The 72,089-nt window shown below is 43.1% G+C and overlaps 1 protein-coding gene across 1 annotated transcript; it reads left to right on the top strand.

Moving 5' to 3' along the window:
- Nucleotides 1–39,126: 39,126 nt before the first annotated feature.
- LOC104942289 (uncharacterized) lies at nt 39,127–69,413 on the top strand. The gene is made up of 4 exons (XM_010767490.1): nt 39,127–40,942; nt 62,298–62,452; nt 66,084–66,228; nt 69,202–69,413. The coding sequence occupies exons 1-4, from the start codon at nt 39,127–39,129 to the stop codon at nt 69,411–69,413; spliced, it is 2,328 nt and encodes a 775-aa protein (XP_010765792.1).
- The last annotated feature ends 2,676 nt before the right edge of the window (nt 69,414–72,089 follow it).

Raw genomic sequence — 72,089 nt, 5'->3', positions numbered from 1 at the left:
ATCTGTTGGGTTGTCTCGTTTTCTGGCAAACTCTGTGTCATACAAATGCCTTCATAGATATGCGTGCATTTCATACAGCACCATCATCGTAGAGACATTTGAACAAGCACAAGGAAACCTCACAGTATGTGTGCAATACGAGGAAGCGATAAAATCAGCGATTCAGGTCAGCATTGGTAGTGAGTGGGTGGGCTGTAAGCTTTCCGTGGGGGTTGCTATTACGTGTAGCATTTCCTTCTCATAGTGCCTACTGTCATTTTACTTCCCCTTTGAAACCTCACTGCTGACATGCAACCACATTATTGATCAAAATAGAGAGAAAATAAAAGTGATATCCACTAGTGCTGCTTAGATCGGGCATCTAGATTACGATAAAAAAAAAACTTGATATACAATGTAATCACCAACAGATGGCAAATCCCATACCTTTTGCTTTAAGGTTAACCAAATAACCCTAAACATTATGAGTTTTATAGTATATACCAACACTTTTTCCGCAGTCATTAATATTTGGCTTTTAGTTTAATTATGAAATACTTTTCTTTTTTTTTTTTTTAAATCTTATCCTGCAAACAGACAAATTAACAAACACAATGAACCAGAAACATAACTGACTTGGCAGTGATAGAATAAATAACTAATAATTGTAAGGATAATTCATTTAATGAAGATAATGTTGAAAAGTATGCAAATTCAACTATTTAGCTAAAGTGTGGCTTGATCACAGGCAAGGGGCCTATATAATGATTTCTTGTGAATTCAATCATTGCTTATGTGCAATTACCAAAAGAAAAATAATATGCCATTCTTTAACCCTTTTCGTCCCAAATGTGATGTGGCCAATGCCCCCTTACTCATGGTGTAGACAGCCATGAGCCATTAAAACCATGTTAAGACCATTGTATTTTCATCTGACACTGATTTTTGACACTGAATTAACCAACAGCAATCATGATTTAATTTGGTATAAAACCATTTTCAGCGTTGTGTGATCCAGAGTATCTCACACCTTCCCTAATGTCGTCAAAGATGATTAGCAAAGTGAAAGAGATTAATTTAAACATACCCTGCCACACTCTCGCACCAGCAGCGACAACAAAAGACTGCTGAAATATCGAGGAGCTACGTGAAGGTCATGTGTTGGAAGGACAGAGTGGCGAGCTCACACTTGTCTCAGAGGCAACATTAAGTGCCCCTTTACCAAATACAAAAATTGGGAAATGGACTGAAACAGCCACTAGGTATATTTCCGACGAGATGATGTGTTGTCACTCTGTTAAAATCAGTCTTTAAGAAAAGCAATTTCTCTAAAATGTCTCAGGTGTTGGTCCTTGAAGTTAGATGCTTGCCTGAACGCTGTATTAGCTTTGTCACTTTGGGCGGTATCATCACCGATGGCAAACTTGTGCAGTTTTTAAGATTCACACGCTGTGACAGTGACAGGTCCAGGCGGCTGTTTACCGTCAGGCGTGTTGGTCGATTAAATGTAGGAGAACGTATATGCTTGGAAATGGTTTCCAACTTGATATGCCGAGTAGTGAATTTGCCCTGTCTGTGTCACGGTGGCTGCTTTTAGTTTTCCAATTAAATCTCAAATCTTTCCCATGTAAATGGAACACTGAGAGAATTGCACACAAAAGCTGTTTCAGGTGTTCGTTGTAACATGTCTTGCTATTAAAACTTCTCCCATGATTCATTGTGTATTCTGCTTTCTGACCCTCTCATCTTTTACATGCTCATACACAGATCACACAATAATAGAAGTCTTTCCTTTGGGCTGTTGTGCAGTCATTGCTCGGTGCATGCTATCTCTGTTCCTCTTCTTCCTGGAAAGGCTATATTTCATTGAGCTCAGTCTCCCCTTACTTTTGCAGTGGGTGAACTCTATTTTTTCAGATTTCTTTCTTTCGAGTGCAGTTGCAGTCTGATGCAGAGCTGAAGTTAGGTTTGCTTCCACCTCTCGCTGACTTTCAGCTTTGCCAAATTGTTAAGGCGTTTCAAGACAAAAAACAGCACTCAGGCAAAAAAAAAGGTTGCTCCTGGTTACTTTTGTAAAAATGCGTTGCCACTACATCCTACAACACATTGCTTCATCAAAGCAAGTTCCATTGCCAGGTGCCCTGCAGCATTGGGCTTATTTGGTATTAACCTGCTTCTAATTTAGACTAAGAGATTATTATTGCAGTTTTACAAACCATTTCAGTTATGCAACCTTGCCTCAAAGTTTGGCATTCAAACTGGACTTCATGGTTCTTATTTTAACCGTCTTCTGTACTATACAGCAGCACCAACACAGCCCTGTATTGCTGTTTGAATGCGGAGAATAGGTGTGCTTATCTCCCTCACACTTTCTAATAGGGCTGCTCAATTAATCGTATTTTTATCGCAATTACGATTTTGGCTTGCAGCGATTATGAAAACAACATAATCGAAATAAAGCGATTGTTTTAAACAAAAAAAAGTAAAATAAATAAATGTTTTGTTGAATTATACTTTAAAGTTCAGGATAATTAACTGTTAAAAACATACTGTTCACATTTTTTTCTCCAATAAATGGACGTTTTCAAAGTAAATGTATAATCGTTTTTTAATAATCGTGATATCAATTATTGACCCAAATAATCGAGATTATGATGTTTGCCATAATCGAGCAGCCCTACTTTCTAACCCCTTCGTCCTCTCTTACTTTTGTTCTCTTCCTCTGCCTGTATCCATCTCCATTTCCCCTCCACTCTCGTGAAGGTCTCATTGCTTATGTAATGTCTCTAAACATTTGTGCAGCATTAGGGGAAGTCAGGCATGCCAAAACTGTGCAAAACGTCCCTCTGTGCACCCCATAGAGGTGGGACAGATGGCAACCCTCGTTTCCACTCTTGTAAACTGCCTGTGACAGGAGAGATGGCGGCGCATACACGGCAGAACTAGGGCAACGCTAACTAAGGCTTTGCAGACAGTGGTGGACACACTTGCATGCACACTCATCAGGCTTTTTTTGGTCATTGTTTTTGTCTGTTAATTACAACATAGTGTTTATTGATTGCTGATTCGTGGGAAAGTTGATAATCAGGGTAAATGCGCCGCTGCGTCGCTGCACCTGTGATCCCGGTTGTAGCTCACCTTTAACAAAGGCTATCAGATTCTAGCATTAAGTCATCCATCACGATGTTAAAGAAGGTGACCCGTAGTTGCTTTCTAATTTAGTCGTTAATCACCGCCACAGCGGAGTGTCGGGCACTTTCACTTTGTTCCCCCCTAACAACTCTCTGGGCAGAGTCCATTACGGAGTAAACAGACAGTGAAACACTGAAGAAATGAATGAAGATGCCCGGCGCAGAACCCCCAGAGGTGAGATCAAATCACAAGCTCGGTGATGATGAGGGATGTTTATGGCTGGCACTCTATTAAGAGGAGGCTCTTCCCTGCTGGCGCATAATGAACATCTACCTTGCGAATGGTTGCTCCGAACGTTTTTTCCTTACTCTGAATTACCGGTCATTTTCATCAGAAGGCGCTCTAATTGCTCTCAGCGGCGAGTCGGGGCCAGTGATAGAGAGAATGAGTTTTGCGTGTTACTTGGCAAGGTGACTGGCTTATTGCAACATTAGCCATGTTGATTTTTTATAAATCTCCAGCACCATATTTCCCTCTTTTGTGTGTTAATGAAAGCCAGTTATGTCCTTGGAGGATGATATTTCAGGCCTGAACTCTTCTTCTTTTTTTTCTGTGTACAAGGTAACGCCTCCTCCAGATGTCCCCCACCGCGGGAGGCTCTGAGGCAAATGAGAGAGGCTTCCCGCCAACCACACACACACACACACACACACACACACACACACACACACACACACACACACACACACACACACACACACACACACCACAGTTGGATCATCTCTGGGGGGGGCCACTTCAGCTGACCTGTTACAAAATAAGACAAGAGCAGCGGTGGCAGAGATATGACTGTGTAGTAATTGTATGTTGTTATTATCAAAAAGAGAGTTTCATATTGCTGACAAAAAAGGGCAGTGTGTGTGGTGAGGGAGAAAAGGAAAAACATCTCTGAAAGGAGAATGTTTTCGGAAACCGCAGACAATGTACCATCTGCACTCGGCGGGGTGTGTGAGCGACACTGGACTACTGCTGTGAGGAACTATTGCATTGTTATTAAATGGCTGTTGCCTCACTGGCAGCCATATTAAAGCCTCAGATCCTGTGCCTGATGCAAGGCAACGAGGAAGAGAGGGGGTTGGAAAGAAAAAAAAGAAAAAGAGGCTTGAAACCTTCCTGGCCTTCTGGACATGGTGACACGATGTGCAGCTGCGATGGCACAGATGAGTGGATGGCAGTACTAAATTCTTCAAAATAAAAAGCCAGGAAAAATGCTTTTTTTTTGCTCTCTTTGTCTTGCTCTTATAAACTCTCTACCTCGCTCTCCCCGCCCACCACCTCAGCATCTTATACAAGGTGCATCGAGAGGACAGCTTTTTTGTACTCAGGAGCTGTGTCTTAAGAAATGCAAATACAGCAGCTCAATCCATACCAGGTCTTGTTGCGAAGGTCAGATTTTCTTTTCATATTAAACTTTCAGCACATTAACTTAAATCCCTCTGGACCCTTTGAGAAGTTCATCTGCACATTTAAATTAATTTCGCACTTGCTATAAAGTCTTGTCTAGTTTTCTTTTCACGGCTGAGGAGACTGGTTCCACTCCTGCTGTAGCAGCATGTTGACTTATTGATGCTCGGTGCCCTTTGTGCACACTGAACCAGTGGCAGACAGTGCATGAAATGCCACTGAAAAGTAAGAGTTGATTAGCTCCACTTGCTCTCCCTCATCTCATTCCCTCACACTCGGAGCAGTAAAACGACTCTTGAAATTGAACACTCTGCTAACGGTTTCTTGTTAACTTTCTGTCTGCCAGAGGTTATTGAAGGCATAGTCACTGAATTCTTATGTCTGAGTTATGCCTATTGTGTGCATCATCTGCCTATATTGAAGGAAGATATATATCAAGAGGTTTCTTTTCTTTCCTATACTTTTCTTTTAACCTAAACAAATTGCATGCTTTTATGACAATCATTCAGCAGTCTCATTCTGTCCAGCCGAGTCTTGTTATCTTTCTTGCATCCTCTCAAAAAGGCCAGAACGGACTTTTGAAAAAGAAAATGTATTCATTACATTTAGGGGATTTTCCAGCACCTTGTTTTCTGACTTAATGTATTGTTAATGTATTGAGTTATTATTTCAACAATTGCTAAGGCAATAGAAATGATCAATACAGTGGTCAGACGGATTTGTCCTCACAAAGCTGTCAGGGTAATTGGCATACAGTACATCTTTCTACATCATTGTACTCCAGACAAACCACAGGTAAAAGAACCAGACGTAGCACTGATGGAAAAGTATTTGGAAGAGTATATGAGATGTCGTGCCATTACTGGAATAAGTTATGGATTTATCACCGTCTTTACCCACCTTAGGTAAATTGAACTATTTCCCATCCCTAAGTAAATGATTGGGTAGAGAAAATGTATGAATATTTGAGCAATACATGTAAAATCTGGAGTCAAGTTGCGCTGTCAGATCAGTAGCTCAGTCAGTCTTCTCCCTTCACCAGCAACTGTGCAAGGAGTGATCGGTGAATGCTCATACATGTAAATCTCCGCTCAAACTCCTTCCAAGGGGCCTGCTTTTTTGGAGGCCCGGTTCCTGCTTGACAGAACCTGACATTTGAAAAGGTCTGTAAGGAGGATTTGTTTGTGACGGCTTCAAATTACAGTGGCACGGAGGGACCGGGGGAAAGGAAAGGGATGGAGGAAGAAAATTATTTAAATGTCACTTCGACGAGGTGAATGCCTAAGCTGTTTTTTTCTCTCACATAACATGGGTCTTTCTGACAATGGAAAAACATTCCTTGCCATGTTTTATTCTGTACGTGTCTCTTTCTGTTTGGTGTCTGTTTCCACATTATTGGCAGCAGGCTTTCAGCCTTGTGAAGCCCTGCCAACATCTTGACAGTAACCACAAACCATTTAGTAGTTTGTTTTGTGTAGGTAGTGACTGAAGGACTGATCACTCGGGTCTTATGTGGATTTGAGGTTTATGCTGGACTGTATATGCTGCAGTAAAAACACATATTAATTTTCAGGCTCTCCCACTCCCTTCAAGTGCAGAAACGAGGACAAAAAGTAAGAAAGGAATCACTTTAGGTACAAGCTGTGGGAGGAATACAGAAAGGAAAATAACCAATAAGTGCAATGCAATTTCTCTATATGTTGAATGATTTCTCTTATCCAAAAACAGGATTTTCCAACAAAGGGTCCTATTCCTTCTGAGCACTCAGCGCAGTTATATGAGTGCATAAGAGGCGCAGCCTCCCACTGACCTTTTTTAACAAGGATGGGAAGACTAAAATACCCTGAGTATCCCTCGGTGATGATTGTCAAATGTCACTCAAACTAAAGGAGTGCAGCCAGACTCTCATACAGAGCTTCCAACAATAGTAAGGAGTAGGAGGGCCTTCTATCTCTTTTCCTTGACAAATAGCTGATGACACTCTTGGATTAAGCCCTCACAAGTCATGCCAGCTGCTGGAATCATATGACAAGTACCTCCATTTTTACGTGTCTTAATCTGTTTCAGTCGCTTCCAGCTTCATAATAACTGAAATATTCGTCACCAAGATGCTGCCTGCAAATGTCAATCCATTATGCGACTTAAGTGACGCCTGAGCTTGACAACTAGTTTCCTGAAAGGCATTTGCCCTTTTGCCTACTTTTTCATTTTGCCCTACTGCCATGACACATTTTATTGAAGAGCTGTCTGCCAGTGTACCACAAAGACTCGAGGCTGTACATCGATACGTCGAGCTGCTTCTAAACTGAAGTCTGCACAAGTTCCCACAGTGCCAAAAACCGACCTTCAAACTCTGCTCCTGCAAACAGAGCATATTTTTTTAACAGAGGCATTTCCCATAATTAAACTAATGCAAAGGAGAGAATGCTGGGGTGGCTCTCCTGATTAATGGAGCAATTACATCATCCATTACACTGAATTATGAATGTGCTAATGATGAGCTCATGATGGGTAATGATTCCTGGAGTTTGCTTGTTTAAAATATGAAAAGTGAAGAGCAGAGGACTGCCTGTGTTTGCAGATGTTCCTCTAATCACCAGGAGGTAAGGCTAAAGAGAAAAAGAAACGTGCGACTTCCTATGGAGAGTGGCTGCTCCTCCAGCAACGGGTCATTGCTTGCTGTAGAAAGGACGCCTCCCACTGGGTAAGACTGGATGTCGTAGATTTGAGGATCTCCTGCTATGAAATGTTAAATGGCACACAAACCTGAGTTAATGTTTTGTGTAATATATTGATGGGAAAAGAAAGTAGGCCATTACGAAAAAAGGAAATAGAGGGTAACAGTTGGCGACTGAGCTCTGTCATTATCTTCTTGGCCAAAAACCGTCACTGGCAAAGGTGTCCTGTTTAGAGTCTATTTTCTGCGATGTTGCTGGATGTGTTGTGCAGCAGACAGCAAACTCTTATCTTCTGAACACATTTGGATATGTCGCAATACCAATCATTTTGTTTGAGTAAACATCAGCTGGACACTCATTTATTTTGATAAATGATTGATTGTTGGATCGATTTATTGATTCAATGGGGCTGATTCTGTCTTTAGATTTGTGACGGGAACTGTATCTGCTTTTATTTCAAATGATCAATCATCCTTGAAATCTAGCCTATTTAAATAAACGGCAATCAGCGGTAATCTCATGATAATAGTTCATGCTAAAACATAGTTGCACAACAAGGGAAAAGTAATAAGCCATAGGCAATGTAAAATACACACACATTACCACTTATGGCGCATTTCCACTACAGCACGGCCCGTTTTTGGTTGCGTTTCCACTTAGCGTAGTACCGGTGTTGCAGTATAAGTTGAGTCATGAAAACTGGCGACATTCTATTATTTTCGTCATAGGAATCCGGGGCGTGTACATTGAGGACCCATTGTTGACTTACCGGGAAAGAAACATGTCGATCGCCTCGTTTGTCGTTTACGTTCATCTTTTGCTATATCTGCTTTCCTAAGATCACTTTGCTGCACATTCAGTACTCGTATGTGAGGGTGTGGGTGAGAGGCCGATATCGTGACGCTTACAGGGAGGTATCGAACATTACAAAGTAGGTGACTGTGTGGATGCCTGTTCAAAATATTGCAAACTTGAATAAATCATTTAAATTATATATTTGTGTCCGACTTTCATTTGTTCATCGTTCTTAATGTGATCTATAGTAGCTTTGATAGCTGCCCATACCTTCAGACAGCCTAAAAGTAAAACACAAGTTGTTTATTCACAGCCCGAACGCTCATCGAGATGACTGGATCATCTATGACAACTTGTGATCAGCTCCGATTACATTGTGATATCAATTCTGTAGCTATTCTCCAGGGAGCATGTTTTTTTTAATGAAATACCTGTATCCCTCTCATCACAACAAGACTCTACACTGTGCAGGAAAAACAATTACATACATGAAAATAACCTTGATGCATGGGAATGAAACACACAAACTATCTTCCGTGGCTATACTGATATGTCACAGTGACGGTAAACTACAGAAAAGTAAGTCCAGCGGGGCTCTTATAAACAGAGGCGACTTTGAGTCTAAAATGACTTACACAATGATTACTACTCTTTTTTGGCAACTGATATCATTCTGCAGATTGTCTGATAAGAAGATACCCATAGTACGTATAGCTTAGTATGTCATACTTGTAAGTTGTATTTCTTCATGTTTTTAAATAGTCTTGCATGTTGTGCTCATTCTGTATGTCTCATGTTCAAAACTGGCATTAAAACACCCTTAAGTTTGATTTCCTTCAGGCTACATACTCATAGTTAAAGCAACGTCACACTAACAAAATACATTTTGAGCATGTAAACGTCTGTTGATAAAGCAGGAAAACCACCTCGCTTCCTTAATATTACATTTGAGATTTATCCCCACATGAACTTTGTTGTGCTTTGTTCAAGTTAAATTAAATCATGTCATGTTTCTAACAGGTTTTCCATCAGTTGGGACTTTTGGCACATTTTGATGCTGCCAATTATCTCACAAGTTGTGATCTGTTGTCCCTTTATAGTCAAATGAAAATCTTCCATTGTGTATTTGACAAGTCTTCCACTCAGCTGTCATCTACAATGTTATTGTCTTACAAGTGACAAGACACTTTTTGAATCCCTGTAAAGGAGGAACAGACAGTGTGCCACTCATCTCAGAATGTGCATAACGGTTATTGCTTGTGGTTGAAATGCTGAGTTTAAATCCTTCTCATGAATTATGATGGGTTTCACTGCTGTTAGTTTATGGCGGCCATCTTTTTACACACATTGCAGATTTATTGTGGTCAAAATCAGACCTTTGTAGTACACACTTCTGCTGATTTGTTTTTTTTCACCTGACACACCAAGCCTAGCTCAGGAAAGTAGCGTGAAAGGAGATCAGCGGATGTTTGAAATACAGTTGCTTCACGTTTTGACGTTTGTGGAGGAAACTATGTCTGGAGGGTAAAGGTAAAGATAGCTAAACCCCCAGATCAATGAGCCATCTTTCACGACTTTGCATACTGTATTCTGTCTGCCAATCATTCTCCTTTTTACTGTCGCCTAGCTGCCACTGATGGTCATGATCTGTGATGCAACATACCATTTTCTTGGGTTTCCTCTCATATTGATCTTATCTTACATCCTCTCTTCATTCTTTATTAGTAGACAGATGGAAGTTAAGGGGACCTTACACCTCAGACTTTATGATGTAGTAGCACACATTCAAAGTTAATGTAGTTTGAAGGAATAGTCCTAAAAGCATGAATCTACTGTGTAATCTGTGTGAATTCATGAATGTTTTTACGGTATCTCTGGAGAACAAGAGTTAATTGCAAAAACAAGTTTTAATTGGGCTAGTGTTTACAAAATGTTACCTTCATGCCCTAGTTGCACATTCAAGAATACATGGGTTTCTCAAGAGATTCTCCTATTACTCAGTGTCTTGTATACACAGGTGTTGTATATAAATTACAAAATGTCTTCTGTCTTGATTCAGATTTGCGTGCAACAATAACATCTGTTAGTAATATGCATTGGTCCTCTCTAGCTGCGTTGATTGACATGTATTCTTTTCCAGCCCACGGTGTGTGTTTTTAAACTTGTGGCAGATATGTCTGCATTAGATGTGGTTCATTTGAAGTTCAGTGTGTGGGTCCATTTTCTTAGGTAAACAAGCCTCCCAACTCCCAGCTGAGGGGACTTATCTGCTTATCTCAGACAGAAAATAGTCTTCTTTCTATAGTGTGAAGTCTCTCCGTGCTTTCTCTGGAAATCTTGGTCAAGTGTCTTTCTACTTTAAGAAAGCGGTGTACGCTATGCTGCCAATACACAATCAATTATCCCCAGCATTTAAAGGTTGTAAATTAATTATTTCGGATCATTTTATGGGGAAATAATCGCTTCAAGTGGAAATTCTTATTTAGTTTCAAATAAAGCAGAAAAGATTTGTGACTGGTGGAAAACCGTGCCTCCTCTCCAGGTATTGCTTGGAAGCACTGTTTATTACTTAGGTCAAATTGTAAAGAGGGGAAACATTATGAGAGTTTTTACGATGCGTTTTGTTAGTTTGTGTGCTGTAAATCTTCTTGTAGGAGTCTATCCAAGGATTCCAAGCATCTGTTGGCTATTTAGTTATTTTTATACGTGTGTTCCTGTAAGCTGCCACTTTCAGGTACACACTTTATTACATAATCCTGCATTAAAGCCTTATTTTCAATTAAGTCCAAGATGACTTTCTGTAAAAGCCTCAATGGCAGTCTAAATGTTACACTGTCAAATTAAGTAAACATTCTTATATCCTACACCCTATGCATTAAAAACATCTGTTTATTAAACTACAAAAAAACAGTATTGTAATATGAGCGATTTAAGTAATTCAGGAGATTATTCTCATGTCAGATCAGTCCATACACATGTTGTGTGATGTTCCCCTTGCAGTGCAGGGCAAAAGATGTTAAACAAGACCTTTTTGAAACCACATTGATAATGAAACCTTTAATCTCTCTCCAAGAAATGTAATTTACAGTCCTGCCAAGTTCCTATAATATAAATTCTGCATTAGTTCTGCAATAGGGGGTGAACATAAAAAGGGAGCTTCTCCTTTTTTAAGTAGGGTTATCCTCGGTAATTTATATAATAAAGACTTCTGTTTGCCACAAAAGCAGTTACTTTACCAAATACATGAAGCTATCCTGTATGTCAGAGAGAGTTGTATGTGTAGTGAAGGTTCCTCCCTGCTCTTCAGGCTGCCAACAGTAGAGCGTCTTGCTGGTTAAAGTGGGCCTCTGGGCCCTGGGCCACCAGCTCTGCTTGGTTCTGCTCTGCCGACTGCTTTGGCCCTTTAGTGAAATGTGATCAGTCAGCTCCATTAGGGCCGGGACTAGGTGCCGTTGGAGACCGAATGGTCCAATCTCTGTCTGTGCCACCCAGGAGCTAATCTCCCAGGATTGGTCAGAGCGTGGAGCATCTGATGCCTCGATGTACAATCACTGGGAATGCGGCCAAGGTGTCATGTTGTTGTGGTATCACAGTCTTGTTTACCACGTTCTCACTCAAGTGTAAGTTGTACCTTGAACATTTTTAACATGTTAGTTAGCAGTGGTTTTTACCGATGCTGCACGTTTCATTTTACTCACTCTTTTGATAATGATCCAAGTGAAATCTAACTTCATATTATTTTCTTTGACATCTTTGCTCATTTCTTTGTGTTTTAAGTGATTCATTCCCCTTCCATATCCCTGTGCATCTGCAATTAGTCCTCCCATATCATCACAGCTACCTGTTTTGGAGGTTGTTACTGCTTCTATTCAGAAATGTACCGTTGGGAAATGGGTTTTGTTTTTGCCAGACTCTGTTCAGGTAAATTGGATAGGTGTCAGCTTGGTGGCTTCAGATAAGCATAAGGACAATAACAAAGGTGCAGTTTCTGACACCGGGGCCAAAACGGCCTTTTGTTTATCAAAGAGAAAGGGGAGAGAGAGCTTTGGTTTTACATTCTCTCATTCAAAGACCGGTGTGGAGGATTCAGCTCCTCCCATGATAATGTGGAGGCTTACAACCATGCTATCATCAAAGCAAAAGTTTTACTAACGTGTGTTTGCTTTGCATAAAATCAACTTGGCTGCCTGTCAGTATGTTGCTCTGTAATTAACCTGCGGAGGCCCAAAACGGATGCCCTCTAAAAGGCTTCATTAACCTGTGCCTAAGAGGCGGCCATTGTCCTCTGGCTCCCATGACCCGCACTAAGTGACCAAAATACCTCACATATTCTCTCAGCTATAATGGCTGACCCCCCTGCATTTTGTATTTTCACAAACTTTTTCAGCAAACATGACATTCTACTAAAAAAACAATACATGTAAGTGACAGCAGGACATTACCTTTTATTTTCTACTAGTGCTGAATGATAAGTTGATTATTCAATTGACATGAAAAACAATCAATAATTTGGTTAATTCTTGGGTCATTTTGTCAATTTTAGATTATCAAGCAAAAATGTAAACATACTGTTTCTTCAGCTTCTCAAATGGAAGAGTTTTCAGATTGTCTTTCTTTAATCATATCATTGTAGATTGAATATCTTTGACTTTTGAATTGAAATATTAGAATGTCACTGCGGGCTTCTTAATAATGCAATACATTAAAATAATAGTGGAACTAATGATTTGAAATGTATTAGTTAGTTGCAGCCATTCTACATCTCTACTCAGCCGATAAGGGGAGCAGCTGTACCCGTGCAGTTTACCTCACCAATTTGAACTTGAGGTGGAACAAAAGTCATGTTTCGTCAAGGGAGGACAAGTCATTTTGTGGAGTCGCCCCACCTCCCTCATCCCGCCCCAAATGACGTTTTGTTTAGTCAGCTTGATTTTAGAGGTGTAATTTTCACAACATCAGCATGCAGCACTGGATAACCGTGACCCAGGGGACTCAGGTTATTTTAGTGTGTGTGTGAGAGACGGAGACTGTGAGGCTTGTCTCCAGTCAGTTAGAGTTGCCTGTATGTGTGTCATCCCATGAGTGCAACACCAGCTTGGCCCACTTCTGCCTGACCGACTAGACTCATCTGGGTTCTTCCCTCTTGTCTCTTTGTGTTTAATTTCCCCTCTCTCCTACTCTCTCTCTTCGCTGTGTGGGGTCCAGTTCTCATGTCTCTTCTCGACAGTCAGAACAGAACTACCAAAGCTCGCGGAGATGTAGAAGATCCCAGGTGAATTGGGCAAAAAGGTATTGGCTCCCAACCAGACCGTACGATGAGTCTGACAGGAACACCCAGCTGGAGCACATTCACTCTCATAGAGTTCATATCCAAACCAGTGTACTCGCATGCACATGTAGGTCAGAAGGTGAAAAGGGAAGACATCATAGTCTACATCATGGCAGCTCTGGTTTAACAGTCTGCAGTGGCTCTGAGACCTGTGCTAAACAACACGGTCTCCGTACTCATATATAACTAAAACAGACTCACAGATAGTACATTAAGCTTGACATGTCGGGAGGCTGTCAAACCTGGCAGCCTTTGTTTTTGACTGCATTCTCAGTTTTTGCCAAGGATGGAGATTGCAACAGCCTTGCAGAGTACAACTTCAGAGAAAACATGCTGTCAGGTGTCTGGGCGCTGCCTGCTTAAATCTCACAGTCTGTTTTTGCTATGAGAGTTTAAGAGGCCTGAGCAGAGTAGATAACATGCATAGAAATATAATAACCTTTTAAGTTGGTACGAGGAAGATGTTTGCAAACATTTGCCTATTGACACATCCAGTTACGCAGCAACGCTAGCATTCATCTGGATTCTTTTTTTGTGACCACCTGATGAATGCATAATCCAGTATTGAATCTTGACTTTTCAACTATTAACCCTGATGGAGGTATCTGGCTATTTAGCTGCTAAATGCTCCATTATGTTCACCGGCTATTCTCTAACTGTCTGCTGTTTGAACTGTAGTGAACAAATTGTTTTTAGAGTTTTTCTTCCTTAAAACTGCTGCCTGCTGCGGCTGACGCACCAAAGAAATAGCAATCCGCACTCTTAAAAATTGATTTCTGTAAATCAGATTGGACACATACCAATTTTAACTTTGCAATTTTTTCAGGACAAATGCATTAGTCTAATGTATTGTCATTAGACAATACATTTTTACTGTAAGGAAATGTAAGCTAAGCTTTTAATAAGAAAAAATGTTCCCATTAAAAGTCAGAATTTTGCTATCTTGGCCAAAACGATATTATCATGAAAAAGATAATGCTTGGATATGGCATTAGCAGGCAGCTCACAGTCCGCTCACACACATCACTGGGTAACTAGGAGACAGTGTCAGCATGATGGAGACTACGGACACACCATCATCATCCTGTGTGTGTGTGTGTGTGTGTGTGTGTGTGTGTGTGTGTGTGTGTGTGTGTGTGTGTGTGTGTGTGTGTGTGTGTGTGTGTGTGTGTGTGTGTGTGTGTGTAGACTTACGTGAAGGGCTCCGTCTCATGTACGTCCAAGGCGGCTCCACGTATCCTCCCCTCCTTTAACGCCTGGGCCAGAGCCTTCTCATCCACCAGGCCCCCCCGCGCAGTGTTCACCAAGAATGCACCCTGACGCATCTGCAGTGACACATACATCCAAACAAATAAACTCAGACATACAGCCGGTTATTTACAGAAACATTCCAAGAATTGGCTGTTTTTAAATGTCTGTCAGCCCAGCAGTAATCTGTTTGATCTAAAGCAGGACATCAATCTGGATTGGATGCCTGCATTTAAGGGTCTTTACAGATATTACATTGGACATAAATTGAGAAGGAAAACGAAATCTGTGACACCTTTGTTGTGCCTGACACTTAAAAGATCTAGGAGACAGACAGCACCTGGGAAAATACTGTCAGATGTGGGATAGAGAGCAGCCTTTATCCGAAAGCAATAGATGAAATGAAGGATGAGGGGTGAGCTGGAAGATGAAGCAGCACCACCACCCCTCTCTGCTTGTGGGGGTAAAAAAGAAAAAGGCACAACAAAAAGTGTATGAAAAAATCAAATGAATATGCTTAGAAGCAAGTAATCCCTTAATCTTGACAAAAGCTGAAATCCAGGGGCATAAAAAGCCTTTACGCTGGCAGGCAGTCTTTTATTAGGCATTGGTGGGTTTTGACACACACAGAAACACACAAACATGTATATACACACACACACACACACACACACACACACACACACACACACACACACACACACACACACACACACACACACACACACACACACACACACACACACACACACGTTTCCACATTAGAAGCTGGGAGCGACTGCCAAGATTTTTTGTGAGGGGAAGAGGGGAAAGTGTTCTTTCATTGCAGCACTTAAGAGGCAGCTGAGAATCATAAGCTTTGAAAAAGACACACGGTTAGCTAGGTTAGGCTATTACCCCACAGCCACTCCTCGCATGCTGCAACTCACAGAACTGCGGGAAGAATGGCCCCCGAGAGGCGAAACAAAGAGAAATCACAGTGAGAGGTGACACTGGGAGAAGTTGACAGAAGGGAAACACTTCTTCTCCAACAGTTCCCCGGCTCCCCTGCAGGTGTCGCCCCGGGCAACGCCTCGGAGTGCAGATATTGACTCAGAAAACAGCCCTCTCAGCTTGCAGAGCTCTCACCCCCCGCTGCGCAGTCTAGTCGATATATTTGCTGTAGCCGTGGGCTGGCGCTAATTGCATTTGACAGAGCAAAGGAATGAATTTGTGTCCAGCTTTGGTGGAGCTTAAGATAAAGAGCAGGGAATGTGCAGGCAGGAAGGCTTTTCCCTCTCTTCCCCCGTCTCTCTTTCTACCGGCTGTAATGCTCTTTAGGACAGCCTGCAGCCTGATGGAGTAATAATACACCAGCAGCTCTGCTTGTCTACCTGAGATACAGCACCGCATTAAGCCCAGGTCAGGTCACAGCTGTGCAGTGGGGCGTTGGACACGTGTGCGTGCGCCAGAGGTGGGAAGTAGTGGAGTACAAATACTTTGTTACTGTACTTAAGTACATTTTTCTGGTATCAGTACTTTACTCCAGTACTTATATTTCTGACGACTTTTTACATNGGGTTCGCAGTTAAGCTTTTTGGATGATAGCTGAGGTGCTGGGAGTTGTTGTGGTAAAGTGAGCTGTTTGAAGGCCTCACCGTGGATGTGCCCGGGGATAGATTAGCTTCCCTTTAACCCCTGCGATAAATAGTGGGGGGGGGACAGACAGATGTCTCTCCTCTCCCAAAAGCAAATTGTGTTGCTGAGGCGAGAAGGCACTCTCCCTTCTCTGCATATTTCTCCTGTCTGCAGCCATTCAGTTGTCTTTACTTACACAGCTGTGCTCAAAGACTAAGAGAATTCCCTCTTCAGATATGTGCTGTATTTGGTCGGCTTAATTAGTCTGTTTTCTCCGTTTTTAAACTTCTGTGTATTCACTTCAGTGTTTTTTTTAGATGCGACTCACTTCACTGAACTGGCATTGTAGCTCAGTGTTTAGCAGGCGGCAGACTACATTCACCATCAGCAAGGACATTACCGACAAACTATAGCACTAATGCATGTTCGTTTGCTGCCATTAACTGAAAGGATGACCTTGTGTGTGTGTTGCGCTGCGACAGGGGGAAAATACAATTATTTTTCAATACAGAAATGCGCTGTAGATTTAAAAGCAACAATAATGTGTCCTGTAACTGCGGTGGTGGTGCACAGGGTTATACTGAACAATTGTAGTCTCTGCTAATTGTGGAAATACTAATACAACTAAACAACAAACGTGAATATTAATTAATATGGGTCAATATTTATGGAATCATTTTTATCAACTCTTCCATCTTCCTGTAAAAAATTAAAATATTGTTGAGAGATTAATCTTGAACCCGGGTTGTTTACCTAAACCTGTCCAATGAAATGTGATTTGGGGCGGTTAGTTGAACACGGAAACAATCATTGGGACTTGCTGTGATAATATCTTGTTATTATTTCAAATTCATCTAATTATATTTGTACAAAATAGCCACCAGTCAAATCCAGTACACTTTGAAACATACTTTCATTACCTCTCCGAGAAATATGAATTATTCAGTCAACCTCTCACTAAAACTTCTGCTCATCAGTTACACAAAGAGATGCTTTGCTTCACTAACAATGTGTGTCCTTGTTGTTTTCATAAGCCGAGAAACTTGGGTACTTTACCAAAGCCACCTGATACTTTTCATTTAGCAGCATGTCGGTTATTCTGTTGGAGCATCAGCTTAGCACTTAAGTTCCCATGAGGCCGCTGGATCCTCACTTTCATTAAAGTTGTTTGGAGTCTCTCAGCTTCGTTGCCTCATAAAACAAACTGCTATGATGAAAATAACTTAAAACCACACAAACCAATGCTGCTCCCCTTTTTTATTAGTATGCAAACACACACACAGTTGGAGGCAGACGCACACATACACAACAAAATGCTGTTTGTTGAGGTTCTAATGAGTCCCAGTAGCAGCGGTTAGATTTTTCCCTCCTAATTTGACATGCTTCACTTGGGCTGGGTCCCTCTCGCTCCGCAAACCTCAAATCCTCCATGCAGAGGCCTAATGAATCTTCTCCAAGTACACAAACAAAGGACAAACAAAACAAGCAGGAAACTCTCGCTTCCTCGAGCTTCTAATTGTCCCAAACACGTCAATCAATCACTGCAGCTTGCTCGAATCCGCTTTTACTCCAGACAAAGGAGTTATTAGTCGCCCATGAGAACATATCAATCTTTATGTTGCCGGGTATTACACTGGTGTATCGGGTCACGTCTACAACCGCCTGCATTTCCTTTCATTTAGCTCCAGCAGTGTGAGAACATTGGACGTTGTTCTTTCTGTTTAAGAAGGTGACATGAAGAACAATGAGTCGAGCCTCGCCGGTCTCCCAGGGCTCCCCATGCTGAGTTTCAGCAGTAATTGAATCGGGGGCTTTTGAGGCCCACAGAAGATGGTGTGAGTGAATTGACTCAGATAGTTTATAGGGTAATAAAGTCCCTCCACACCAACACCGGCCAGCTGCGCTCAGCTTTGACCAAAACAGTCTATTTAATACCTCCCGCCGTGCACCTGCAGCCCCCCCGTAACGGTCAGCACACACCGCCATCGACACAGCCGCTAGATGATATCTCTCGCTGTGTCTACTAGACAAAAAATATTATAGGGCAATTAAAATCGTGACTCAATTAGCCTATTGTTGACCTTTTCTCTGCAGGTTAGGATGCTCTATCTCTGCCATAATAACTGGAGCCATTTTCTCTTATCTGACCTCCTCATCTGCTAGCCTCAGCTGCTGGCTGAGCACCCGCTGTTGTAAATACTGAAAAGTGCTTTCCCTGGACTTCCTCTTCTCTTCACAGCAGCTCGCTCCTTTTTCATGACCACTTCTGTCTCTGCTGAAAGGCCCGGCTGAGTGGGTGAAGAGTAGGTGGACAAATGGATGCAGTGGCGATCAAACCTGATTCATCACAAAGAGTCTTTAATACAAGACATGCAGTGTTTACTTAAGCCAGGTTTCAGCTTTGAGCTTTAATCAGTCTGTTATGTGCAAATGTAAAAAAAAAAATAGCGATGAATAATGTTCATTACATCCCAGACAAAACTGTGGAGTTCTTAAAATGCTATTATTGGGCGAGTGTGCGTTTTCTCTCTGCTTTTGCTGCCGGTATTATTAAGGAATTGTGCATTAATGGAAGTCAGCAGTTTTCGGCGCTGCAATCTCATTACATTTACAGGGAAGGGATGGAGAGCAACAAAAAAAAAATTAATTGGAGGCATGCGACAGTTAGGACAGGAGCCTGGGTAAGGGCAGAATAAATCAGAGGTCTGTTTGACAGCTTCATGGCTCTGTAGAGAGAGAAGTGGTTCACTTTAATGGGAGGAGATAGTAATGTTGAGTTACTTTTATTTTTCCCTCTTCCTCCGCATGCCACGCACTCATCCCATCCCCTTCCCCCTCATCAGCTGAGGCACACAGCCCCTCACCCCTGAACTGTTTTGACTTGCCGTGATATATAGAGTTAATTCAGCCCCTCTCTGCGCAATAATTCATGCGTTTCCTGCATTCAATCTCGTGCGGACTCAGCGCGGGGTGGAATTGCTCATTTTTTTTTGTGCTAAGATTGCAGCCTCCCTCACAGCACACACACACACACCCGTCCTGCCTGTCACCTAGTCTACACCCCCACCCCCTACTCCTCCATCCTCCTCTCCTCCTCCTTGCCACCCTGTACCCACCCCCTCCCATTACTTTGGAAGTTAATTTGACTAACAGAGGTTCCACTCACAGCAGTATTTCCTACAGCATCAGGTTTCTTCTCTTTTAAAAAAAACCAAACACCGCTTGGTTTCTGCCCCTACAGCAGCCAAATCTACACACACATCGCCCCCCCCCACCCCTAAACTGGACCCTCGCCTCGTGGCCCCTCAGTTACGTCGGGCCCTCACCCCAAGTTCACTTAGGTCATCCCAACAAGGGGCCGATCCCCCCAACCTCATCGCTGACCGCCGGCTTAAGCTTTGTGCTTTTATAATTGGGGGGGAAACGCAGTCTAGTAAAGCCACCGGTGAAGTGGCTTCTGCAGGGTAATGGGGCCCCGCTCTCCATGCTCTTCATTTAATCCGGAGGGACCTCTGTGTGTGGTGAGTGGGGGTGTGTGTGTGTGTGTGTGTGTGTGTGTGTGTGTGTGTTTGTGTGTGTTATGGGATTGTTGTAGTGGGAGCAGATGCATGGGGTCACACCTCAAAGACATTACGAGTTCTGGTAGCATATTCTACAACATGGGGTTCACAAAGCGGATAAAAAATGTAGGGTCAAATATAACCATTATTTTTTTTTTTTATCTATTTATATCAGTGGTTTTAAAATGAATTTGACAGTCTATAATTGTCAAATCAGTACGTTTGGAGTGCTCAAGGTAAAAATGTCAGACCCAGACAGTCCAAAATCAAAGACTATTCAGTCAACCGTGATATTAAACACAGTAAAGCAATAGCTGGAACCAATGAATGTTTGGCATTTCTGCTGGAAAAATCACTTAAACGATGAACCGAAAAATGAAGAGCCATTGAAATCATTTGATTATAAGCGTGAACTAATGAAAACAAACAGTAGTTACAGACATTTGGTTCTGATAATTCAATCAAGTCATCGAGAATTACAAGTGTACCTCAAGCAGAAAAGGCCTAATTGACCTCAATCTGGTACAATAACCATCTTTTTTCACATTTGTAACTCAGTGTTCAAAGACATTATTCTGCGAGCACTGATATTTTTTCCATCATGTTTTAGCAGTGGCAGACAGCGTTGGCTTTCTCTAGAGCTTTAAAGGCCTTGGCTCAGACCAGCCATTCATGGATAAACAGTGAAAAGCATTCCCCCCAGGCAACACAACACAACACAACACGTATAAAGTTGAAGCCGTCACCTTACCTCTAACTATCTCAAGCAAAAGTTTGCGGAGTAAAATAACAACATTTGGTTTGGCAGAGTTGCACGGCGCATTGTTTTTATTTCTTTGTTTTATTTCAGTCGGCAAGGTAAAGGTGAGTCAACTCCTTTCTTTTTTCTTTTAGCCGTGGGAGGTAAAAAAAAAAGGAGGTCACATATTTGTTGGCAATACTGAAGCGCGCTGATACAAGTATGAGGGCTTTGTGTCAGGAGACATTTTGTGACCGGCAGGAGAAAAACCCATCGCTGTGACGGGGGCTTTTCTCTTCTTTAAAAAGCGCAGCGACCCCCATGACCCACCGAGTTGAAATAGAGGCCACCGCCAATCCTCATGCTCTTATTGAGGGGGAAAGACTCTCTGACAGCGAATAAGGAGGATATCTGATTTGTAGCTGTTGTTTGTGTTACATGTGTCCGGAGTGTCAGTCGCCCCTTCTCAGACTACACAACTGACCCAAACCCCGAGGCAGTCAGTGAGTCTTCAGTGTGGATACAATGTATGATTCATCCTCTTTCATGGCATTTTCTCACCCGTTGTGTAAGCTATGTACTGTCACAGCCTGGGAGGAGTTCTCATTGAGCGCTTTCTGCACCCACATACACTTCTTTACTCTATTCACAAAAGACCACGGTCCTCATGCATTTAAATGGCCTATCTAGTGGAGCACTGATATTATACCACACTTACAGCAATTTGGAAGATAAAACTGATGACAATATATTCATATTAACGGTTTTTATTAGCGTCCTTTGATGTTCAGATTGTTGATAACACGGTGCTTTGATTGGTCTTTGAGAGCCGCAGCCAAGCTGTAACAGATGGCAGCCTGTGGAGCAGAGATTGCAGAGCTTCCATTCAATGCGGGTTAGTGCTGAAACTATTAGTTGATTAACTGATTCATTATTCGACGCTCGTCAAGCCAAAATGCTTGACAAGCGCTTTTTGAGTGTTTGGCTTTTTTTTTTAACTAGTTTTTGAATTCAATACATTTGGTTTTTGGGCATGGTTTGACAAAAACAAAAAAGAGTTTCTGGATAGTTGTTATGGGTATTTAGATGTTTTACCACTAATTGAATGATTCATTGGTTGTTCCTTAGTATGTGTCTAAGATAAGTCTGATGGAAAGCCTTCTTATATACAAAGGGTTTACAAATATCAGAAAAAAAATGGTTTTGACAAATGATCAGAAAAACTATGAATTTGTGAACACAATTGCAGATGCTTACATAATTGCATGATACATTTAAGCTCATCCTTTCATGCTGTGGGGCATGAGTAGCTTCAATTGACCTCAATTAAGATCAAGATGGCAAGATGAATAAATCCAAGTGTCTTTATCGTATGATGAAACGTTTGTTCCGTGACGGGAGCAGTGTTCTTCGGGGTCACCGAGAGGTTTGAAGTATGAATATGGTGTTAATGGAGTTGAGATAATGAATTTCAATGAATGGTGGTCCTTCAACCAGTAAAGACTAGAGCAGTGACTTGGAGAATCTATGGCAGATGAAGCTGTTCTGTAGGCATCACATATTTGACACATGTTTGCATATATATGAGTCCAGTTGTTGCATACATCTAATCTGAAAGAATTGCCCGTGCCTGAGTGTAAGTTGGAACAGCAGCATGTAGAGTGCTGTAAAAGTGATTTAAGTTTCACACAGATGCCCTCAATTTGTTTCCCCACCAGGTTTGGAGAAACGCTGCACCAGCAGAAACACGGCGACCGCATTTGTTTGAGAAAATTACCTCGGCTTCATGCAAACACACTCACAAAGAAGGGGGGAAAAGAAATCTCAGTCTGCTTGTTAAATACATAGTAACAGATGTCTCCCACTTTAGCATTGAGGAGATGCAGGGATGCTCTCCATCTTCAGAAAGAGAGGATGCGTCCCCGTTTTAATCAATTCAGGTAGGGCTGCATTATCTGTGGAGCTGCCACCAGAGCCGCGCTGCACAATAACTCTAAGAGGGCATTTTGAGAAGTGTGCGAGTTTGATCCTGTGCCAGGGTGATGAATAGCTGTTTTTTCTCCTTTGTCGCCCATCAGCACTTTTTATTCCGCAGTTAATCCGCCAGACCCTCACTGTAATTTTTCACCTCGCTGTGTGTTTGTGTACATGTACTTGTGTGTGTGTTGCTCTATCTTGCAGTCAGGTAGGGCTCTCACGAACATCCGCCCCGCCCTGCTGGCATTGGAGGCTGATTTAAAGGTGTGTGTATGCACTGATAGGATTGACATCTCGTGAACAGTTAGTGAGTAGTGGGAGCTGTATATAATATGTCAACTGGACCCGCTGGGGGTAGACACTTGTTACCTAGGTGTCAGGTGTTAAAAGGATGTCATGTTGTTGCAGATAATGCAGCTTACACCGCTTGATTTACAACACGGGTGGACATTTGGGTTTTTTGCTTGGTCTTCCACCTGCTGAAACCACAGTCTTTTAAATAAGAGAACCGATTTTTCTCTCTGTTATCCCTACTCTAAATGGGCATTTTTAACACTAAGATACTGATGTTTTTTTGTGGTTAAGCTTAAAAACTGTTTGCTTGAGTTTAACTGAGAATGGGGGAAATGTAGCTTTTTGTACAGAGGAAAGGCTATTAACTAAATATTGGCTATTATGGCATTGAAAAGTATCCATCTCTTGGTTGTTAAGGTGTTTTTCTAAGGGACATAAACATACCTGAAAAGGCTAGTTTGGATTCATACCTTTTTCTTTCTCCAAGGAAACATTATTAGATTTCTTACATTAGACAGGTTGACGCTCAACCGTACAGACAAACGGTTAATGACGGTTAAGCGTCTTTGAGCACCTGTAAAAGCGCTAATAAATTAAATCTATTATTATTATTATTATAAGTAGAATGACCTGGAATTTTGTACCCAGCTTTACACCCCACCACACCTTCACCTCCTCCTCTTTCCTCTCTTCTTCTTGCTTCTTACAGCAGCTCTGATTAGGGAGTCGGGGGTCCTTGTGGTCATATTTTAATACAATCCGGAGCACTTTGAGCCCCTCCTCAGCCTTGCGCTTGCCACGTCTTTTCTTGGTGGAGGGGCTAGCATTCCTCCAGAGAGCTGTTCTACATACCGTACGGCGGACAAGGAGCACAGCTTCGTGCAAAAGCCTGCTGAGACTCCACACCATTTATCTCTCAGCTGCAAGGTTGGGCCAGGACTAATTGACTGAGTTATGTGCATGTGGATATATGTGTGTGAGTGTGTGTCAGTCCCTGGAAGCATGGCGCATTAGTAGAGCCTGAGATGATAGGATGTGGTAAAAAGAGAGAGAGAGGCCAGCCTTGTGTTGTGAGCCCATCAGAGGGGCTCGGATAGAAAGCTCTCCTATAAAGTCAGATATTGGCTCTGGCTCTCCCAAATAGGGCCAGTTAAACTGTGCTCAGGGAGCAGTCACACGGCCAATGCTGCGTTTAAAGAGAACTTCTGCTTGTGTGTTTTTCCTCTTGGCCAACATCTATCAGTTAACATTGCAAACCGCTTACATCTGGGGCAATGTCAACATCATTGAAATAAAGACGAACAAAAAGGGGTCAGATGACCACACAGGTTTTTTATAAACTCATATTATATGCTGTCTTTTTTCGCCAATCAATCAACCTGGAGTTTTGTTTTAAACTAGTTAGCTGATGCTTCATATTCCCTGACTGTTTTAGAGTACAATGATTTGTTAGGACCTATGGCCAAAACTACGAAATTAGACAAATTGAAATTATTATATTTAAGTGTTCCTGCATGTTTGAATCCCTGTTCCTTGGTGGTTGAGCACGGACCTCGTGCTCCTTCTCTGTGTTCCTCTCTCACCACTCTTCTCTGGACTTTATCAAACACATTGTTTAACTTGGCTTCCTCCCAAAGTAAGCCCAAGTAAAGCTAGGAGTTGGCTGTCTCATCGTCCACAGGGAGTGGGCTGAGCAATATGTGTGTGTGTGTTTGTGGGCACATTCTGGGGGGAGTAGAAGCACCTCGTTCTCCTGCACCAGGAAGCTTTGAATCATGCTGGCTCTTCCTGGAAGGACCCAGAGGGAGCCGCGCTGAGCCGGCTGGACCCAGGCAGGCTGTCTGTGCCGGAGCCTGGCCTCTCGCTGACACCGAGCTGGTGGCGAGCGCGGTTCTTAGCTCACCCTCGCAGAGCAGGCCACGCCTTCCCTCTGCTCGCCAGGTTGGCACGCTGCAGGCGCTTTCCTGCACTGGAAGTGTTTTCAGCTTTGGCTGCGGTTGTGGCTTGCACTGATAACCTCCGCCTCTGGAACTTTGAGAAACAACAGTTTATTGATCGGATGTAAATAGCACAAGGTGGGCTACAGCAGCTTAGAACTCAAGTGCTGCCTTCTTTGTATATTTCCAAAGTATATTTTCATTACTGATACCACTAGTTCAAAAAAATCTACCGTTTGGAGGCATTCAGTTTGGCATGCTTACCATGCTAAATGTACTTGTGTCAAATCTGTCACCTGCCTACGCCGTCACAGGCCCCATTTAGTCCATGGAAATCGCACTGATGTGCTGAGGATCTGGGCATGTAAGTTGATATTAATAGTAGAGCGGGGCTTTTGCCGCAGGGTGTCCACACTTTCCTGTTTTTTCCTTCTTTGTTTTTGCCCAACGCTGACAGATTTAACTCTGGAGGAACTCCAGCATCTGAAAGTGAAAAATGGCCCCCATTGTTCAAACGGGGCGCTAGTGGAAAGAAAACAGGGGATTTTTGAAGAAAAAAACAAGAGGGTATTAATTGCAATATCAATAGTATAAACAGCTTTGTCATCGAGACTTGTGTTTGTTATTCTAAAAGGACCTTTAGAGGATAGAGGTGTTTTTCTAGAGAAGTGTGCCTCTTTGGGTGAAAGTGTTGAGACTTTAACTTGCTCTGGAGGTTCTCATTTGAAAGTCTCTGAAGAGGCTTGCTGAGCTCGGGCTTTTGATAGGAATCAGCTTTGAGAGGGATGGATGTTTCTGTACGTTTTCCTGCTGCACCCTGTCAGATAACTTTTAACAGTTGTCTCTCCTCACAATTTCTTTCCAGTCTTACTCCGCTGGGAAATTAAGTCAGGAGAAGAAACTACTGAAGTTATCCAACTCTATCTGAAAGCAAGTGCTTGGTGATTTTAAAGTCTTTGCAAGGATTAGCACAGAACTCGCATCGAGGCAGTACAATGAAATGTAAAGAGGTTGTCAGCTGGGGAAGATAAATACAGACGTCAGAGCTGCAGTGTGTTTGACAACTCATTGGAAGATTTCATCTAAAGCTTACGAATGAAATATAATTTGTAATCTTACTAAAAAATAACCAGTTTAACAATCTTAATCTTTTACAACTGTCCATCCTACACAGATAGAAATATCATGCCTCTGACAATCTGTGCTTGAACTTACAAATAACATTCCATTCCTCTGCACAATAAGTGAGACAGATCCAACACTTTGAACATATTTCTGGAGTTCATTCCTAATGATGATTGATTAAACCCCCAGGTGTCTGGGTGGTTTCTGTATTTTCGCCACAGTCTCAAAGAGTGGTCAGATTGCCAGTGAAACATTGTTGAAGTATAAGGATGAATGGTTGGTTACATAATGCAATCTTATCCTACCTCACTTACATTTTGGGAGCTTTTAGCTGCAAGTCATATTATTTAAGTGAAATTGTTAAACCCCAGCATCTGTATTTTCATTGTAATTATCAGATAAATGAACTCAGACTCTAGAAAGTGTGCATACCTGTGCCAAGCCTGAACGCTACTCTTCATTTGTTTTTATAATAGAAAATACCCAAAAATTGTGATCTAGATCCGAGATAAACAATCTAGGATTATTGGGCCATTGTTTAATGTTTTATTCAACCGAGTCCAGTAGCTCATAAGAACATCCAAGTTGTTTGGTTTGCTTGTTGAATGGACAAACATAGCATATTTTTGTGTAATTTGGTGCAATGTTTTTGACATGAGATGGAAAAAGGGACCTCCTTATGTTGACATTATAACCATAAGTCGAAGGAAATATATTAGGTATTTAAAAAAGGGCCAGCCAAGTGCTTTTGTTATTAAAATTATGCGACATGCAAACATTAAAGGCTGAAAGCTACAAGTCAAAACATCAAAATTCAAAGGCATTTGAATGACCAAAAAGAAAATGGTCGGTGTCAAAGCCTTCAAACACTAGCTGTTGTTTTTCATAAATATGGTCAGTGATGTTTGAACGAATTGACCTAGCATTTGCAGCAAATGGGGGGTGACTCCACTTTAATAAGTCAAAGAGCTGTAAAGGTCTCATCAGCACTAGGAAAGGTTGTGAAAACTCTCTTTATATCTCTCAGCATTGATCCTTCGCTTCCCTGAGGATACCGACCGGCCGGGTGAGGAATACAACCGTACCCTGTTATGGTTTCGATGTGAATTGAAAACATGTCGAGTATGGATTTTCTGGATTTATCCATCACTTAAATGTTTCGTTGGAGGAATGTCGGCTCACATTAAAATAATCCCTGCAGTATGGGGAGTTAACTGACACGTGTGGAGATGTATTGCTATTCGATATCTCCCGTAAATGTCAGAACCTGCACTGTGAAGCATCAGAACAAGTCTCCCATCAGTGGTGAGCCCGAGGCTTCACCAGCACTTCATCACATCCTTAGAAAGAAAGTAGTCTTAGTGGAGCAGACCCTAAGGCTTAATGTCAGCAAATTAATTATGGATTCACCCAATTAGTTCACAAACTACATCGTGTTCGAGGGAAAATGATCATTCCCCCAAATGACTCGTCTCTTCAGTCTTTGCCCCAGTGTGCATTGTGCCTGGCTCAGAACTACGTGTGTGTGTGTGTGTGCGTGTGTGTGCTTGTCTCCATGTGTGAAGTGACACACAGCAGGCAGGTAGCATGACCTTTTTAATTATTCAATCCCTCAAACTCACCCACTAAAGCCCCACTCTGTCTTCAGTTTGGCTTTTGAACAATCTGCTGCCTGTCCAAACACATTTCCGTTTGTATTAAACAATAAAAAGCAGCTTTTCAGTTCTTTAGAGATCAAACCAAATCACGCTGATCTGTGTCAACACATGAAGTGATACTGTTACTGTAATGGCTCTTTTGACTGTGCAAGATTGCCTCTGATCAGCAGAACCCCCCCCCCCCTCACTAAGTGTCTAATAAAGTAAGTAATCACTGCTTTCTAATGAGCGTCTGTCAGGGGCGGGGCTCGTATCTGTTTACCAAACCAAATTATTTTCTTATTTCAGCAAAGTCAATTAATCACATCGGAGACAATTCTGTTAGCGTTTGTCTCTCAATGGGAAGATGGATTGCAACAGCATTGGCGTCATTATTAAACTTCATCGCATTACAAGAAGATGCCGTCGCGGATTAATTTAATATGACTCGTGGTTTTACACATTCTGCCGTGGTTAAAGTCATTACATTGGGTGGAGAATGAAGCTACTGTTAAACCAATGATTCTTTTCAGTGTTCAAAAGATAACAGCAAAATTGCTTGGTCACCACTGGTTTATATATACAAAACTGGAATGATTCATCCATCATAGAAATAGTTAATTAGCCAATAAACAGATTCAATGAATGAGCTAACCTTTTGGGAAATGACCAGCTAGGTGACATCCTACTAGATCAACGTGTCTGTATGAACAAAGTATAGGGTAACCTTTGAATAGCAATAAGGACATTTAGCAAAATGTGGAACAAGCCATTGATTGTCGGTTTATTTTGTGTCAATGTTCTGTTGCTAGTCGTTTCAGCACCAACCCAAACCAGCGCTTTGTGTGCATTTGTCTCTATCTATTGTGCTGTAATAAACTCCTGCCCTTCCCCCACCTCTGCAGACAGTGCTGGACAGTGATCTGTGTGTGTTGCTGACACTGAGCAGAGTTTGTGGACTGTGATTGTGCTCACAGCGGAGCCGTCCTTGGAAGACAGAGACGGCCCTCACAGATATGGATTCCTACATTTAATGTCTCGGCCTCTCGCGCACAAATGTTTCTCTTTCAATGAGCTGTGGCCCCGCAGGCAGGGAGTTTTATCGATCATCTGACTTTTAATGCCTCTTAAATATTAAGATTCATGTATATGACCTTTGTGTTTGGATTGGGAGTGCAAAATCCCTTCCTAAATACCCCCTCAGACCCTGCTGGCTGCACTGCCGGCTTTGTTTCAGCTTTTCCTCTGATGCATGGAGAAGTAGTGCCCCGCTACATTTTTCATGTAAGAATGGAGGTCATACTTGGCTGTATTTAATAAAGTAAAGTGGAGGGAGGTTTTTCAAGTTTTGGGGCCACTCTGTTTGATGTGGGTTTAGGGGAATGAGTGCAGCAGAAAAGGGGGGAGGAGATAGGAATTGAGGATGATTTGGCGTCTGTGTGGGTCTTCATAGTCCCTGTGAGCGCCCGTTTTCTCTACTTCCCTGTCCCTGCCACTCTCCCTCTTAATGTCACACACACATGCTCACACACACACACACACACACACACACACACACACACACACACACACACACACACACACACACACACACACACACACAAGTGGACAGCCCTGGAAGAGTGCCCTGTGATTGATGACTCAGTGAGAGACCTCAGAGGCAGCAGCACTACAGAGAGATGGACAGATGAAAAGGAAGGAGGAGGGACAGGGAGAGGAACTGAAATGAATCAAGGAACAGGGTGGAAAAACACCATGGAAGTGAACTGTGTGTAGCTAACTCTCGTCTAAATGGCTCTTTCCTGACTACAGAGAAGATACGAAGATTTCTTATAAAAAGGCGGTTAAATGTGTCATACAGTAAAACATGATTTGCTTTGTTCTCGTAAAATGTTACATTTTCAAGTGTAGTTTTTAAGTATATGAAATATCTAGGCTGCAATTAAGGACTATTCACATCATGTATTAATGTGGAAGTTGTTATCATAAATCATTTCCATTCTAAGCAGAACCATCTCCTAAATTGAGATGATAAATGTGGGAATTTAAATAACAGAATTTAAGGCAGGGTCTTTTGGAATGATTTTGTTCTGATGCTCAACAAGACAGAAATCTATTGTTTAAAACACAGAGATCCTTCTCCTGTCTTTCAAAGGATTGATGAAGACTTTTACAAATAAGTTTGACTAATAAATAATGTTTTAGTGCTTACTGGCACTGGCAATGATTCTCACAGTGTCAGCACTTTCTAGGAAGAGAGGCGCTTCTTTCTGGCTCCGGTCCTGGAAGAGCGAGATGTGGAATTTGATTTTTTTTAGTGCGGCATTTAATCCCTGTTGTGCTGCAATCGCTTTTGTCTAATTCTCTAAGATGCTGATCCAAACTGTTCTCCAAATGTTCTGCCAGTAAAAGAAAAACATACCCTTTGTTTTCACTCTAACACGGTATATTTGCGCATGTTTGTCAGTGATAGTGAATGAAATGCCTTGTCATTTTCAGCCTGCTCAAACGCCTGTTAAACTGATGTGAAATACAAAGTATGATTACAGTTGTCAGTCCAAATTCTGGTAAAAATAAATCATTTTCTCCATTGGATGTTTTTTTGTGTGTGGTTAGGGAATACATGGGCTAAGGAATCTATATGTTGTTAAGAGGTGTTAGAGATGGTGTGCTTCTCTCTCAATAGATTTTAACTACCCTCTATTGGCCTGATTGCGCCATTACACGTTAATCTGTCAACCCTCAGGTGCACCACATCAACTCAAGAGCTTCATTTCTGTTAAATGATACATCTCTCCTCACAAGTTCTATCCCTCTCTTCTTTCACATGTGCCTGGATCAACTGCTGTCAGATGAATACATATTTATTTGCCTGCTTTGTTTTGAGTGCAAAGAAAGAGACTAAAAAGTGGATTGCTATTATTTGCCATCTGAGTCAAGAAGCCTCAAATGTCACTGTGATCAATAAAGGAATGTGACGGGTAAGATGGAGCTTGAGATGAGTGTTTGTCAGTGAAAGAAAACACACTTCAAACAGGAGAAAAGTGGTGCTTTTAAAGCATGGAAGCTTTGTCATTTTTTTTGAGCAAATGGAGCACTTTGTCCCCAACAGTATCTGAGTAAGTGTGTGTGTGAGAATGTGATTCTCTGGTTTTCTGTGTATCTATCGCCTGGAGCTTCCCGGGCTCTTTGTGAGCACGAGGCTCAGAGAGTACTGTGTAGTCAAGGACTCTTTAAGGCCTTCCTGTGTCAGAGTTTTCCTCCGCTTGTTCATCAATAATGTGTGTATACAGCATGTGTGTGCCGGCGTTGTGTTTAACCAGGGTTTTCTGTACCTGCAGGTGTATGTGCCGAGGCGGTATGCCCCGGGGAATAGTGCTGACAGTGCACTAGGAGTCTGAACATTGTCAGTATCTGCGGCTGAGGAGGAGAGGTGCCGTGCCGATCCGTGCCGTCCTTTCCTGTGTTGTGTTTGACGCCATGTCCCTAACTGACAAACACAAAGTGAAGAGGCAGAGGCTAGATCGGATCTGCGAAGGTAAACTCATGAGTATGTCTTTTCCAAATTTTTTACCTTCACTCATTCCTCGCAAAGTTGTTTTTCTGCACTGTTCACAACAAACACTGTAGTTCCAATGTTCTCCTCAACACATACAGGCAGTGCTGCGGGGTGAATCGCATCATGTTTACAATCACAATTTTGGACTTCACCGTTAATTAAACTTGATCAGGGTGCGTGATATAGTTTAGAGCTCTAGTGCATGAAATGAATCACCGGTAATAGTCTGATAAATTCTAGGATTATTATGAAGAGAAGCATTAAATGCTGATTCTAAATGTACCAAACCTTATTTGTTTCCATATTTGGAGAAATGATTTTGATTATAATTCCAGCCGTTATCAAGTAAGCACTGATTTGCATACACAAAGACATGGAGATATCAAGGTTAACGCTGAGCTATAGTTGGTTCACATTATTTTTAGACCTCTAAATTACATAGCTCTTGTTTTAACAACCTTTCTGTGATTTAAATTTGAATCAGGCCTTGAACTACATATGCAAATATAATCATTTAAATTATATTGATGATTGTAGTTAACCCAGATGATTAAATTAGCCCAGTTTTAACCTACATGTAATTATTCTAACAAATTAACAAACATGGGACTTTTCAAATAAAACCATGAGTTATTTAGCAATAAAAGACTTTCTCCCCTCACTGATACAGCTTGAGATGTACATAGCCTGGGAGACCATCATCATTGTTATTAGCACAACCCTGAGACCTATTGGTGATCAATACCCATTGATTGCTATCATTTTCTCCTGGCACACTGCACATGTCAGATACTTCAGTTAATAGGTGTATAAATGTTGACCTCAGCAGCAAACAGTCGTTCGGCGGATGTAAACGAGATTACCGCTTTACTCTGGCCTCTCTGTGAATTGTGTTTGTTTGTGTAGGAGTGTCTGTTATGTGACTTATGGTTATAGAGAATCTCTTAACATCCGAACTGAAGTAAAGATTACCTCGGGGGATTGAATGGCTTCTATCCTGTCACGGCTGTTTTGGAAGCAGCCAATTTTACACCATGAACGGCAGTGATTATTAGGCTTTAGGTTGCGGATTAGACAGCGGTGTTGTATTGAAGGGCCTGCACATAGAATAGGAGCCCCCTGCTGTGCGCATAGCTACAAAGTCAGCCCAGGCAACAAGAAACATGAGTCTCTGTGTGGGGGTATAAACTGTGTCTGAAGCCTTCTGGATGTGCATTTTTAAACCCACTTGTTTGACTTTGCCCAGTAAGTGTGTGTGTGTGTATGTGCATGCATGTGTGTTTGTGTGTGTAGTTGTCAGATTTTGTCCGGAGGTAAAATCATCTCCTCTCCGCTGCCTGGGTCCCCGAGAGGCTTGTTAAGCTGCTGGGCCCTCCTGGAGCCAGCGCAGGGAGAGGCAGACATGACTGCAGTGCTGGAAAATGATGCTAGACGCACCATTACCCTCAGTGCCAGCATATTTGTTTTGCAGCATGATGAAAGCACACCTCGCCGTTGTGCTCATGAAAACGAAGGACATATACTGCTTATCCTGTTAAAGCCCATAGTTAGAATTATAATCCACATTTGTAGTCTTTGCCATTGCTGCTGAAAAGTAATGTGCAATTTTTTTGATCCAAGGTAGTTGTTTGTAGCATTACAAAAAACATGCATTAGGAGAATATATTACAGTACAATGTCATTTAAAAAGAAAAAAAACTAAACACTTCATTTTCTTAATGGTGATCAATAGTCTAGCAACCACACCCCTGTTAGACATTTTTTTAAAAGACCCACATTTTGTTGACTCAGTTAAGTGGTTCAATTGAATCCCTTCCCATTTGACTGAATAGATGCTATGTTAAATCATTGTTTGCAAGCCCAGGTATTTAAAAACAGAATACAAAATTAATTTGACTTTAATCAGGATAATTCATATTTCTTTCCTGTAAAAGAGAGTCAGCCTTCGAAAGTCCAACATGACCAAAATGTCTGGAATTTTATAATGTAAATAGAACAATAATTTGGAAAGTCTCTTTTATTTGCTTTCCTGCCGAGGTTTAAATGAAATGATTGATGCTGCTCTCTTTATGTACAGGACACTCTTTAGTTAGCAGCTGGTTAGCTTAGCTTTCAACAGAGTTAGCCTGGCTCTGTCCAATGGTCAGCCTGCCACCACCTCTGAAGCTCTTGGACATATTTTGGCCAGGACCAGTTGCCAGGCAACCAGCTGAGACTTCAGGAAGTAACTGGTTCAGGACATAGAAATAATTCATGATGTAACGCCCTGTAAAATGCTGGGTTGTGGATATTTGTACTGATTAAATACAGAAGACTTTAGGCTAGCTGTTTCAAACTGTTTCCAATCTTATGCTAAGCTAAGTTAGCCAGCTGCAAACAGTCTCTTTACACATAGCCTACAGACACGTGTGGTATGATGACACTCTTGGCAATGACATTTTTACTTTTTTAAATGATTCATTATCAGTTAATGATTACAAATTGCACTTCAGTATGTAGTAAACTAATAACATGACAAGGTGATATTACAGCAATATGAGCCCACTGGAATTTGGAAGAGTATAATGTTGAATAATGGCTCATTCATGATCTGAATCATAAAGCAGTCATATTTCATATCACAGGTGGAGCATTCATTGGTGGAAATCCTTCCTGATTAGAGTTGTGGTTGGCGTCCAGCTGTTGCATGTGTGTGAATGGGACAGCTGAGGTAGTTAGTCATTCCTGGGGGAACAACAGTTAGTCTGCTCTGCTGGGCAAGAGCACAAAGCCCACAGGAGAAACACAGAGAGACGGTAACAGGTGTTGCTGTGATGCATGCAGAGCTACTTCATGGTGAGCATACCTGCCGACGTTCCTTCTCTCACACACTCACAAGCACGTGCACTCTAACTCTCCAGATGGCCGTCATACAGGATCAGTGAATCAGTCCTCTGGCGACCATTGTGAGGGTGTAAAGAAAAAAAACAGCTTGTGATTTGTGATTTGTTCATGAGCCAATGACCGGGCAAAGTTGTTTTGCTGATTGCATGTACTGGCGTGATAAGGCTGCCATGGCGATTGTCTCAGCACATGCTGAAAAACACACACATGAAGCGAGGGCTCTGCTTTCTGTTGTACATTCAGGTGAAATCCTCACAGGGCTCATTTGGCTACTGCCGGGTGTAACTCATCTGAATCCAGGTTCACACTTCAACCGGGCCGCGGTTGGCAAACAGACACAGACCAGATGAATCCGTGACTCGTGCTGTGTCTTCTTTCAAGAGAAAATCTGGAGCGTTCTCTTTCAAAAAAACGTCTGCTGAGACCACACACTGCACTGTCCAAATACAGCTTTTGTTTCTAATGTTTTTGAACCACAAAAAACAACCCCTGTTGTCCAAGACTGTTTCCAACGCCATGCAAGGTGTCGCATTTAAAACATTTAAATATCATAACATTGTTCTGGTTGTATAACATCGAAATTCATGGCAGTGTGATCAGAAATGCAGTATCTAAGGAAGCCCGGCGGTGGCCAGATGACCAAGCTGATTAAGCCATTAAAGTCCTTGATATGTATTTAGCATAATCTGGCCTGTCTGCAAATAAGGAGGCAGGGAGCTGGTTGCGACTGTTTTTATTAAAAGCGGCTAGTTAGCTCAATCAAAGCACCTGCTGGGAAGCATCAGCTTTAATTCAGTGTTATGAGGAATAGAGAGGAGCTTTCTCTCTCCCTCTCAGGGGTGAAGAGATTCATTTCTGTCATCTGAAGAGATGAGGAGTGATCTGCCGTGTTCCTGGTCCTTTCATGTTCTCAGCTTAATTTGAGCTGAATCAATGTTTATCATTCTGCAGCAACTGACCGATTGGCTGGGAGGGAGGATGGTTCTGCTCCCTTTTTTTTTTAACTATGATTGTTGTTCTGCTTGTACCCGGCAATACTGTTTCCCCCTGGGTTGGATTAGAGCTAGTCAGATAATGTTTTAATCAAACATCTGCATTTTATTCATGCTGTGTTACATGATGACATTTTATTCCTGCATAATGAGGAATATAATATGTGGCCGGACAAAACATAAAAGCGGCTCAGCAGCCAATTCTGCTTTATAGTGATTCTTTTATTTGCTTGAATAAATAAATTGATGTTAAACTGATACCTTAATGGAGTCTTAGCAATTAAGGGTAAATGTCATGTCAAATGATAAGTGTATTCTACACTTTTGGCTTTATGTTGGTTTTTTACCTCACACAAGTCGGTTGCTCGATAATGCTCTGGCGTTCTTAAGAAAGTAAAGGCTGCGTATCAAACCTCAAATCTTTTGGAGTGCTGACAAGGATGCAATTCATCGTCGGGGATTAAAATCTGTCTTGGGTGTAATTCTGAAATCAAGCCTGTATTACAATTTCTCAATTATTATTATTATTTTTTGCTCTAATAGGGTATTAAACAGTATTTTGGGCAGGTGTTTTATAAGAAGGAGAATATAAGAACGGCTGCTTGGGTTGGAGATTACATTTAAAATTGATCCATTAGTTGTCGATCTTATTTTGTTACGGAAAATGATATAATGGTCTTGAAGTTTTGTAAAATCAAAAGAGAGGACGTACTGACCTAAAACCATGTCTAAGCACTACTAAGGGGTGTGCATTAATAACAGATGTGTTATACTTCATTAAGTCCTTACTTTGCACTTTATCTCACTTACAACCACATATTGCAAAAGAGCTCTTTCGATGAACTTCGAGTCCACATATCTTTTTTCATCAGTGACGTGGAGGCAAATTACATTTTCGGTTCTATCCTTTCTTCTCTCTCTCTCTCTCTCACTCTCCTTCCCTCCCTCTTCTCTCCCTCAGCTGCACACTCCTCGTCTCTCCAAAAAGCAAGCGGGCTGTCGTCTCTCCCTTCTGTCTGGCCCATCTGTGATGCAGTATGGGCCACTGGCTTGATAATGATAGGCAGGCGGAACGTAGGGAACAAACCTACCCGCTTAAAATGGAAGACAAAACTCTAATCAGTTGCCTCACCAGGTCTACCAGAGGTCTCGCCTTGCTGATAAAAGGTTTGCAGTAGCGGCTCGCGCTCTTCACTACGGTCCTCCCACCCATTCAAATGGTCATGCACTGCAGAGATGCGAGGTAGTAAAGAGGCGGAGGACAGAGTCTTGCTAACACAGCAGATGTGAATCTTCCGAAAAGCCATCGGACCAGGATTGGTACCATGTGTTTTTCTTTCCTGATCGCCCCTCCTTCCCCCCGGTACTTGTGTTAGAGCAAGAAAAGGCCCAGGGGCTCGTTAAAACTTTAATATACTGTACAATCACAGTAATTGAGTAGAATGTTCAAGTTCTTCCAGTCATGCTTTTAATTTATGAAGTCCCTATGAAAGTTTAATGGATCAGCAGTTGTAGAGTCGCAGCTATCTAAATCATTTTGCAGCTATCTCTCCCTGCGCTGCCTGCCAAGTCCCGCCGTTAGCGTCCTGTGCCCTAGAAAGATGGCCAGATTGCTCCAAAGGCACGTCTGTTCAACACATTGTTACCTAGAGGTCTTTCACTGAGCCGTCCGATTGGCTGCGAGCTACCAAACGGGGTGTTGGCATCGATTCTGATAGTTTTCACCAAGTATCCACTGCGTAACTTTGGGGTTCCTTTTCTTCTATTGTATTATTCATGCTATCAAGTACAGGGTCCCTATTGCTTGATGAGTGTAATATAGCATGCTAACTTAATTATGGAGCAGCCCTCATGAGAGGCATACCAGAGAATGCAGACACGATGAATACGGTGCCCTAGCTTCTCTTGCTTAAGAAAAATGGGAAATGCAGCAATTTGCATGGAAAGAGATAACGTATGCCATATCCTTGTTTCTGTTTGAGCAACTCTAGCCTGACCGTACTTGAGATGTTTATTATTGTTATTAATATTTTGTCAGGGAGCAGGGTTCTGAGTGGCACAAGGCCGTGGAAGGGGCTTATTAAAATAAGTTATTGTCGGCGATCGCCGTAGAGAGATGCAACATAGTGATTAATGGTGTGTTTTACATCTGAAAAAAAAGCGCAGGGAGACTCCGACTTGGGAGGACGGCACTGAGAGATCACTGCAAGGAAATTGCTAGGTACGTTTTTACCTCTAATGAAAGAAACTATCCTTCAAATGTGCGTCATATTGGACTACTAAGGGCCATAGGGAAAATAAACCTGTTCTAATTTACTTTTGTTTTGACCTACTTAATGTTCTCCCATCCGATCGTCCATTATGAAACAATCTTTTTTTTAACATTATGTCATGATTGCATCACTTAAGCTCTAAAATGAAAACAAGCTTGTTATGGCGTTTCCCGCTGTGACTTGACAGGTAGTGGGACAACATTTAGAGACACACGACTATCGCGGTCTGTTGTCGCTCCTTAACTGCACATTTCAGTCACGCGGTCTGTGTGTCTCAGCTTCAGGAGCATGCAGATGATGTCCCTGGCGACTTTTCCTTTAAACTCCTGTTCCCTATTTCAAACTGAAGCAAAGCAAAGAATGGAAACAGGCTGGTTGCCATCTAGTTGTCACAGTCCAGTGCAGTCCAATCATATCCCCCTCCCCTCCTGCCTTGTCCTATCCCACACTGTCTGTGTTAGCGGTCAGGTCAAAGCTGACAGCCTCCCGTCTTATCAGCTTTTTTCCCATCATACACTTATCAAAGCGCCCTTTCTACTCCTCCTGCCGCTGTTTTTTGTTTACATTGCTCTTTTCACGGCAAGTAAACACCGGCAGTTATCTTTCAGATGGCAACATCACCGATAAGCCACATCTGCTGCTCTGTTGTACATCTGGAGTGTGTAGTAGCAGTGCGTGCGCTTTGAGGGGAAACCAGACTTGACTTGTTAAAAGTGCAGTTCATGTTTATTCATTTTGTGAATCAAAACATTCTGAATAAATTACTATAGCCCTATTGTGACAGTATGGGAAACGGTATAATGCCTTTGAAGGTATAGATATTTTGTATTTGCAACCCCTGGATTATGATTTGATTTTACTTATTTGACTTTAATTCTTAAACCTATACAACAAACTTCAGGGGGGGTGGGGCAGGGGGACTCTCAATTCTTTAAGACACTGCATGGTTGCATGTTTTCCCCTATAATGTTGTCAGTGTATTCATATATGTGAATCTGAAGTTGCCCAGTAGAGGAGGCTGTGCTGTGCTCTGTGGTTTGTGTGGAACACTTACTTCCTTCTAGTAGCCACCAGGTTACATTTGACCCTCAGTCACAAGTTATTGTGAATCCAACCTATGCAACAACCCCCCTCCCTCTCTCTCCAGGGACATACTTCAGCAAACATGTCAGTCCCCAACCTTCCAAGTCCCTCAGGGAAGATCCATTCCAACGATGGGGTTAGCAGTAACCACTAAACACTGTAAACACTGTAGCTTTACACTCTGTGAACATCCAGGGGCCTCAGCAGCGTGCTTGCTGTGTACACTATCTGGCTCAAGTGATGTCAGAGGGGGCAGTGGATTTAAGCAGGTTTTAGCTTGACGCTAATCCCCTCGTGGCACACACTGTGGACGACAGCACTGTCCCAGCCAATGACGTGCACGAACCCCATTGGATTAGCGCGTCTTGTCCCCTCCTCCATTCTGTTGGCATTGTCCAGCATGTGTTTTTACCCCAATTTCTTTACTCCCGGTTTTATTTTGGAATGTAAGCCTGACACCCAGCACAAGCATGATCCCTGCTGTAGAATGGAGTAGAGCCTCTCCCTAAAGGTGTGTTTGTCTCTTGCTTGTGTGTTTGTCATGTTGTGCCTCTCTCTTCATTGATTTCTAATGTTTCCAGGGCTAAATTATTTAGATAGGCTGCCAGCAGGGAGCTACATGATAGCGTGGACTTAAGAGTGAGGGATGGGGGGGGGGCCTACAGCTGCAGTTCAGGTAAAAAGGTAGCTCATGCTTCACCTTTTCTCATCCTCTCTCCACGTCTCCCATTTGATTGGTGGTGACTGAGTGTAACTTGAGAGTAGAAACACAATACCCGGCTCTATTTTCCGCTTTTATAGCTGCCCGCTTCATTGTCTTCACTGATGCCTAACTCAAGTGAGCAGTCGCATTTTGGTGGTGCTCTGGGCCAACGGGGTCCTGAATGGTCTGAAGGTCAGAACGACAGGGCTGCAAGTCGCTGTCAACACTGTGGCACCATTGCGGGACGTAGGAATTCTTTTTCACAGGGTGGAGCTGACTGTGGAGCTTGGTTTCACCGTCACCTAGATTTTTGTGAGAAAGCTGATACAGACCTCCAGACCTCCATGTACAGGCAGGCCCAGCAGGAGCGGCGTGGGCAGCAGCTACTGAGGAAGACATCTGTGCCCGATCTCAGCAACAGTCTCTACCTCAGGCAATTGATGGCAGGCCGGGCCTCTGCACCACCTCAGGATTACTACCTGGCTGACGCTACTTTATCTGGCCAGCTTCCTGACGAGTCTGGATTTTATAGGGATAACCAGCACCTGCTCAACAGATCAGGCTCGCATTATGGGCCTAGCGCTGGGGGGTTGAGGCCTACCTGGGATCAAGGACAGGCAAGAGCAACACCTTCCGTGCGGCCCTCCGCCTCAACACCTACCCCCGTGCCTCCTCCCCTTCCACCTCCTCCTCCTCCTCCTCCCCTTCCCGTTCATGAGCTGAGCCGCTTGTACAGGGAAACACTGGGATCTAAGATGATACCAGACATCCACCGTATTGGCGGCTGCTCTCCCTCTCCTGCAGTTTACGGGGGCCAGCCCCCTCTTACCTATTACAATACTGAACAACCGTCTCTCTCTGCTCGTCAAGCTTATAACAATATCAACAGCTTTTCCCTGGACCCTCGCCAGCAAGCTGCATCCAGTTCAGCGCTGGACGCAGCTTCTCAGGGAATGGACGGAGCTCTTCACCGCGCGTATGGAGCTGTAGCCTCCCAGAGGATGCCTTATGACCCAAACTATGACCCCAGCTCAGCCATGATGGCTGCCACAGCTGGAATGAACTCCAGCATGCCTCATCACCATCAAAGCGCTCTAGACCCCAAAAGGATGGTGGACCCTAACTTCTTGGGTTACCTGCGAGCTGAAGGCTTGGCTGAGAGCACTATCACTCTTCTGCTGCAACATGGTTTTGATTCTGTTGCCACGTTGGGAATGATGGAGGACCACGATGTTCGCTCTTTGGCCCCTAACTTGGCCCAAGCCCGTGTTCTCTCTCGTGTGGTGCTTGGTAGCAAGGCAAGTGGGGCAGCAACACGTACTCGATCCAATAGCTTCAGTCACCGCGAGCTTTACATGCAGCCCCAGGGTTTGACCATGGACCCCTGCCTGATGCAGCAACCGCCCAGCACCATCCAGAACGTGTCCCCCAGAATGGGAGAGTTTCTTGGTAGAAGACCCAGCAGCGCACCCTCCCAACACCTCCTGGAGACCACCAACTACCAAGTAGCACGGCCCCTGGCAACTGGAGCTTTTCCAATCAGCCCCGGAGGATATAGCAATGCTGTCACTCAGGGAAGACCATTCTCCATGTACAATGCCCACACCGGTCTTGCCATGTCTGCTCTTGGACAACAGCCTCCACCAGCTCCAGGCACCCCTGGAGCGGCGCCCAAAACCTTTTCTGGTTCCTATTACCCCATGGAGCTGATGAAGAGAGCTACCAACCTTCCTCCACCATCGCCAATAACAGCGGCAACCCCCCTTCATAGCCCCCAACTTCTCCGGAAAGGGATGAATGCTGCTCCTGAGAGTAACATTGTTCCTGTAACTTCTTCATCCAATCTCCAAGCGCAAAACCTTAACAACAGCAAGTTGGTAGGACGTCGTACTGGTCCACCTGTCATAGTCTCAACTATGCTCTCCGCACCTGACACAAGTAATGTCAAACCTCACATATTTCCCTTCATTTTTTCAAACCCTTTCATCTCTGTCCTTGTTGCTGCTTTCTCTATTTCTTGTGTAGGCTTTGGAAATAGTATTTTTCTGTGTTGTGTTTTGTCATAGATTAGATGCAAGGTGAGATTTAAATCTGTTTATGATTGATAGATTTTTCCAATACTACAAAAACCAAAGTAGAAGCATAAGATGCAGCTGACAAGTTAAGCAGATTTGCTCCGAGAGGTCTTTTTTTTATTATACGCAACTATTCATACACTTATTGCAACAGGGTTGTGTCATTTGCCGGAGGGGATCCTGTCTCATAACCAAGTTGAAACACTTCTTATGTGCAGCACTCTTTCAATTAGTTTATTGGTGAGAAGCAAAAGTGCTATTTGAGTTGTTTTGTAGTGGCATCTTGCTTTTTTGAGGTTTAAAGTACACACTTATATACCAGATCATTTTACTAACTATTCTCTTACTATACACTTTACATTTTACTAAGATATGGTTAGAAAATGTCAAATAGACATACATTTCCAACTTATCTCTGCTAAAAGTTTCCTTTACGCATGGTTGCTGTCATACTGTTTTCTATTCTACTCTCACCTAATCGGAGGCTTAACTGCCTCAACATCCAATTACACTAATTGGATGTATAGTTGTGTAGTCTATAATAGGTAACTGTTTTTTATAGACACACTGATGTCTGTTTGAAACTCTGGTTGCATTGTAGTGCCACTAAACTTTGGTTCATTTATTTGTTGGTTTGCTATACGCTCAATTGTACTCGTCTCAAGTAGTAGTTACAGGATATTTGTTCTCCACCCACTCTAACTGAAAAGTAATTTCAAAGTATGTCTCTTCTGCTTTGCGCTGCTTTCAACAATTCTTAGGAATTGATTTGCAATTTTATAAAGTTACAGTGATAAAATAATTGTTCTACTTTTGAAGGTCTTGTAAACTTAGGCTGCATATAAAATGGCAAAACCAATGTTGTCTTCTTGTGTATTCTTTTTAACGCTGCAGTCCTAGTGGCCTCACAGAATGCTTAATAATGTTTGAGTTTTCTGTGCAACTTGTTGGTCTCATACAATGATTAAGCAAGTAGTTTGGCAGCTTTTTATGCTTAGTTTACCTTGACAGTGGATTCCTCAGCAAGCTATCATAAGGTTATGTCAACAAAGAAAGGCCTTGATTTCTCCCTTTTACCAAGTTGATTTATTTCCCTGCCAAATTCAGCAAATGAGCTTCGGGAAGAATTATATATTTTAACCTTGCTTTTATGCCATGTAACCCTGTGTCTTGCCTGCCTCTCTAATGGGTCTGTGGGCTGCTGCACTTGTTAAAAAGTAATGACTTTTATGAAGTGGCTTCCCTTCATGTCATGTTCTCTAGGAACGAGTGTGAGATTCAGAGGCGGGGGGAGGAGTTGTGGGGGAGGAGGGAGTAGGAAGTACCTTTTTTAAGCTTCATGCACAAACCCGTAGCTTTCCAAGGTGACACTGGCAGCCCCTCCCCGCTCTAGCAGTACACTTTTAGCACAACAAACCCATTTGCATGTAGCTGACATTTATTGCTTCAGTAACTTCATCTGATAATGGGCAGCCCTTGCCGCTGATCGCAAAGCATACTTCTTAATTGTGTGTTGCTAGGCAACCTAGGTTTTGGTGGTAATCAGAGATAGCTGATCTTCACATTTAGGGAAGGGGAAAAGTGAAGCCCTGCATGCAGTGTTTCACATTTTTTGCACTTGTTACTCTTTACTTTTGGTCAGCCATGTGCAGTGCTGAACAGGGGAAAATTGATTGAGATAATAAGATGTTGCTGGGCACTTAATGAAAACATATTTCTCTACACTCTTCCTCACTCTCCCTCTCTCTGAACAGTGCACATCTCAAGAGATTGCTTCTCATTTTTGAGTGCATTTTTGTGCAAGAGCTTTAGTACATCAGTGAAGAGATTCTCTTATTACATGCATGGTGTTTTATGTTCAAACATGCATATTGATGAAAAGTTGACACATTATTCCTTTTGAACCTACTGAATAAATTGGTTGTTCTTCCAGTACAAACCAGTGTTCTCTTTATCATCTTGCATCAAAGTGTAAAATTACACATAGCCGCCGAGGCTTCCACATTTCCATATTGGCAAATTATATTCTATTCTCAAAGCAGAGTTTTGAAAGCAAAGATTTGAGCTTTAGTGAGATCGGTAACTCCTTAAAATATGTATGTAGAAGTTGCAGGTGGGAGGGCCCTTTCTGTGTACTCCTCTCCACAGGGCGCTGTCTTGGTTGGCTAAAGCCATAAGTAGTGTTAATAATGGCATTAAACGGTTGAGGCGAGCTTAGTTGCAACAGTTCCCTTCTATCCAAAGTAGGGAGAGCGCCTTGCAGCATTCGCATTGGCCATGGAGTTGTCCGTCAGTAGCGTCCCACAGAACACCACAGGTTGGTAAACCTAACTTTGATGTCACGTGAAGCAGAATAGCCAACCCGCTAGTAAGAGACGTGATTGGCTTGTCGCCAGCATTGTGTGTGTGCTCATTAGATTAACTAAGGTGGACGCTTGCATGTTGTCGACAAATGCCAGCACGTGATTTACTTGTGGAGATAATCCAGAGAAGATCTTCAGATGTACTTTTCTGTGCTAAAGAATTAAGAGGCGTTTGAGTGTTTGGGGGCAGGGCTTGAAGCTCACAGGAAGTAGAGATACTAGAACTTTGTTGAAGCTATATGGTATGTGTTAGTCGACATGTTCACCTGTACAAATGTTTTGTCTTTGTGCCACTTTATCCGCTCAATCGCAAGTTTAGTTAAAATATAGCAAACATACCCCCCCCCCCTTCTTTTGACAGGAAGCCATCACTGGTGTCGCTGACAGTTATGTAACCTTCCAGTGCATTGCTCCCATGAGAGCCTGAATGGGATTTTATTTTTGCCTGCCTGTATTTGGAAGGACCTCCATGAAGATGCATTCCTAATGTGCTCGCAACTGTCCTTGGCTAAACTGCTTTGTTTTGTTCAGGTGTCTGACATTGATTTTAGCGTGCACTCCCTGTCTGTTTTCCACATCCTTGATGTGTCAGTCTTGGACTTTGGTTCTGGACACACCTGTTTTATGTAGCGTCGGTTTCTCTGTTCAGATACCTTGCTTTGTTTGTGTGAGAGTGCTTTGATATTTTACCTCAAATGCATAATTCCAAAGTATTTTAGAATTTTTATATATGGACATGCTTGTGTATTTTTGTTGTGGACTACACACAATGCAGTGGCCCCCTGCTTTCCTTTCAAACACAGACCACAGATGTCCCTCTCCCAGCAGCAGGAAGTGTTTGTCTTCATGTGAGGCCGGCTGGATGTGACAGCAGGACATTGGGACAAGACCTTAACAACTGATCATGTGTTTTCTTTGCGAAAGTGAGGAAGACAAATCCCTGAAGCAAGCAAGCAGTGATGATGATAGCTCCAGTTTAGGCTTGTCACATATTTCAGACATGTTGTTGTCTGCTAATTAAATATGAATTATGATAGGTAAAAAGGTATTGACCAATTGGTTTACCTAATAATAAGATATTAAAAAGCTATTAGTGGAAACCTTAATCTCTTTGTAATTAGTTTAATTTGAATTCTCATATCCTGAAAAACAGACACAAGTAAACAAAATATTATCACAGATGATTAACTTCTTGATGCCGTAATGGGTGAGGGGGCTAGTGGCTTACGCTACCTGTCCAGGAATAGGCTGAGAATTAAAGTGGGGAAATCCCACTGGCCATCTGTGTGTGTGTATGTGTGCTATGAACATGACTTGTGTGTGTGGATGCTACTATACAGGCGTCACGTGTCAGTGTGTGTCTGTCATCCTCACTAATCCCTTTGATATGAATGAGTGGAGACAGACAAGAGGTTTGAGCTCACAAGGCATCGGTCAGGGGTTATTACAGGGAATGTAGCTGGATACTAATCAGTGTAACCCTGCTCTAGTATTGACGTCATATAGCACCACATGTGTGTATTAATGTATTGTATCTATGGAAGCCAATGCCTATTAAGACATGTTCAATGCAGTAACAGAGTTATATTGGGTATGTCTGCGGTGAGGTTAAAGTGTTGTCTTTTGGATTTAATTTGAGTTTTTTGACCTGCCAGATGAACAGTTTAGGTAATGTAACCCTTTGTGTTTATCGCTTCATCATTTAAGCGTTCACAAACTAATGAAGTTTACGGAAAATAAACCCATTACATTTATTTTCGTCTGAAAGTATTTTATTTCTAGGCTTTTTTGCCTTCTGACTGGTCTTCAAGAAGTAAAACAAATTATCTGTTGTAAAAAGAGTTTGTCGATCATACTACACCGTTAATCCATAAAAAACATGTCTGAATGTTTTTGTTTGTTGTTTTGCTTTCGTTCGGGCACCTAGTTAGGATGCCACCTGGGCGCCTCCCTAGGGAGGTGTTCCAGGCACGTCCAGCTGGGAAGAGACCAAGGGGTAGACCTAGGGACCAGGTTTGGAGGGATTATATCTCTTCGCTGGCCTGGGACGCCATTGGGACCCCCAGTCAGAGCTGGTTGATGTGGCCAGGGAAAGGAAAGTTTGGGGCTCTCTGCTGGAACTGCCACCCCCGCGACCCGACCACGGATAAGCGGGAGAATGAATGGATGGTTTTACTTCCCTGTCCTAAAATGTGGGAACTGTGTTTTTAAAAGTGCCCTTATAGACTGTTCAAAACTTATAAAATACAAGTTTGAAGTTAGGCCTTTCATTACTTAATTTCAAATCTTATGTGCTGTAGTGTAAGTGCAAAGCCAAAACAATGGAAAGCTTTCTGCGCAATCTGCCATGTGTCTCCCGTTTCCTGAGAACCTGGTAAATGTTACATGAAGTATCTGCTGCTCCATCTCCACTCAGCCTCTGTATTGTTTGTGTCTCTTGGGAAATATGGCCAGGAACATCTATTTTTCCACTGCAGTAGTTTTGTCTCAGAAAAAAATCATAAAATAAGTAAAAGTGTTTGTCGAGCGCCATCCCCATCTCCATCTCGCCCCTCCCTTGCTGTCTTCTCGTGGTTGATCTTTCCAAACCATCAGTTGCATTCACAGAGGGATTAATGATTTCTGCAAAGCCAGCCAACCCGTGGAGGGAGCAGAGCCTTCGAGCGAATTAGGAACAGCTGGTCTCCCTCTGCTTGTGACAGCTTGAGAGTGTGTTTGTGTGCGTGCTCGATAGTAGCAGCTGACCTCTGCTCAGGGTCAGATGTGCCATCCCCTGGTCAGAAAGTTGGCCTTAAGTTTTCCGTTTTCTCATATCTAATCTGCTACTGTAGATTAATACTGGCATGGGTCTCTACAATAATGACGAGTTTGCATCTTGAGTTCGGATTTCCTCCAATAAATTTGTAAATGCTGTTTGAGAGAGTTTATTAAGTCATGTCAGGGATACATTTCCATCAGTTAGCTAAGATAATTTAAGTATTTCCTGAATCTTAGACTTAAGAAATAGGAAAATAAATATATGTACTCCATTTTCAAAGGCTCAATTTTCTCCTTTTTGCTTTTAACAACAGAGAATTTTGCGCCACACATGTTTTTTTGAAAATGAAATGGCTCCTGAATCAAATGGGAAATGGCTGGATGAAAATAAAATACATGGAGAAAGGGTTCTTTTTAGTTTAAAAAAGAAACATATTTCAGGTTGCATGCTAGATAGCGCTGACTGGAGGCCAGCTGTTTGTAATTTGGACTGCACGGTAACTGGCCCTTGCGTTCTCCTTAACATGCCCAAAGGTTACTGCTAAGTGCTAATGGCGAGATGAGGGGGGTGAGTGTATGTGTGTGTCTATGTTAATTATGAGATGTTATGATTTGTGAGAAAAATCTTCCAGCTATTTTTGGAGATCACACTGTCGTGTTTATTTATCCTACTAGTCGCCTTATCCCGTGGCTGTTTTGTTTACAGGATCGCAGCGGTGTGTGCTCACTGCTCGTGCTGTAAGAATGGCAGCACTTTGATATAATCTCCCCAATTATCTGTCGTCAATTCTGTCGTATTATTCCTCTCTCTCCCCGGCAGCTGGGAAGGAGATTGGTTTTGTGCATGTCGAACGGCAACAGCTGCATCCACTAAAACAGACAACTACCTCTGCACACCTCCCCAGTCCTCCTTTTTTTTTTGTCTCCCTCCCCCTCTTTCTCTCTCACTCAGTGGTGGGCAGGTCACCCTGAATTATTCATCAGTGTGAAATGAAAAAGCTCATGGATATTGAATATCGCCTCTGAAGTGGTGGCCAACCTTGTGTTTTTTTTTTCTTCTTCCCTTCCCTTTTTTTATGCAGCTGAAAAGAGTAAAGAGCCGCATATCTCATTGCCAGGGTATTTCAAAGGTTAACCGATTGCTTTACCTCGTGCACATATTTACTTTCTTCATGTTCTGTGGACGGCGAGGAGGGGTTGGAGAGAGAGAGGGGGAAGTGGAGAGGATGAAGAAAAAGAGTGAGAAAGAGAGGAAATGAAAAGAATATGAATGAAAAGGTATAACAGCTATCCGTGGACATTTTCTCGTGGGAGTACTCGTTTTTCGGACTAGCACAGTTGGCTACGTCGTTGTGTAGCTGTGGCTGCTTTTCTATCCTTGTTGTTGTGTGTTGTTAAGCCTTTTCCTTCCTGGAACGAGTGCGCCTGTGGTCGGTTGTGGTCGTCCCGATCGAGCGGTTGTCATTAGTTTCCCCCCGCGGCCCATTGTGTTCCTCCGTTGTTCTTCTGCCCAGTCTTTTGTCCTGTGGTTTGATCTGAGGCCCGCGCTGCAAATCAATGCTACTGGTTGCCATTCATTCAGCTCCACAGCCAGAAAAAACAGCAGGACCCTCAAAACATCTCCCATGTGTAAGCATATAAAAATGGGCTGCGTGGATAAGAGGGAAACAAATCATTAAGCTTCAGCTTTGTAATGCATCTTGAGGATATTTTAGTCACATTAGAATATTTATGGGTCCACCTTTTTGCTGGCATTGGAGTATGTATTTGTCTTACAAGTTAGCTGAATGCTGTTTCCCTTAAGGACGGAGACTTAAAAGAGCCTTGTTAATGCCAGAGTGCTGATGATAAGATACCAAATAAATAAAATATATAAAAACTACTCAAGAGGCAAGCCCTTCCTCCACTGTTTTGTATGTTGCACATGCTAATAAGACAAGTTGTGTTTTTATTCTTTCATTAATATACGAGGGAATAGTGCAGCATTAACCCCACGTCGCCTTTATTGGCCATTATCGTTGCTGCTACCCTGTTCCCTTTCAGTCATTACAGTCCATTTCCCTCCATTCCCAATTTCTACTGCAGCACAGACAATTACTCAGGAATCCTTTTAAGAGTATTCCCAAGCTGTACAAAGACCAAATGTGTCTGCAGGAAAGAAGCCAGGCCTTTAACTGGCTAACCTTTTCCAAAAGTAATCTCAACAGAGTTTTAATGACGGACAATTGGAGAGAGGGAAGATACATCTATTTTATTTTCTGAGGAATAAAACAAGTCAAATTATTAGCCTTCAAGGAAATGGTTTTCGAGGGACTGCATTTGTTTTTTCGCTTATTCAACAACATCCTTTTACTGGCAGGTCATTGCGCTTTAGAGTACGTAAAAATACATACAGGAAGTGGGGTAGCATCAGTGCAGCTCCGGGGTGTCGGGTGTTCTAGCTCTCATATTGTGTTACCAAAATTGAAACTCCAGCTACAGTGGGTTTGGGGATATGGTGGGTGGTAGGTGGGGGCTGCTCTGCCAGAGGAAGAGTGAAATATCATCTGCAGTGGTGAAGTGAGGTGGATGACGGGGCTGGTGGGTGGGAGTTTTTTCCAGAGGAGGTTGGAGATGACGAAAAGAGAGGAGGGGGGGGGGGCGTGATGATAAAAAGGGTGTAGCTCTCTTTAAAAGGCTGTAAGTGGACACCTCAGAGTATCTGATGGCTGACTCCTGGTTGACAAGACCCCGCGACCTCGGTGTATTTATCGTAATGGAGCACAGCTGGGCCGCTGCTTCGATGGGTTAATAGCCATGTGACAGCTTTCGGAGAGTGGGGGTATTGAGCATATATGTGTGTGCATGCATTTTATTTACTCCTGCTCTCTGCTGAATGGCATTCAGGGGCCACACTTGGGAGGGTGGGACTCTCTGCTGTGTCTCCACTCTCTCTGCCAGGCCAGATGGCTCCTGTCACTGCGAGAGGAGGAGGAGCGATGGAAGGGAAAGGGGAAGGAGGGATGTGTGAGTCGCGCCTAACAGAGCCAGAGTGGCCTGTACCCAGGGCCACCACATCTGGAGACCACCTGCAGCTGGCTCACCCCGCTTCCTCCATCCTCGTCCCTTTCCCTCCTGCGCACGCTCACTTTGTTGCTGTGTTTTTCCAGATGGGGGAGGTGTGAGTGGTGGCAGTGGTGTGTTTGGTCAGGCTGTGATTTGTGCCCGTATTCCAGGAACTTTAGTGTGTCTGTGCTATAGGCAGAGGGGGGGTGGGGGACAAGCGGGAGGGAGGGAGTGAAACAGAGCTGGGAGGAGGAGGCGTGAAAGCATAGCAAAATATCATTTTATTTTATGACTGCAGCCTCTTAGAGTTGTGGGTTTTGCGTTTGTTATATTTCATTTTTTATTCCTCCCGAAGTAAAAAGCAGAGTGAGAATGTTCGTTTTTCTTCCTTTTGCTGTTGCTGCAACTGATCCAGAGGCCACAGGGGGGCTGTTCTTGCCTGGAAAATAAATCCTGCTTGCCCCCCTTGGCTACCCCCAAATAAAATGCACTCATTTGCATTCCCATGCTGTAATTTAGCCCGTCCTCTCCCTCTCTTTCTCTATCTCCCTGTCCCTCATCCCTGCATCTTTTCAGCCCTGGTCCTTGCGTTTCCACAGGGATTGGAACGTGGGAGGGGAGGAGAGGAAGAGAGGCAGAGAAAACAAAAGCAGAGTGGCAGTGTTGACTCAAGGATGTTATCTGGACCGCTGGCTGAGGGGGTGGGGGCTCTTGTGTGTATGTGTGTGCGTCTGCATACATGCCTTGGGGTGTTATTTACCCTGGCTGCTGCTGTCACGGCAGGTGCCTCACAGTGGATAAACCTGGGCCTCATAAATACACATTCACCATGGGGAAATTAGACTTGCGGCACCAAAAACGACACTACTACTACTACTACTACTGCTTATTCCTCACTCTCTTCATGTCTTATTCAATTGGACTTACCAAGGCAGATTTGAAAACGCAAGGGACAGTTTTCAATACACTGGCAAGAATAATAATATTTGTTTTACACTTAAATTAAAGAATTGGTTAACCAACGTTTAAATTCTCTCACATAAAAATACTATGGAAAAAAACGATGAAGTCTGTGAATACCTTTTTGTGGGAACGGTATGTTAAAACTTTAGCAGATCAAGCCAAAACCATATATTTATACCACGAAAGACATTTGAGAACCTATGGGTATTTGAGTTAACTAGCCCTTCAAGTACTAGAACGTTTGCACGAAAGACATCCCACACTCTTGGTATTAAGTTAAAGCCACAAAAAGTCAAAACCCTAGTAATAGACCACATATTAGAAATAAAGTCTGAAATACGAAAACATTTTCAAACCAAGCCAGCTATAAAAGCTGACAGGGGGTATTCTCTAAGGTACCACTGCTTCTGAGCAGATCCCCCCCACTGAGTGCAGCATCTGAACTTCTGGTCATAATGTGGTCAGCCCAAGTCTCATCTCCGAGCGGTAGGTTGGCTCGTTCTACCATTCGCTTTCTTACAATCCCTTTAAGTGCTTTAGGGGGATTTAACAGGCCTCTACATTCAGCTTCCTCTCAGCAGCCAAGTTCCAGCGCTTACAGGAAAAGGGCGCTTACAGTATAATTAGGCTGGTCAAAGAAGAGGGCTCCCTCTCAACGGTAAATCCACACGGACTGTAAGAAGGCTCGGGCCATTTGTCGGGTCTTCCAGAGCGTGACCGCTGCTCTTGATGTCTCACTGTGCTAAAGGTCAGGGCTTTAACAAGTCATACAGCAGGAGGGAGATGTGAGTGTAGAGTCTGAATTTGAAAAATGTATTATTATTACGCTTCTAAGGAAATATAGCACTGTGGTTCCATTTCCAAGTGTAAAGGCTCATCATCAATTTTGTGAATAAAAATACCCAGATTTTTATCCAGTTTCCACCTAAAAAAAGTTTGATTACAATTTACACTGACCACTGAGAATGTCCTTTTGTTAATAGAAATTGATTGAAGAACAATTGAAAAATGGTGGAAAAGGAGGAAAATATATAAATGAGCATCTTATAAATAAAAACTTAAAACCAGAAACAAAAATATAAGAAAAACAAAAAATACCATATAGGTCAAGAATGTTTGCATTGTGAATGTCATTTTCTTCATACGCATCAGTCAATTTTCAGTTTTCAAAGGTTTTCTATACTCAAGTAAAAACTACAGATTGGGGGAATTAAAAACAGAAACGTATAGATCATGATCTTAAGGTATTGATTTGTTTTATTTCATGTTGTGCGTTAGAAACTGTGTGTGTGTGGGCACAAACACTCGCGCTGGAAGGTGTGGTTGTGGCTTTATGGCATCACAGGAGGCTGGGCGAACAGATGTAGCCTTCAGTACTGGTTTACACCCAAGTCTGGCTGCTCTACATCTAAAAGAGGAAGTGTGTGTTTGTGTGTGGGGGGGACCTGCTGTGCCAATCTGTTCTCATTAGTGCTTACTCGCCCCCTCCAAACATGTAACGACATGCACGTCAACTGCTGGAGTCAGGGGCTTATAGCTGTTTGTTTGCACCGGGCCTGTGGCTGCACTTTACCCGTCCCCTCCCTCCAGATACCTTTTCCTCTGAGACCCTGAATCTTTCTGGGCTCATCATTTGTGGCACCTGCTGGAGAGAGCACAGGAAAATACTTGAGGATAAGTCCCTCTAGGAATTAGCGAACTTGTGATCACATGCATTTAAGCAGTCCTTTGTGATTCTCTAAGGATTTCTGATTTGGGATCCACAATCATTTTTCAGAATGAAATGCGTCACAGTGAAAAGATGCCGCAGTTTTATGTACAACAATCCAGGTAGTACCCCTTTCATTATTCTAATGATAATAAATATCAAGCCACAATCTACACAAAAGAGTGAGAAAGAGTGTTTCCCTAGAACTTGTCTTTTCTATTCATTACGCAACAAAGCTCTCAACACACTCCTTTGAACATCCATTGTGAAAGTTTATCTAAAACTCACAACTAGTCATTTATTTTATGGAGCTCCGAGGTCGCTGAATAGACTTCATTCTAGTCAAAGAAGAATTCACATAAGTGTGACTTTTGGTCGAGCTAAGGTTCTGTAAGATTCTTAAGCTTGTTTTTTCTCTCATTGAAAGTGCTGCATTATTAGGCATCAGTCATTTAGCTCAATACTACTTGACCTGATGACCTGTGGAGTTGGCAGTAATCATTGGCCATTCACAAAACCTCTGGTGGTCTTTGATACGCCCTCTCTTCATCCTTTTCCTTCTTCTTCTTAAAGTATAACCAACCACAGCAGAATGGCTCTCTTTTGAGAAGCTGTGATATACCACGTTCCATATTAACATATTGCTGTCAGTCAGCGCCCCCCCCCCCTCTCGTGCACATCCTCTAACGTTATTGAAGAGAGAAAGATCAGAGGGGCAGCCGTATCCCCACACTCCATCAAGAGTGTGTACATGTGTGTATGTCTGCGTGAGTGTGTCTGGCCGGCTGGCTGGCAGGAAGTGGGGGCTTCTGGCTTTGATGGTCACACTCCCTCAGATGTGTCATTTCTACAGAAGGCGGCTCGGCTGACGGGCCCCGTCGCTGCTCGTTGGGCTTGTCGCTGAGAAACTACGGTCCTGATAGTCTCCTAACATCATAATAATAATTGATGGTATTTATTTTTGCGCTTTTCCAAGTGCTCAAAGCGCTTTACATTACATGTTACTTATTAGACATGTAATACATTCAATACTGTGTTCAATACCCAGAGGAGCAATTTGGGGTGAAGTGTCCTCCCCAATGACACAGCGAGATGCTGACTGTAATGGGGGTCGAGGTGGGATTGAACCGGTGCTCCAGCTGAGCTGAGGATCAGCACACTGACCCACTGCGCCACAGCACACTTAATGTGAATGCACACGATTATTTTGCATGTAATAAAAGGATAGTGCTTTCTCACCTCGCCCACCCCATGAGCCAAAACTGCTCGGGCCGTTCCACCTTTCCACTTTACTGTCAGTGATAATCGCTTCTGGCGTGTGACTGCGCCGGGCTCTTTGTCTATTGGTCGCGCCTGTCATGCAGCCGGTGAGGTGTGTGTGTTGGTGTGTATATGCGTTGGACATGCTCTGGCTGTGTTGCAGAAATGCAGGGAGGCTCCGGTTACATTGTTATTCTAAACAGAGTGTTTTCAGCCACTCGTCCTCGCAGCTATTCAGCAGAGCGATCTGTCAGTTCGCTCCCATCCCTCGTTTTCCCTCAGGAACCAAACTGTGAACTTCACACACTCGGCTCTGATGACTGCCCTGATGGGGGAAAGAACACCCAACTCTACAGCTGTATGTTATTGCTGGAGTGGCTTGAATGTTGTATTGTGCTTCAGGTTTAAAGTGTGTGTGTGTGCATTGCACTGTGTGTATAACATATTGAAGCAAGGGAGGGGAATGCGAGTGTGTGTGTTTGTGTCACAATTTCAATCTCTTTCCGGTAACTCAAAATGCCGGGGTGGGGTGAGGAGGTTGTGTTTTTCAGTGTGTGTGTGTGTTTGTGGTGTTTGAGGTGGATTGTTGAGGTCCAGATGAAAGTGGAAAATCAGAGGAGGAAACCAAATAATCAAGGGGGTGAGGGAGGTGAGGCTGGGAGCAAACGAAAGTGTGTGTGTGTGTGTGTGTGTGTGTGTGTGTGTGTGTGTGTGTGTGTGTGTGTGTGTGTGTGTGTGTGTGTGTGTGTGTTAGAAGAGGGGACAAAAAAGGGGGCAGTCGTTCTTAAAACACTGTGGAGTCCAGATCAGAAATAAAACATAAAAAAGGGGAGAAGAAGGAGGAGGAGGAGGGAAAAGGGAGGAGGGATTGTGCTCGAGTGTGTTATGTGTGCCGATCCTATGAAGTGAACGCAGCCGGGGAGTAAATTGTGCGAGCCCAGAGAGCTCTGCGTGTTCGAGCTGGCACTTTTCATTTACACAGTATTTTTTTCATGCTGCAAGATCTCTTCCTCTCCCTCCTGGGTTATTATCGGCTAAGACAAAGGCAGGAGAGAAAAAGCTAAAGAGAGCGACATAGAGAGAGTGAATAGATGTTGCGCAGCTGACAGCAGAGGAAGCGGCAGAGAGAGTTTCCAGCCACCGCGCTCCCCCGACCGCAGCCTTTTCTTGCTGGGAGATTACAAAAAAAGAAGGACAAAAGCGTCTCCCCCCCCCACTTTCTCCAACCCGCTACCATCCGATCACCAGCCTGCACGCCGCTGGTGTATGGTGCTTTTCTCTCAGCCCTCAAAGGCATGGACTGAAGATGATGCAGCCGGGGGCTTAGTGAGAGATCTCTCCACAGAAACCCCTTCCCCTCACCAACAGGGCCAGACCGAGAGGAGCAACTCCGTGGGAGGGGGAGGGGGGGTTGACATAGTAGAGGAGGAGGAGAAGAAGAAGAGAGAGAGGGGGGGGTCCCCTCCTTGGATTATTGCGGGAGGTCCTCCACTTCCCTTTTTTTCAATTTTTTGTTTTTTTCACCCCTCTCAACTCGCCTCAATCACCTTCGGTTTTTTGCTGCGATGCGTAGATTTTAAGCCGAAGAATGTGGAGACAACATTTTCCAGGCAAGCAGCATGTTTCCTGTTTTGATTTCTGGATGTCTAATAAAGTCTGGCATGTGGGAGGTGGGAGGGAGGTAGGTGGATTGGGGGAGTGTGGATGAGAGGAGGGGAGAAGCAGAGTGTGTGGGTGTGGGTGTTGTGTTGTGTGGTCAGTAAGGTAAGCTAGTAAGTCTAACATGTAGTCATTCAGGGGTCCGCCCGTCCTGCACCGCTGCACTTGGCTTCATGTTTGTTGCTTCTTATGCGGTCTCCGACTGAGTGTAGCTCTGGGAAACGGCAAAGAATAAAAGTGCGGGAAAAACAGAGAGGGTAGGGAGGGGAGGCCCGGCGTGGCTGTGCCCTGGATGCTGTTGACACCCGCTTTTGTCCCGTGGTGGGGTGTGGGCCTGGCCCGCCCCTGCACACAGAGCGCACCATTTAAAACGGGCGTGCGCTTATTTTCTTGGCATGGGGTGGATTGGTGTGGAGGGCAGCCGGGTGGGGACAGGGGTGGGGCACCGGCAATGCAGGACAAGTAGCCTTTGTGTGCTACTTTTTGGGAAGTGAAGGGAGGGAAGGGCAGGGAGGAGGCTGCCAACAAAGGGTGCTTATACCCGCCCCCTCCCTCACCCGCTATACCCCCTCTCTTCAACCACTACAACTCATGCAGTGACCTCGTGCTGTCACAGGCAGATGAAGGGTGTGTGTGTGTTTATGGCAGGTTGTGTGTGTGTGTGAGCAAGAGGGGGGAAAGTAGTAACCGAGTAATTCAGCCTCTGAAAACTAGAAGTCAAGCCTCTGGCAGAGTGCCATGTGAAAAGGGAGGAAACTCCGGCAAAGAAAACAAAGTGTTGTTTGACCCGATGGCACATCTGTGCATTATGCCAAACTTTGCGGTTACTCCACAGTCAGGCTCCTGGCAGCCTGCCAAGGTTGTGTGTGGGTTCCTATTCATTTGTTGCCACATTCATGCAAGTGCATTCCTGTTGTGTCCGTGTTAGCATGCAGATCTCACTTTGCCTCGGCAGCTTGTGCCTCCACATGAACACTTATTGTACAAATGATTTCACATGAGTAGGGTTGAGGTTTGATAGCATTTTTGTTAGATATACTTTTGCACATCTTTTCCTTGAGCTTATGAAAGCCTTATAAGTTATAACTATTAAGTGAAGCCTTAATTATCTAAATATGCATGGAAGTTGAACTTGGATGTTAAATCTATCAAACTGACAGGATGCTATCAGCGAGATCATCTCACTAGAGAAAACACACCGCTGTTGGTCTTACTAAACTGCAAAACAGCATCATTTAATCACAAATGTAGAGATGTCAAAAGTGTTTTCCCTTTCTTGGCCAAATTATCTTTGGCCGAGAACAGATGCCAAATTGAAGAGCGAACATTAACCCGACAACAGCCACGTTTTGGGTTGGCCTTTGGGCAAGTTACTTGAAGAAGTATCCCTCATTCGCTACAGCCAATGTAATCAACTGCCAGCGACATTTGCCATTTGAAATGGAAAATCTGCAATCAGTGATAAATTCTTATGAGAAGCCTGTGACATGAATGTTTTCTATATTTTAGTTTGCTAATGGATAGATAAAGATACCAAGGGAATTCAGCAATTTTTCGAAATTGGAATCCAAGTCCTACACATACTACATGAGACACATATCCATACTATACCCCCCCCCCCCCTGCCCTCTGTGGGCATGTTCCTCCAGCCACACACAGCCTCTTCCTGTTTGACTGGATGTGGGTCATGTTTCAGCACAGTGCTGCTCAGTGCAGAACAGTAAATGGCAGTAACTGTTGGCGGGTCAGCTGCCACCCCCACCCTGCCTTGTTGTCAGGAAGGAGCCACCTGCAAACAGCAGCTTGGGGTTGCTAGGTAACGGATGGCAGCGGATGATGATAGCATGGTGGAAGGCCTGTCTGGTCTCCCTTTGCCACTAAAGTGACTTCTGTTGCCATTTTCTCTCCTCTCTGTATTTTCTTTTTCCTCCCTTTATGACAACACAACTGCTCGTCCCTCTTCCCCTCACGGAGGCAACATAACACCGACAGCAGAGGCCAGCGGTAGGAAGAAATTCTTAGCTCTCTTCCCCACATAATGGAAACTCTGGCCTCATCTCCCGTTGCGCCGCTCTGCTACGTCCCGCTGCCAGACTCTGACTAAGTGTTGCTGGCTCAGAAAGCCCAGCCTGCAGCCCCAGCCGGGTTCGGGTTCCACAAGTCTCTTTCTACAGGATTGATAAGAATTAAAATACCGATGACTTAGAGAGATTTAGGAGTGATCTCATGAATGCCTGTAATCTACCTCAAGGGGTTTTTAAGCCTTTTCACTGGAGTCCTAGATATCCAAAATAATTTTCAATGTGACCCAGTTCTCATTTTTTGACAACTGTTGTGTGATCTAGTTGAGAAAATTTTTCTTTTTTTAGAATGCTAACTGAGCTCGCCACCTTTTAGTACAGGGACTTGAAAAGATTTTGGTAAATGAATATCTGGCGGTAATAGATACTACGTTTTTATAATACAATTCCAAGGCCAATGTTCCTCATCATACTATTTTTTTCCATTCCCAGTACACATTTATCACATAAGTATGATCCCTGTTCATGTTTATTCTAGTGTAAATCTAGAAAATGAGCTATTTTGCAATACTGTAAATGGAATACTATTCATTTAAACCCCAAAAGCAACCCTTTGAGCTACTTGTATCAAGGATTTGTTGAAGGGTTGTTTTTTTTGACAATTTAAATGTATCCATGCAATGAATTTGATAGGTTATTAGCTAATGAAGAAAATTAATGCAGCCCTAGATCTGACAGAGTATATCAGCAGGGGGGTGTGTGTGTGTGTGTGTGTGCGAGAGACGTGTGTTACAGGCATTTATTCCTTTGGCAGGTAAACCCACGACAGCAGCTGCCTCTCTCTCAGTGAAAATGTACTCGTCCCAAATCATTACACACACACACACACACACATGCACATTCGCAGCCTGGCAACAGTTTAGCAACAAGCAGAGGAAGCGAGAAAACAGAGGAAAGGAAATGAGGGTATTAATTAATTGAGTGAAATTAAGAGCACTCTGCCTCCTGCTGGTTCTGACGTGACCCCCTGCTCTCATTGTGTACATTTGTTGACATTTCATGCACTGTATGCATAACATTGGCATAAATAAATATCAATACTTTCTTAAATTAGATCTGCAAACGTTAGCTAACATAGTTTTTAGAGAAACAAATCTAAATACTTTTAAAATGTGAATTTAACACAATAGACAAAATGTCCAAAAATTACGTTTAACCAAATTTAGCACCATTTCAAAATAGATTTGGTGCCCTGTTAATTGTCACTGCCAATATACTGCGTTTTATTCAGTAAAGTCAGGCGAATGTGCAAAATCTAAAGCCTGACTCTTAAGTGCATTATATCATGAAGTTATACAACTAGATGACAAACATTTTAACGAATGAAATGATATTCTAAATAATTATCTGCAATATCCCCATAGAGAGAAAAGGTGCTGAGAAGGGTGTCATGAATGCATCACCAATCACACCCGTGGTATTGTGCGGCTGACAAACCCAGTGGTTCTGGTTAAGACCGGTTTGATGTACATGCTGTCAGTTCAGCACAGGGGGAGTGTTGCCTGTCACCTACTTCCCTGCTTCCCTTGCCCGAATACATCATCTTCTCTCCATCAAAATCGGCAGTAACAATCAATCTGTCACACAGGAGGACACACACACACACACACACACACACACACACACACACACACACACACACACACACACACACACACACACACACACACACACACACACACACACACACACACACACACACACACACACATACACATTCCAGATACCAGAAAGACAGAGCGAGAGGAAAAGAAGGAAAATGATGGGAAAAGGAGGGGAAGAAATGACAGCTGAGGTGAAAGGGTGCCAGCGAAAGGAAGGCCGGTGATTACAACTGAGGAGGGAAAGAAATGCACGTGAAAATAGAGATGAAGGAAACAGAAGCTGATACATGGTGAGCGAACACGGATACACAGCTAGACATCGGCAGACAGGAGGAGCTGTCAGGAGATGCTATCGTTCAGGGAGAGATCTGGGAGAAATCCAGCGCTGCAGAAAGGTACGGTGAAAGTCGGTGAGAGGGAGATTGAAAGAGTGCGACACTGAAAGGTCAAAGAGAAACTCAGCCAATGAGTTCAGCTTGTCTAACTCCTGCCTGAGGGTTCTACGCAGCCTGCCTCTCCCCCCACTGCCTCACCCACAGCTCCTCTCACCTGCACACCCACGGCTGCCTGTAATCTGTATAAGCCAGTAACTTCTGATTTACATGAAGCAGGAGAAGGTTACAGGTGTTCTGGGGCTTTTCTGTGAGTCAAGGACAGCTTTGCAAGTGGCAAATCTGCAATGCCTTGATCAATATGTTTTATATTCTCTTTGAATCAAAGGTCTGTGTGATGTTGAAAGAAGTTGCTTGGAGAGCTGAAATCAATCGAGCTCTGAGCCTCTTTTATTTGATTGCTTTGGTTTTATTGCACATTTATGATTGAATGTGCAAACTCTGATAAACCCAATGTATGCCCAGCAGTGGATGGCGGTAATGAGTTAGCAAGTAGATGGTGAGAGAATGTTGGAGGCCAAAGTAGAGGTTCAAAAAGTGAATAGTGGCTCTATTTTCATCAGTTGGATTGAAGCATTTTATCATTTTAAACACATTATTTTACTCTGTATACTCTGGATGTGGGACATAAAAGTGATTACTTTTCTTTTTGTTTAATGGTGTATCTGTCAACTCTCCATTCTGTGAAATCCTTATAATAGGCTGACATATAGTGCGTTACTTTAGCTTAAGATTGTTTTCATTATTCTTTTACAATGATGGTTTTATTGTTAAGTCTATGAGATATCAGAAAATAGTGCAAAAAAAACATTTGAATTGACCCATTGCAATAAATCATAGCACTCGGTGATGGCTTGATTATGCTTTGTGTGATTGTCAAAAACCCATTACATTAAGTGTACAACTATAATCAATTTGGAAATCCGAAGTCTTATTATTGGAGAAGCTAGATCCGATGGATGTCATTTATTTGTATGAATTTGGTTATCATAATTGTAGTTTCTTAAATGTTCGATACATTTTGCTGCTTGTATGCATGTGTGCATTATTTTAGACGTGGTCAGGCACTAAATACTGAATCCCACTTCCTCGCACCTCTACCTCGGTTTGGTGTAATAGACTCGGGTTCACCACCCAGCCGCCTCATTACTATTCAACGAGCTGTCAGTTGCAGATGTGGCAGAGACAGCCGAGTCGCCACGCCTCACCTTTTCCCGCCTTCATGTCACCCGTCTCGAACAGCGAGCGTGATAAGTAGGCATGGAAGCAGTAATGGAGGTTGGTGGTGAGGAGGGGGGAGAGGGAGGAGGCGGCTGTCTGTCTGTCTGTCAGGAGGGAAGACATCGCCTCTGCCCTTTGCACCGAGAGTGTTTGGGGGGGGGTGCGTGCCGCAGACCTCAACTCTGTGGCGCAGATGCCAGCAGTGCCAAAAATAAAGTGCATTAAAACTGGCAGTCGGGGCCTGTTAAGTGATCACCATGACAATAGGCAGGAAGGCAGATGGAGAAGACACCTCCCCTCCGACACTTCCCCCCCCGCCCACTGCTCCGGCTGGACTGCCCCTCACTGCCACAGCTGGACTGCTCTCTCTGCGTCCTTCTTTCCTGTCGTCGACGTGTTCTCCTCTCACACTCCTCTTAATGCTCCGTAATGCTAACAGGCATTGCTAAGTCTATTTTTAGGCATGTTTTTTTAAACAATTTTATTTCACTCTCCTTCCCACCTGTTTTGTCTCCCCACTGTGCATTTCAGCTGGCTTGTGCATCAGCCACACACACAACTTTGTCGATGTTAAATCTCCTAATCTCACCTTTATCTGCCCTAATCAGCCTCCTCTGCTGCAGTAATCCCACTGAGCATGTCACTAATGAGCCCTCCTCCACTTCCACTCTTCTCCCTTCCTCCACCCTCCTCCTTATCTCGCCCCCCTGGAGTCTTACGTCATTGTAATCATGGGGTTAAATTCAAGACAAATGCACACACACCTGCGCTCGCACATGCACAGAGTGAGGTCACCCTTAAGTATCCAGATGCTGATCTTAGCAGCAAATTAGAAGAGGGCAGCAAAACACAAGATAAGAAAAGTGATGTCATGAAACCACACAAACACCCACAGGGGATCTTGCTTGTTCAGGTCTGTTATGGAGTGACATGTTTTGTCAGCTTGGACATATCCATAGCAGTGAAGATCATGACCTGTGTGGTGTTAGGGTCTAGTACTCAGCGGGGAACACATGCTTTCCTCCTTAGGTCCATCCGTCCACGTGCTGGCGTCACTCAGAAGCAGCATGAATATTGATGCTCCTGCTTATCAAGAGATGTTAACATTGTATGAAGCAGCGCCCGTAATTGTCTGCCTCCTCAGTGCGACACGACTTCTTCAGCGAGCACGTGTGAGAAGGTCGGCCCACAGGGGAGTGCGGCTCTTCTCGGCTCTCTTGGCTTTAAGTGTGAAAAGTGGCGAGAGGGGAGGAGCAGGAGTCGAGCGCAGATAGAAATCAGAATTGGGACGTGGACTTTTTCAAGTGATCTGAAGTGCAGATGCGAGTTGGCTGTGGGTTTGTTTCAGGCATGTAGCGGTTTCTCTCGCACTTTCAATGATACTCGGCTCTTTGGAGGTAGGGCAGCGGTGAATCATTTCTAAAGGTGTAGCTCGCTGTTTTTTTTCTCCCTTTTCTTCTATTCCACAGCTGCTGGTTCAAATGTGGGATTCTCTCCCTTGAACTGAGAATAAGAACAAAGTGTGTGCATGTTAGTGTGTCATGTGTACACACAAGGGAATATATTCATCTTGGTATGTTCAGTGTGTGTATGTGAACCTGCACACTGGTGCCTGTATGTGATGTAAGAGTTCGGGAGCTGTGAGACCGACAGGATTCCTGTAAGTGAGGCTATGGTCTAATCCAGTCTTGAGTAGGTGCATTGATTTATTGAGCAACGCTTGGTAGTTCAGAGAAGCCCTGCCTACTGCTTTATCCTAATCAGCACATGTGTACACACACACACACACACACACACACACACACACACACACACACACACACACACACACGTACACACAAGAGGTTTCGATCATCTGAATGAGAGTGATTGAAAACAGTTCACTCCAGCTGATCAAAGTTGCTGATCTTTAGTTAGATAATATAACATGGCTCTTGTTTTAATACTCTACATGATTATCTGTCAGTATATATTTAATTACTCTAACCTAGTGGTTAGATGCAGATTGTTTTGAAATAACCATACCTGAAAGTACCACAATGATAAGTGATTTTGACCAAACCACAGTAGTTTCTTTTTTTCCTGAAACGATTGTCTCGCAGGCACTATTTTTTTATTATCTTGTACCCTGAATAATCATCCTTCTCTCCTCCACCTCTCTCCAGGTATTCGGCCCCAAATCATGAACGGGCCAATGCATCCGCGCCCCCTGGTGGCGCTGCTGGACGGGCGCGACTGCACCGTGGAGATGCCCATCCTGAAAGACTTGGCGACTGTCGCCTTCTGTGATGCTCAGTCCACACAGGAAATACACGAGAAGGTATAAAGCACACACACCACACACTCTCATGCTGCTCCGCATCACAAAGTGGATGGAGAAGTGAAGCCCGCCACTCACTCACTTTCTTTTCCCATCACAGCGTGGATGTGTGAAGTACATTGGCCCCTGACGCACTTGCCGGTTAAAATATAGGGGCTTCATTATGATTTAATGTCACTTTGTGGCGCAGAGCGTGATGCCTATATCAGTGCCATTGTTCTAATAGAGAGTCTTGTATGGCGGGATGCAGTGTAATTACATTGGCTTGTAGAGGCTCTTTATTGCTTTCCACGCAGCCCCGTTGCAGCGAAACAATATATGGCCAAGGAGATGGGTATCACCGTACTGCTATCTCTCCATCTGCAGACAGAGTGAGAGCCGCCACCTCTTTCCTCTCCATGTTTTTATGAAAATGGGACATATTAAAAACGAAGCATTTGCATAGAGATCAATTCAATCAAAGACCTTGGGCGGTGAGGAGAAAGGGGGAGCAGGGAGCTTTTTGTTTGTTTTAACACTGCCTTATCAGGAAAAACATGATTGTAATGTTCACCTCGCCAGCATATTCAGCAGTTCCCAGTAATAACTTGCAGTCTAGATACCCAGAGGGGGTGGTGTAGATTGAAAATGTCCAATCTCTTCTTTCTGCGGCACGGATGCGGAGATACAGCGCTGATAATTCACAGAGTTTCAGTAGGATGCTTTCAGGCCAGACACCAGCTGCCACTCTCTCCTCCATCCACACCAGCATATACTGAAACTCATGGGAAAGGCTTGTCAAGAGGTGGAATATCAAAGAGTCCCGAGGTCGTGTCAGATCCACTACCCAGTAATCCCTTATTTTTCGGTTGATAGGAGCATGATGAAACACACAGCCGAATACTGATCGAGATCACATTTCAATACAACTTTACCGAGAACAAATCCTGCATGCAGCACCTGCGCTCAAACATCTCACGTTCTCCCAGTTGTCGTGTCTCACTGTCACATGTGGATTGTAAAAGCTGGATGATAGCCCATCTGGCATAGAGTCAGACTCACCTACCACATCGTACGCTGCCTGACTGTTCATCCAATTGTGCTTTTAAGATTAGGGCTGCACTTAATGACTGGTTACGTACGCAATGAAATTAAATCAAAAGGTGCTTTGTCTATAAAAGAAATATAACTCGGGGAAACAGCTTACCTGTCAATCTATTATTTAAAATATATATTTACTAAAGTGTACAGATGTTTTTATTTCATTTATTGAGGTTTTACTGTGCTTTATTCACACAGAACATATTTTTCTAAACATAATCAACATCGTCATCTCCCTTTTACTCACATCTCTGCTTCACTGCTTTTGAAGTGCATTAAAATGCGCAATCAATAAAGGATCACAGCTTTCTCTTCATAACATACTCAACATTTATAGTGCAATATTGTTCTGTAGTGCTTTCTCTGTAATGGTTAGTGCTGTTATCACATCCATGTTGCCCTTTGAGAAGCGCCAAGAGCTGAACAAAAACAAACATTTTCAACAGCACATTTTCCCTGCCAGGTGGAAAAAGTCTGTCCTCAGAATTACAACCAGCTCTCATCCACACTACACACACTGTTCGCTAGTGGGATGACCTCATGGCAATACAATCCCTCCCCAGTAAGCCACTGAGACCAACATACAGACACACAAAATGTACAGTTTCCGTATCACAAAATCCTAACTCTCTTGCAACAGTCTCTCACGCTCCCCCGAGCCAAAAAGAGAAGCCTCGCTGCCATGTCAGAAAAGCATCTTTGGAAATGAAAGACGTTAAAAGCAATAAGGCTTTGGTTACACTGGAGAGGAGGATATGGATTGGGTCAGAGTTTCCATTAAACTAAACTACTTTCAGAGTACATTTCCTTGAAAAAAAGCTTTATGACTAACTCTAAAAGCTTCTTCTGCTGAAAAACAACTTGGGACCGTGTGTGCGTTCCTCTTGACTGCTGGTGCATGCTTATGTGTTTTAACCTTGACCTAGCAGAGTCTGTCTGGGAAACTGCTCTAATAAAACGGTATGGAAATTCCGAGCTAATCTGCTAATCACAGGAAAGCTAATGCAGTTTGGCTGGAGGTGAATGCAGAGCAGTTATTTAGGTGCTGACAGGGGCTGTGGCTAATACTCAGGGGGAATAGTTTAGATCCACATCACACTGAATCACAGGCCAGGTCACCTTGTCCATGTCAATTAGCCGAGGAGCAGCATTTCACAGCGACGTCCTTCAGAGGGGACCAAATTCTGACCCTTGTTGGATCGTGAGGCGAAATTTGGGTTATTTACAAAACCAAAAAGTGTTTTTCTATGGTTGTTTTTTAGCAGAAGAATTCCAAAACGTACAATTTGGACGATAGTTTGGGGGATTGACAAGGAACGAGTGATTAGATTTCGATCTTTGGACTCGACAGCACCACCGTGTGGTTATTTATTTAGCTACGTAAATTACTGTACATACAAATATATTACGTTTTTGATTTTAGATTCTGTCATAAATTAAGAAGAAACTTGAAGAACAAAAATGCAGTGCAGAGAAATTATTATTTGGTCAAATGGTCTTCTGAGTCCAGTTCTTTTTTTGACCTATCACATGCGATCATCTCTTACGGTTTATCCACCTATCAGCAGCTGCCCTGACCTCTCTGTCCAGACAATTGCCCCCATCCTTTGTCCACAAACACCCTCGGGGTCTGAGGGTAATTGTGATGACCATGCGGAAACAGCAGCCCCGCCGATATAATATAATTACTTGTTCCAGTTCAGCGCAGGTCTGTAAAAGGACAGTGTTTCAATGCGGCTGGCGACCATGTGATGTATGTACTTCTCCAGACTGTGAAATCTTAAACGTTTCCTTAAGTGTCCGGAGTCATGGCAGATGTGATTTTCATGGCTCCTCTGGAAGGAATGTGATCTTGTCATTCTCATGAGATCCTATGAACTCAAATGGAATAACGGCCATGTTGCGTGCATGGGATGCATTATTGAATGAATGGACATAATGATCATCAAAAGAAAAGATAAATTAAACGGAAAAAATCTCACACCGTTTTTAGGGCGTCACCATTATGGCTAATTTGTCAAGATATCAATGTAGATCACGTTTCAGAATTATTCATTCATTTTAGGTGCACATTTAAATAGACATAGCTTTAACTTCCATGTTGTGCTATTTTCCTGATAATGTAAACATATTTCCATCCAAATAAAGCTTCTCTTTAGTCACAGTGCATCTCCTAGAAGAACATTTGAAATGAAAATGTACAAAACACATTTTGCCCATAATGAAATCAACAGAGCACTGTTTTTACTTTCATGCTGTGCACACATGCCTGGTAATCAACATGTCTTCTCATCAAAATAAGACTTTAAATCTTCTTCTTCTCCTGAATTCAGAGCATTTTAATACTGCTCGTCTGCTCTCTGTCGTAAATTATATTACGGCTGGGTTTAGGAATCTTTTTGATTTGATACGTAGTAAAAATTCCATGAGCAGAGCACGTATTTGGAACAATATCGTACTAAATCATGTTCATTCAATTAGCCAAAACAACGATCCAGGTTATTTTGGTTGAGTTGTTCATTTGTAAAAATGTTTGAACGTGTGTCTGCAGGTGCTCAACGAAGCAGTGGGAGCCATGATGTACCACACCATCACCCTGACCAGAGAGGACCTGGAAAAGTTCAAAGCCCTACGTATCATCATCCGCATCGGAAGCGGCTACGACAACATCGACATCAAGGCTGCCGGAGAGCTGGGTACGAACCCTCCGCTGTCACTGCCAACTCATAACTCAACTCATATGCGTGGTGTTTTTATGCAGTTTTATGTTTCTAGATTAAAGAGTAGAAACAGTCACTTTAAAGATCTCCTGTCATGCTATTTTTAGGCATATATTATGGGACTCTGATATATACAAATATATAAAAAACATGTCTATGATGTGTTTTGCTCAAAATACCAAAGAGATCATGCATTTTAGACATCCCTCATATCCCTCTATTTCAGCCCTGTTAGAGCAGTGGTTCTCAAATGGGGGTACGCGGACCCCTAGGGGTACGTTGGAGTACTGCAGGGGGTACGTGAGATTTATTTTATGTTAATGACAAAATAACATAATTAATGCATTTACACAAACTACTAATAGTAGTAGAACTACTTTATTCAAAGGTTTACAGTAATTCTGGATAATAAAATGGGAAAAATAAACGGGGTGCTCTCTTTTTTTGCTCTCCCTCTCCTGACAGCCCATCAGTCTCGTGCAGCTCGCTGAGCCTGTAATAAGTGACCCGACAGTAAAGAATAAATATATTTATAACTAGTTTAGCTAGTTCCAGAGTAGATGAACAAGCTAAGTGTGTTAGGTCTATCTCTAAGTGTATTTTGCTCGGCTCAACTATCCGTCACAGCGGCGGAGCTGTGATCGTGCGGAGCTGCGTGTTCTCCGTCAGCAGCAGCAGCTGATCTGATCTCTGATCTCTCTCGCGTCCGGTTATACTTCACTCCCGTTTATGTCCAAATCTATCAGATCTAGCTAGTTCTAGGTAATTATATGACTGCCTGCTTTTGAAAAGGACCTAAACAATAAGCGTTGCTTGACAACGGTGTGTGGCCGCAAAGTATAGCGCAGCATTATGTTTATATGAGGGGTCAAAATCCCATGCTCATAAAATGCTCATATTTTTTTTCCTCTTCATTCCCCACGCCCCAAAATAAATAAATACACAAATATACCAATTTTAGGAAAAGTAAGGAAGTTTGAGCAGTGTGGGTTTTATATGAACAGAGTTCCACATATTTCAAAACGCGAAGTGTAATAACTGCAGTTTGCCTCCCTGTCACTGAGAATGACAAAGATCTCAGTGAAGCACAAGCCCATGTTTCTCTGTAAGTACAACTTATTAAAAAGATCAGTTCAATGCAACTAATGTCGTCTTAGTGTTATTGCATGATGTTAAAATTGGTTTGCCATGAATTTAGTGATGGATTGTAAACATTTGAAATGTAGCATTTAAGTGTTTCTCAGTTACTGTTGTTGTTTTAATAAATCAGACGCTGATGGTGCAGCGCTGTACTGTACCTCTTTATATAGTCATTTTTTCCTTAACAAATTGTGTTTGCGCTGATCAGGGGGTACTTGGCTGAATCTTTTTTTCAAAGGGGGTACATTATTGAAAAAAGTTTGAGAACCACAGTGTTAGAGAAATGCTGATTATGGGTCTAAAGCTTTAAACAAAAAAAACGATGTAAACAAAGACTATTACGTACAAAACACGTTGCGCAGTTTTTCATAGCAACGTACCTGATAGGGCCGCGGGCGTAAAGCCAGCCCACATGTCAGATATCACGTAATATCGGCAGCAAATCTGGATGAGCTCCGTTGGGGATTGGACTGTGAGCCGTAGGGTCGCCGGTTCAAGTCCCCGACCAGACCTAGATATGGAGTGTGGACTGCTACTTGGAGAGGACCCAGTTCACCTCCTGCCCTGCCGTGGTGCCCTTGAGCAAGGCACCGGACAACCTTCCACCGGTTTGGATACGGAGGAAAAGAGAGACACACCGGGGACCCACATTTATGTATAAAAGACATCGAAAAGTGCATTTTGCATGATAGGAGACCTTTTAAGGGATTCGATTTACATTGTCTCTCGTGCTGAATGTATAACTGTTCCATGGATGTGGACAGCAGGTTTACTGTTTCTTCCTTTAAATGGATTATGGATATCCCACTGTGAGCCAGAATGTTCAAAGAGACAGAAAGGCAGAGACACGCAGCGAGAGGAGAGTTGAGTCTTCTCTCTGTACCCCCACCCAGGCTTACATCAGCAGGCTGGTGGCTCAAACAGCCCTTACAGTTGACAAAGCTGCCATTTTCCTGCCAATACCAGATACTGTGTCTAACTGCCACCCACTCACCGAAGGCGCTCTGCCTCGCAACGCAGGAGTCAAAAAGCTATCGTGCCTGGAGAAGGCGTCGCTGATATGGCGGCTGTTCTCAGGGAGAAGAAAAAGGGTCATTGATTGCTCTTGCTATTTCTCCCAGTCCATAGACGGCTGTGTTGTTACTCTGAGATACAGAGTGGGATGAGGACATTAGAGGAGAGCGAGGGCAGGCACAAGTGCTTAAGTGTCTTTAATGGAAATCTTTGTGTAGCTGGAGGATAGGCAAGGTAATACCACGGGTTCAGAAGTTTGAATACTCTAAAGGTAACAAAGTTATGAGTCTTCTACTAGAGGAGATCTTGACAAAGTGTCTACAACTTGCTTTATTATGCGTGTGCACAAAAGTTTGCTCAGGAATAATTCACTCAATGTGATGCTTCTATGTAGAAGTGGAAGTAACCAAATGTATATGTATGTTCCATCTTTATTTTACTGACCTGAAATGACTGATATTATTCTCACATTCTCTATTGATGGATAGATAGATGGATAGATAAGTACTTTATTGATCCCAATTCGGGAAATGTTTTTGTTGCAGCAGCATAAAAAACAAGGCAATGTACATAAGAGAAATCATGATACTAGAAATAAACAGTCCAAAATATTTCAGAAAAAAAAAGCAATTAAAAAGTAAAAAAATAATATATATATATAATTTCCAGTAACAAATATGATGCAGGATATTATTGGTGAAACACTGCAGTTATTAAAATTATGATATGGATTTTACGGCTTTTTTAACTCATTTGTAACTGTTCTGCTTTGTGTGTGTGTTGTTCTTTGTCCAGGCATTGCTGTGTGTAACATTCCCTCGGCAGCTGTGGAGGAGACAGCAGACTCCACCCTATGCCACATCCTCAACCTGTACCGGCGAAACACCTGGCTCTACCAGGCTCTCCGGGAAGGCACGCGGGTCCAGAGTGTGGAGCAGATCCGCGAGGTGGCGTCCGGCGCCGCCCGTATCCGTGGCGAAACCCTCGGCCTCATCGGCTTCGGTTAGTGTAATTTCTGCTGTATTTCCTTTGTGATTTTTCCCACTCCCTTCCCCTGCCCTTCACTGTGTTTTCATATCCTCTCACCGCTCAGCGTGCCTTCTGTTTTCCTGCCCTGATAAGGTTATTTTCCTCCCTCTGCCCGTCCCACAGATTATCTCAAGGTTGTCTGTTTGGCCTCCCTCCGGGCTGGCTTTCCTTCTCTCTGCCACACAGTTCTCTCATCCACCGCTCTAATGCTCACCATTATATCTCATTATTCTCTCTTCTTCTGTTTTTCCGCTCTTCTTCTCTGTCACCGCGGTCCCTCAACACCTTGCCCTGCCATAATCAGGCCCCTCATGGTAGTCTGGATTCTGCCTGTGTGTATTTTTTTTTATTGTGTCCTCTTTTTCTCCCTGCACCTGTTTTTAAAGCCAATTGTTGTGTGTTTGTGCATCATTCCAGCCTGTCCCAACATTAGTGTGCCGACAGATGCTTTGTCTTCTCAAAAGCCTTTCCAAAGTGCCACCTTATCTCTGTGTCCACACACACACACACACACACACACACACACACACACACACACACACACACACACACACACACACACACACACACACACACACACACACACACACACACACACACACACACACACACACTGCCTCCTCCCCCCTTACAGGCCCCAGACAGCGTCCTAGACTTACTGTGCCCAAACAGCAGGTCCTGGCAGGGAGAATACCCCCCCTTGTATCTTTTCCTCCCTGAATCTTCCACCTCCAGCCTTCTCTCCCGGTCTTTTCTGGCTCAAGCGGTCTTCAAAACAATGTCCATTGTCAGCAGGAGGTGGAGAGCAAAGGCCTCCTGGTTATGTTTGTATTTATTCCGCACATACAGTCAAACTGAGACTGCAAACACCCCAACAAAAAAAAACTGGCTCTCGGGCGAAAATAGACTCAGGAGTACTTCAAGTACATGTCATGCCAGAGTTTTGAAAAGAGCTATTTGATTGGACTATTGTAACGAGCCATTCGATTGGCCCAATGAAACGTGTTGATCAAACATCACTGGTATAATGATATCCCTATAGGCAATATAGAGATGAACAAATATTTCTTATTTTTTATCAATTATATATATATTCGAACAATATTGTAGGAATTTTGCTGCAGGAATTGCTTTACCAATATATTTACACCATGAAACAGAATAAAGGAAAGGAAAATTCAACACATATTGTCAATGTTTTCTTATTAGTTTCGAGAGCTACAGAACATAATTTGGGATATTTAGAGATAAAGAAAACATAAATTGTAAACAGCTGGTTTAGCCAAATGATGCAATTTCCCTCTAAATCCGCCACTTTGCAGCATTTTTCCTACAATCTTGCAGGCAGGAGAAGAATGACTTTCTAGAAGAAACTAAAATCTCACCCTAGCAGCTTTTGTAAATCAGATTGTTCTGCAGCCACAAGTTGGCGAGGATCGTTTCAAACAAATTCCCATGCTGCTGATATCTCTATCACTTTTTTAATCTGCTCTAACAACAAGCAGCTGCATTGCTTGTGCTCCGTCCGTCAAAACATCTCTGAAATAAAGGGAATAATTTGTAAAAAGTGAAGCAAAAAAACAAAAGATGAAGTACTTTCAAGAAGCTTGATTTGTATGGTAATCATAAGGTTGATTGTAATCCATCAGCATCATGGAAACGCAGAGACTGAGTGATTGCTTCAGTGTTATAAGGAGTCTATGCTGCAGTCTCTTAAGTCTTACTCTGATTCTCCTGGAGCCTCAGAGCAGAACGTAATAATCACAAAGAGAGGACTTTGGAGGGCCTTCTCAATCCTTTTCACCAGTAACAACCTCCAAACCTCCATCATGCTCAGCCTACACACCAACCGGCCGTGAGACAGAGGACAGAGAAGAGGCTTTAAACTCTGAGGCCCAATCCCAAACCACGCCCTACCCCCTACCCCTACACCATGGGTCTACAACACGTCGATCGCGAGCTACCGGTAGCTCGCAAGCCCTCAAGAAGTAGCTCGCCAAGCAAATCCAAAATGTAAAAAATACACCAAAAAAAAAGGGAATGTAATTAAAATAATCTACCCAATGCATAAATGAAACCTCAATCATAGCGAACCCTATCTACTTACTACAACTCTATATCTATCTAAAACCCCTCCTCCCCCCTCCTCCACAATGAATATCGACCAATCACGTTCTTGCTTGATTTGCGGGACCAGCGTTACAGTCGGGAAGAAAAGCAACGTGGAGCGGCACCTCACCGCTTCATAAGGAGTTTGACCGTGATTCTCCTTCTGGCAGGATCTACACAACACATCAGCCCCATTGAACACAGCCTAGTCATGCCAGCCTATACAACACATGAGGGGCAGAGTTTCACTGTGTGTGTGTTGCAACTTGCATATATTTATTGCACTTGACGCACACATACGCATGGCGTAATTTCCACTGGGGACAGGAGGAGACATGTCCACCCCACTTTTCGAAATCCCGTTTGTGTCCCCCCACTTTACAAATATGTTTTTTATTGTTTTTAACGCAAGCCGTCATCGCCATGGAGGAGCACACAGCCTCTGTGAGCGAGCGAGACAGAGAGAGCACACCTTTATCTATTTATTATAGTTGTCAAAAATAAAGTAAGAAATCATTCCAATGTGTACTATAGGACAGTAAAAG

This window comes from Notothenia coriiceps, unplaced genomic scaffold (genome assembly GCF_000735185.1).
Source record: "Notothenia coriiceps isolate Sejong01 unplaced genomic scaffold, NC01 NC01_scaffold00004469, whole genome shotgun sequence".
NCBI lineage: Eukaryota > Metazoa > Chordata > Actinopteri > Perciformes > Nototheniidae > Notothenia > Notothenia coriiceps.
Note: the sequence above shows the minus strand (reverse complement) of the source record. Positions and strands in the feature narration are given on the sequence as shown.

What these genes read in the sequence shown, in the direction of transcription:
- LOC104942289 (XM_010767490.1), top strand. Translation starts at nt 39,127, where the DNA reads ATGCCTAACTCAAGTGAGCAGTCGCATTTTGGTGGTGCTCTGGGCCAA. An exon ending in CACAGGAAATACACGAGAAG is followed by an intron (nt 62,453 to 66,083) that starts GTATAAAGCACA and finishes GTGTGTCTGCAG; the next exon opens with GTGCTCAACGAAGCAGTGGG. An exon ending in CAAGGCTGCCGGAGAGCTGG is followed by an intron (nt 66,229 to 69,201) that starts GTACGAACCCTC and finishes TTCTTTGTCCAG; the next exon opens with GCATTGCTGTGTGTAACATT.